This window comes from Oncorhynchus kisutch, linkage group LG7 (genome assembly GCF_002021735.2).
Source record: "Oncorhynchus kisutch isolate 150728-3 linkage group LG7, Okis_V2, whole genome shotgun sequence".
NCBI classification, from domain to species: Eukaryota; Metazoa; Chordata; class Actinopteri; order Salmoniformes; family Salmonidae; genus Oncorhynchus; species Oncorhynchus kisutch.
The window spans coordinates 45,957,470-46,020,378 of NC_034180.2; the positions used below are offsets into that span (position 1 = coordinate 45,957,470).

The following is a 62,909-nucleotide window of genomic DNA, read 5'->3' on the forward strand; positions in this document are numbered from 1 at the left end:
GTTCTCACTGTCTTACTCAGTGTGAAAAGCTGTGGTAGCAAGCATCTAACATTTATTGACTTTAAACTTATTGGTTTCCCTCCTTGTCTACAGGGCTGCCACATTTAAACACATCACCAACTATTTTCTTTGCAAAAGCTACATTCTATCCAGGGCCGGAGCCAGAACATTTCCATAGGCAGGCACGTTGATTTCCATAGGCAGGCACGTTGATTTCCATAGGCAGGCACGTTGATTTCCATAGGCAGGCACGTTGATTTCCATAGGCAGGCATGTTGATTTCCATAGGAAGGCACGTTGATTTCCATAGGCAGGCACGTTGATTTCCATAGGCTTGCACGTTGATTTCCATAGGCAGGCACGATGATTTCCATAGGCAGGCACGTTGATTTCCATAGGCAGGCACGTTGATTTCCATAGGCTTGCACGTTGATTTCCATAGGCAGGCACGTTGATTTCCATAGGCAGGCACGTTGATTTCCATAGGCTTGCACGTTGATTTCCATAGGCAGGCACGTTGATTTCCATAGGCTTGCACGTTGATTTCCATAGGCAGACACGTTGATTTCCATAGGCTTGCACGTTGATTTCCATAGGCAGGCACGTTGATTTCCATAGGCAGGCAAGTTGATTTCCATAGGCAGGCACGTTGATTTCCATAGGCAGGCACGTTGATTTCCATAGGCAGGCACGTTGATTTCCATAGGCAGGCACGTTGATTTCCATGGGCAGGCACGTTGATTTCCATAGGCAGGCACGTTGATTTCTATAGGCAGGCACGTTGATTTCCATAGGCAGGCACGTTGATTTCCATAGGCAGGCACGTTGATTTCCATAGGCAGGCACGTTGATTTCCATAGGCAGGCACGTTGGATTTCCATAGGCAGGCACGTTTGTCCCGGGACCTCCTATGTGTGCACGTGAACAAGCTTGTGGAGTTTCAAGTTTATCCTACCATTTCTACCCATCTGCATGCCAGTTATTATTTTTGTGGAACAGTTTAATTTCAATAAAAAGGTTTTTCGCTTCTCAAAATCATTGTCATGTGTCATGCTTGTATAAAGGATTTGGAGAAAGGTGCAGGAATACATAATAGGGGTTTTTAATATATCCATAACACTTATACAAAACACTGGGATGGTATCCAAACAAAAGAGCAAGGATAAACCTCATAGAACAACGCGGGACGAGACCCGTAATGCACAAAAACACGCAGCACTGAAGCTGAAAACCCTCATAGGTACTCACATGACCAACGGACATGGGAACAATAACCGACAAGGACAATGGGGAACAGAGGGCAAATATATAACATACTAGCAGGGAGGTAAGAGGTGCGACCACCGTGCTGAAACCCCGGACGAACCTCTGAAAATATTTGGCGAACCCCAGGAATCGCTGGACTGCTTAAACAGAATTGGTAATGGGCCATGACCTGACTGCGCTGACGCATTGCTCCTCCATCTCCACTCCCTCCGTGGAGATGAAATAGCCCAAGAAGGACACGGACCACTGGAAAAACAAACATTTCTCCTGTTTAACATATAGACCATGCTCCATCAGTCTTCTCAACACAGACCTGACTAATGAGACATGCTGGATGTGGTCAGCAGAATAGACCAAAATGTTGTCTATGTAGACCACTACGCCCCGTCCCAGCATGTCCCAAAACACTTCGCTGATGAAGGCCTGGAAGACTGAAGGAGCATTAGACAGGCCAAAGGGCATTACGAGATACTCGTAATGACCCGTGGTCGTGGAAAAAGCTGTCTTCCATTCAACGCCTGCACGAATGTACACCAGATTGTAGGCGCTCCTCAAGTCCCGCCTCGTGAAGTACTGCACCCCATGCATTTGTTCGATGATGGTTGGGTACAGGATAGCTGAACTTGTTCAGCCTTGTTCAGTGTTCAATAATCAATGCAGGGGTGCAGTCCCCCATCCTTCCTCTTAACAAATAAGAAGCTTGAGGAGGCTGGAGACTTCGAGGGGCGGATAAAACCCTGCTGGAGACTCTCCTGTACATAGGTCTCCATGGCCTCGGTCTCCGCATAGGAGAGGGGATAGATGTGTCCTCCCGGAGGAGGACACACCTATAGCTCCTCATGGGTGGCTTTGTTGACTTGTGTGAGGTGAAGAAAAAATTGACTGAGAAGCTCAGCTTATTAGTGGTGTTTGTGATGAGTGAAGACAATCAGAAATCAGACATTGCCAAATGGGCTCTTTCCTACATATGCATTCAGGAGAGAGACACACCATATCTTTGCCACATAAAAACTCCCGTTCTTCTTGATGCAACATGTTAAATTATACCCAAGAGACATTATCTTCACATACTTTTAGACACTTTCACTGATTGCCACAACTCAATCAGCTAGACCTATCTTCACTTGCACTTCCCAAATTGAAGGCTTCCCAAATAGGCATAGGCCTACACACAGCTATTTCTTCAAAAGAGCATAATGATCCTCTGTGGCTGAGTCATCCTCGCAGTTGAAGTATTTTGAATGATTTTATTTAGACAGGTGTAATTATATAATTTTGCCAAAACATTACTCTACTTCAGGGCAATCCAGCATCGTAACAGTGCACTGTGCACCTGCCAACATTCCTTTCCAATCCTGAAACCAGAGATTTGTATATAATAATGAAATGCTCATGTCTCCGTCCTAACAATGGAACTCTTTGTCCCAAGCGGGAAGGCAAGCGCATTGGGCTTACGCATTGGACTTATTCTAGACAGATTTTGGTGAGAGTGAGCCCTCTTGCTTCGGCCTCTTCCTCTCTGCTGAAACTATTTCACTGGAGAAAGCATCAGAGCGAGCTAAACAGCGCCCCTCGGTCTAACTATATGTAGCCCATGTATTTGAGGCTGTCTGGACAGAAATACTATGACATGCCATACTCTTTTGGTCCAGACAGCATCTGATACATGGTCAAAACATACAGAGACAGAGGACAGCTGTTTAGCTCGCTCAGCTGCTTTAACTGAGGTTGATGTGTCTTTCTCTCGGTCAAATAAGTGATCAATATTTCAATATTTTATTTTGACTGGCAAGGAGGTACGGTAGGGCGGCCCCATAACGGTTCTATCTCCTGCTGTCAGCCATAACTGACCGTGTGGGGAGTTAAGGAAGTGGTCATTACTCTACATTTGAAGTAGAGAAACTCCACAGAGAAATAAATAGATTGCTTCTGTCCCCTGATGTCGTGGGCACTCAGCACCTGTATGCCCTGCTGTAAGACTCCTGTCATTGGCACTCAGAACCTATATGCACTGCAGCAAGAGCATAGCCACCAGGAGATGTTTGGAGTTGGGGGTGCTGCGTCAATAATTGCATTTGCAAAGTGGCATACTGTTGAGCAGACAGGTTTTTAGGATTTCCACAGATGGGGATTTTATTGGTTACAGGATCTGGAAAACATTTGAGCTTTTTATAAATGGATTTCATGCAATTCTATGTAATTTACATGATAGAAGACGTTAGCAGAATATTTTTTCATACCACACAAATGGCCAAATGCAGCAGGCTACTGTGCAACTCACTATTCAGGTTGGATGCAATTGTGGAACTATATTTCGTTTTTCTTTGGCCAACTTAAGTTCCAACTGTAATGTTGTGTCTGCCTGTGATATAATGTCCTGCTCATATTTTCCCTTGATTGGGAACTTCATGAAATGGGTTTCCATGGCCAAGCAGCCGCACACAACCCTAAGATCACCATGTGCAATGCCAAGCGTCGATTGGAGTGGAGTAAAGCTCGGCGCCATTGGACTCTCGAGCAGTGGAAACGCATTCTCTGGAGTGATGAATCACGCTTCACCATCTGGCAGTCCTATGGACGAATCTGGGTTTGGCGGATGCCAGGAGAATGCTACTGAATGCATAGTGCCAACTTTAAAGTTTGGTGGAGGATGAATAATGGTCTGGGGCTGTTTTCATGGTTCTGGCTAGGCCCCTTAGTTCCAGTGAAGGGAAATCAATGCTACAGCATACAATGACATTCTACATGATTCTGTGCTTCCAACTTTGTGGCAACAGTTTGGGGGAGGCGCTTTCCTATTTCAGCATGACAATGCCCCCGTTCACAAAGTGAGTTCCATACAGAAATGGTTTATCGAGATCGGTGTGGAAGAACGTGACTGGCCTGCACAGAGCCTTGACCTCAACCCCATCGAACACCTTTGGGATGAATTGGAACACCGACTGCGAGTCAGGTCTAATTGCCCAGTATTAGTGCCCGACTTCACTAATGCTCTTGTGTCTGAATGGAAGTCCCACCAGCAAGGTTCTAACATCTAGTGGAAAGCCTTCCCAGAAGAGTGGAGGCTGTTATAACAGCAAATGGGGGACCAACTCCATATTAATGCCCATGATTTTGGAATAAGATGTTCGACGAGCAGGTGTCCATATACTTTTGGTAATGTAGTGTATGACCCTTCTGTTGTGCATTCGAGTGAAAGTCAACAAAATTGCAAGGTGAAATTGTCTACTTCGAGAGACGTCTGTGTAATCTTTTGACACTACATGACACAAACAGTGATTTATAGCTTATTAGGGTGGTGCCTTCTTTTTGCGATTTCTCAAACAATGATATTTAGGTCTGACAGAGTAGGGCCTTCCCTCCCCTTTCAAATATTATATCCATGTGTTTTAAAATGATAACCCTTAACAGCTGATTTTAGCTGGTGGAATCTCCACTTTTGTCGCCTGCCTAAAACCTTCATGTGATTTGAATGTCTCCAATTGTTGGCATGAACTACTTAAGGTACATACCTTGACTGTTGCGCTTCGAAATCACAGTGGATTCTGCAGGCTCAAAGAAAAGTTACTCAAATAAACTTTTAATGCTCAAAGAAAAGTTGTGCAGTGAAATACTTGGGTTCTGTCTACTAATACTACAACTCTACCTGAAAAGACTTACATTTGTACAGAAATAGAGAAGAAAAAACCCGTCAGGAAACCTTTAAAAAAAAGGTGTCCATACGAAACATCAACACTAAAAAAAGGTATCCATTCAATTGTCTCGTCTTTGTTTCTCAGCAGTACACAGCACGGGGGATGTCTGTACACAGGCATGCTGATAACTGCTTTATCATTGCTGTGCAGAACACCATTGACTTCACTGTTGGGCCGGAGGGAGGATGTGTAACTGTTTTTCATTTATGTATCTCTAATCCAAATTCTAGCCCAATTCTATTCAATGCCCGCCTACAGCTTGCAACTGTTCAGCGAGTGAGAACTGCAGGCAGCCCCAAGCTGCTGTGAGACTTCCTATCCAGCTGGTTCATCTGCTGCTGTCTCACTCCAAGTCCTCTTTCCATTGTGCACAGAACAATTAGTGCAGAGGAAAAAAATGCATGAGATTGCTTGACTCCACCTCCATTCTTCCTCCAGAAGGAACAAAACATTCATGCTCCAATAAAAATGGCCCATCGGAAGCCATTAAGTATTCACACATCACACACACACCGCACGGGCACACACACACACACACACACACACACACACACACACACACACACACACACACACACACAGTTTCTAGACTCCAGTCTAAAAGATGTGTCAGGCGTAATTAAGTATATAACTAGCACCTTAATTAAGATTTAGCAAATGTTGTGTTGAGGACGGAAACGTTCAGCGCACTGGTTCTAGGGAGAGAGAGACACCTAGTAAAGGTCATTAGGGGAGCACAGACCATTAACACAACACAATACACAGCATAGCCCATAAACACAAGACAATACACAGCATAGCCCATAAACACATCACAATACACAGCATGGCCCATAAACACAAGACAATACACAGCATAGCCCACAATACACAGCATAGCCCATAAACACAACACAATACACAGCATAGCCCATAAACACAACACAATACACAGCATAGCCCATAAACACAACACAATACACAGCATAGCCCATAAACACAACACAATACACAGCATAGCTCATAAACACAACACAATACACAGCATGGCCCATAAACACAAGACAATACACAGCATAGCCCACAATACACAGCATGGCCCATAAACACAACACAATACACAGCATAGCCCAAAAACACAACACAATACACAGCATAGCCCATAAACACAACACAATACACAGCATGGCCCATAAACACAAGACAATACACAGCACGGCCCATAAACACAAGACAATACACAGCACGCTCTGATTTCTCCTGCCTCCTTTCTAAAGACTGGATTGTTCCCTAAAGCCAGTCTGCTAAGTTCTGAGGTGTTAGTTCCCTCATGTTCCCTGTCTCCCTCTAGAGCGAAGGAAGTGGACTGACTGAAAGCGAGTATTGGTTCCATCACGTTCCCCGTCTCCCTCGAGAGCGAAGGAAGTGGACTGACTGAAAGCGAGTATTGGTTCCATCACATTCCCCGTCCTCCTCGAGAGCGAAGGAAGTGGACTGACTGAAAGCGAGTATTAGTTCCATCACGTTCCCCGTCTCCCTCGGGAGCGAAGGAAGTGGACTGACTGAAAGCGAGTATTAGTTCCATCACGTTCCCCGTCTCCCTCTGGAGCGAAGGAAGTGGACTGACTGAAAGCGAGTATTAGTTCCATCACGTTCCCCGTCTCCCTCGGGAGCGAAGGAAGTGGACTGACTGAAAGCGAGTATTAGTTCCATCACGTTCCCCGTCTCCCTCGGGAGCGAAGGAAGTGGACTGACTGAAAGCGAGTATTAGTTCCATCACGTTCCCCGTCTCCCTCGGGAGCGAAGAAAGTGGACTGACTGAAAGCGAGTATTAGTTCCATCACGTTCCCCGTCTCCATCGGGAGCGAAGGAAGTGGACTGACTGAAAGCGAAGACTCTTAATTTTTTATTTCCACTTTAAACAGAATCCCAGCTTGTGGATGAGGGGTGCAACATGATGCAATTGATCCCCTTATTAACATTTATATGACATTAAGAGGTGATTAATTAGCGTTTCATTCAGACCTCATACTGGTTCAATTAGAGATAAAGTAAAGTAAAGCCGGGTGGGAAAAACACAATTCTGTTTAATGAACTACCTAGAAGAAAAAGAAACGCACACCTATTTAGACGAGGTGCTGGCTAGCAGAGTAGAACACCTATTTAGACGAGGTGCTGGCTAGCAGAGTAGAAACTTGAAAATAAAAGAGAGCCGCTCACTCTAGGAGCTCAGATGCAAAAATGTAATACCAACGTTTCGACAGCCAAGCTGTCTTCATCAGGGTATAAATAACTAACTACCTCACCTCTCCTTTCTTAGAACAGATCATTTAGACAAGTTTGAAAAAGCTGTTTTACAACTCAACCACTTGGGACATAAAAAGCTGTTTTAAAACTCAACCACTTGGGACATAAAAAGCTGTTTTAAAACTCAACCACTTGGGACATAAAAAGCTGTTTTAAAACTCAACCACTTGGGACATAAAAAGCTGTTTTAAAACTCAACCACTTGGGACATAAAAAGCTGTTTTAAAACTCAACCACTTGGGACATAAAAAGCTGTTTTAAAACTCAACCACTTGGGACATAAAAAGCTGTTTTAAAACTCAACCACTTGGGACATAAAAAGCTGTTTTAAAACTCAACCACTTGGGACATAAAAAGCTGTTTTAAAACTCAACCACTTGGGACATAAAAAGCTGTTTTAAAACTCAACCACTTGGGACATAAAAAGCTGTTTTAAAACTCAACCACTTGGGACATAAAAAGCTGTTTTAAAACTCAACCACTTGGGACATAAAAAGCTGTTTTAAAACTCAACCACTTTGGGACATAAAAAGCTGTATTTATATTTGTTATGCTGAAGTCTGCATGGAAACTGTTCTATCACAGGACAACATCACTAACACTTGAACTGTTCTATCACAGGACAACATCACTAACACTTGAACTGTTCTATCACAGGACAACATCACTAACACTTGAACTGTTCTATCACAGGACAACATCACTAACACTTGAACTGTTCTATCACAGGACAACATCACTAACACTTGAACTGTTCTATCACAGGACAACATCACTAACACTTGAACTGTTCTATCACAGGACAACATCACTAACACTTGAACTGTTCTATCACAGGACAACATCACTAACACTTGAACTGTTCTATCACAGGACAACATCACTAACACTTGAACTGTTCTATCACAGGACAACATCACTAACACTTGAACTGTTCTATCACAGGACAACATCACTAACACTTGAACTGTGCACTGAGTTAGGGACCTACCCTAGCGAGAACATACGATGCTATGGAAGAAGCTTAGTGCAGCTCAACAAGGAATAAAACAAAAACATAATCTGAAGATGAAAGTCAACACCAACCAGAGGTGAAGTATGCCCTATTCGCTGTTTCAGGTCATCAATCATCCCTGTCAGGTTTGACACCCACATGGTTACTGTTTAGGCTGCAGTAGCCTACAATGTCAAATAGTACGTGATACAATTCAAATCAAATCAAATTTATTTATATAGCCCTTCGTACATCAGCTGATATCTCAAAGTGCTGTACAGAAACCCAGCCTAAAACCCCAAACAGCAAGCAATGCAGGTGTAGAAGCAATTGAGAGATTTAACATATTTATTGGTAACATAGGTTAATAATGTATTATAACCATGGTAATCCAGTTTGACAACCTTATCAGCATTCCCTCCCGTAATGGTATAGTACCGAAAGACCTACCGACATCAGCATCAATATACAACAAAATATAATCATCACCAGTGGCGCAAAAGACAGCGTCGCGAGTTTGTGTAGAGTTCGGCCACTCAAAAGTAGAAGTATGAACAAACCTGTGAGTGAACGCACACGCACAGATTATGCAGAGTATGTTATGGACGCATTTCATCTTTGATGCATCATTTTCTTCAAGGCTGCATGGATACGCTTTATCACTCGTTGAGGTTTTACTAATTTACGCGAGAGCAATGAATCAATCCCCAGCGCATCAGCACAGTGGTTGGTAATCCCTCTTCCGAATGGGAGCGTCGACAACTCATGCTGTAGACTCTGGCATGTACTGTAGCTCGTATTGGTAAATAAACAGTACGGGACGAAGAGACTGGTGCTATATTTCTCCATTTGGAAAGTGTAGCTTTAGTCGGTTTGTTTGGGGAGTTATTCAAGCCGAGAAGTGTTTTTATTGGAAAGTATTCGTATACTACTTTTTCTGAGGTTTGAAGGGGAAAGATATCGAAATATCTGTCAATGGGTTTCAGTTCGAAAAAGAGGATGCTTCGCTATACTAAAACTACAAACATTGGGACCACTCTAAAGTCTTGTAACTATACATGAACTGCAAAACATTGGGACCACTCTAAAGTCTTGTGAAACGCAGTATGGACACCTTTGGAAACACCACAACATTTAGATGCCTGCTGTTATCTTTCAGCACAACAAAATCTTTCAATTTTCGAATTGGACGTGCGTAAATGGACATTTCGCGTGTAACTTTGTAGGGATCTGGAGACTCATTTGTTAGATTACCATTCACTGCTCATATGAGGGCGAAAATAGGAAATTATCCTTGTGGCAAAATTGAAAACCATGGTAAGTAGACTATATACAGTTGTGAATGAATTTTCCCTTTTAGGCTATATTGTGCAGCCGTGCGGTCTCCGTTGCCATTGCGCGCTGGTCATTCAATATACACTGGTTCTGAGTACCTAAAATAAGATCTGATCAGCTACTTGAATTTACACGATAGAGCTTTTCAAGAAATGAAATACTAAGCATGAATTTGCATGAAGTTGTGACAGTTTTGTAAAACCACATCAGTTAGTAGTCAGGGCCATGCAGATGCAGTGTTCCAATTCTGTCTCAAAGAGCAAACAACGCAAAACACATGAAGTTAAATAGGTGCGTTCAATTCAGTCATGTGGAGGTGCAGTGAATTTACCATAGAAACATTTCTCAACAAAATGTGGGTCGTGTAGGTCCGGTGGGCATGGTGTAGCCGTTTGCGCGAGAGTATGTGGTCGGTTGCGCAGGTTGCGCGTGTGTGGGGGAACTTGGCCAAGGGCTGTCGTATTTACTCGGCTCACCCAAGGACGAAGTATTATCTAAACTGGACAGTTTCGTTAAATGTGTCTTGGGGATATACAATAGCAAATCCGACAAGATATAAGCAGAATTCGGTTTATAGGGTTAGGGGTTGGCAGTTCAACACCAATTACGGTTCACAACTTCAGATCTGATCTAATGTTGGTCTGGCTGGCGTCAAGAGGTCTTTGTACACAAACTGCTGCCATGGGCTGGGTCCATGAGCAATGTTGACTGTGACCTTCAGGGGCCAGGAAAAGGACAATGGCCACAGTCTGTAAGGAGGGGATTGCTTTAGTGCCTTCATGTCATAAGGGGATTGATGGTGAATGGTGATTTGTTCGGACTCCATTAGTCCATTTGTTTGGACTTCATTAGTGTTTCATACCAGGTCTTAGTGTGGTGGAGGAGCATTTTGTAACCGAGTTACATCACTGATGTAGAGAGCTAGTCAAGGGCAATTCCATGGCAACAGGTCAAATGTATGTCAAACAAAACCAATGATTGCAAAGTTAAACAAACCATACAACTTTATCTACAGCACAAGGACTACTTTTAACAAATTCCACAGAAAATTTTACAAAAACACATTTACTTGAAGAACAGTGCAAATGCAAAGTTTGGTAACAGAATGAAGTTATGTGCTGTTCTTATCATTCTTCTTTTACCAAACTTTGCATCTCCTTTGTTCTTCAAGTAAAAGCTTTTTCTTTTTATTTTCTTTGGAAATTACAAATAATATTCCTTGAGCATATAGTTGTATTGTTTGTTTAACTTTGCAATTATTGTTTTTTGTTTGACATACATTTTAAAGTAAAACATCTGAGTCTCAGCATCACTCTGTTAACATGGAATTGCCCCCTCAAATCATCGAGAGTGAAGAGCAGACATCCAATTACTCTCATTAAATATTTTCCAGGGAGCGTGGCATGTTCCCCCCCCCCCCCCCACCACCTCTCTTTCTTGTCTGGTCTTCTTCAATCTCATATATCTCTCTCTCCCACACCATCCTCCGTTCCATGTTCTTTGGTGACTGAAGTGTGTGAAAGCATTAATGGCATCTCAGTGCATTCATAACTATAATACAACTAATAATAGCAATGTGCCATTTTAGCAGATGCCTTTATCCAAAGCGATTTACCATCTTGAGTTCATACCATTGGACCATTGTGATAAAATAACCAATATAATTACCCCTTGATAGTATAGGGCAGCAGGTAGCCAAGCAGTAGGGGTGTTGGGCCAGTAACCAAAAGGTTGCTGGTTTGAATACCTGAGCCGACACGGTGAAACAATCTGTACTTGAGCAAGGCACTTAACCCTAATTTGCTCCAGGGGTGCCGTACGACTATGGCTGACCCTATAAAACAGCAGATTTCACTGCACCTATCTGGTGTATGTGACAATAAAACATCTTTTTTTATATAGTGGTGAAATTAGGAGACGTCTATATTGAAAGAGTTGGATAAATTCCTAATGCATGAGGGAACATCTTAGGATGAGCCCCATCATTGGGAAAAGTATCAAATCTTTCTTTGATAATTAGTGTGGGAACAGAGTGTTAATGATTTAGAGGGCACATATCGGGCCAAGACGCCTGCCTCTTCCTACTAACAGAACATGTGGAGAGAAATAGAGATAGTTTCCCAGACCCTCATTTGGAGACTTGAATGAATTTAATGACGAAACCTTTCTTCCATATTTCTCTGGAGCTATCATGGCATGTTAAGGTCTGCTGGAGAGCTGTTTTCAGTGTGACAGAAAGACACTGTCCAGCTGAGATGTGCTTCCTTCCTGTTTGTAGGACAGGACAGCTGCGCCACCAGGCAGTAGCAAAGTGACATAAATTGTATGATATTGTCAGATTAAAGAGATATTGTCAAGTGCATGAGATGAGGGGGATTGTGAATTTGAGGGGAGGAGAGGCAGATCATCCCCCCCCTGCTCTCTTCCACCCATACACACACGTGCCCACATGCACTTGCACACCATGGGTGTCTTCACATTGTCTCATGAGATGTGAAATGTTACTGCTCAGTAACAGCAGAAACCTTTTCACCGTGGTCTGTTACTCTGACCCAAGGCTCCTCTCTATACTGGCTGTAGAATAGATAACCTGTCTTATACAAGCACTCTGCTGTGGAGAACAAATTCACCAAATGTCATCTTCATTTCAATTCACAGTACAGGCATACATATGAATAATAGGCCTACACTTTGCATGCGAATGTATGTTGAATATAATTAATATTTACTTGAGTCTGTGATGCATGGAAGAATTTGGGTATGACTTGGTCAGATGCAAGACCTGGAAGTAATTGTATTGGAACTAGCTGAAAGTGATGAAATGAGAAACAGATATGGAGATAAATAAGCCACTCATCACCCCAGAAGTGGGCCTATGTAGAATCTTTGCTTAATATACCTGGCGTGAGGATAAATTAGCCAAGCCCTCTGTCTCAATACAGTGATGGTAAAAAAAAAAACATAACAATTATTATGACCATCGGGCTAAAATAATTGTAATCTTTAAACACGCCTGAATCAAACAGCCCCTGAAAATGGAGACAAAATCGCTAATCCCATTGGGTCTTAATCCAGGATTTCATTGCCATGACAAACACACAATTTCTCAGTCACAGATTTAACGCTTTCTCCCCTTCTCTCTGTTCATCTCCCTACATATCTTTTCTGGTTTTAGTCTCGCTTTCTCTGTTTCCATCTCTCCTTTTTCGAATCCCCTCATCCTTTTGAATCCCCTGCCATCCCTTCCAATTCTTCCTATCTCCGTATCCATATCTCTCAGTAATCTATGGATCAGGACAATTTATCAATCACAGGGGGGGGGGGGGGGACAAAAAAAACATAAGCAGCCATAGTTGCCATATGTTGCAGCAATTCTATAAAACCAATAGTGGTTAATGGTGACTCTAGAATGCCTGCTGTGCGTTGATAGATTCATCCATTTCTTAAAGTCACTTCCTGGGAGACATCCCATCACTTTTATGAAAACTCCTCCAACCCGTGATTCGACAATCACTGCGGAGGCATCAGGCATCTTGCAATATCGGATAGGTAGCTAAAGGCACTCAACGTGAGTTCCAATAGTTTCAAAGCCATATATCGAACAAACACAAACCTACTTCAAAAGACATTCTGTGGGGCTCCCTCTGCTGCTGTCTGAGCGTCTCGCAGTGACAGACAAGGGAAGACTGGGTCTCAGTCTGTCTGTCTCCTGCTCTCCCAGTGTTAATAAAATGTACAGTTATATCAGTGCGTGATAACCAGAGCTGGGGTGATAAACACAGGAGAAACATACTCTCAGTTATCCTGAGTGTTACTGTAGTCAGATATTATCCTTATCCTGAGTGTTACTGTAGTCAGATCTCATTGTGAGTGTTACTGTAGTCAGATCTAATCCTGAGTGTTACTGTAGTCAGACCTCATCCTGAGTGTTACTGTAGTCAGATCTAATCCTGAGTGTTACTGTAGTCAGATCTAATCCTGAGTGTCACTGTAGTCAAACCGTATCCTGAGTGTTACTGTAGTCAGATCTATTCCTGAGTGTTACTGTAGTCAGATCTAATCATGCGTGTTACTGTAGTCAGATCTAATCCTGAGTGTTACTGTAGTCAGATCTAATCCTGAGTGTTACTGTAGTCAGATATTATCCTGAGTGTTACTGTAGTCAGATCTAATCCTGAGTGTTACTGTCGTCAGATCTAATCCTGAGTGTTACTGTAGTCAGATCTAATCCTGAGTGTTACTGTAGTCAGATCTGATCCTGAGGTTACTGTATTCAGATCTATTCCTGAGTGTTACTGTATTCAGATCTATTCCTGAGTGTTACTGTAGTCAGATCTAATCCTGAGTGTTACTGTAGTCAGATCTAATCCTGAGTGTTACTGTAGACAGATTTTTAATTTTAGCCATTTAGCAGATGCTCTTAACCAGAGCAACTTACAGGAGTAATTAGGGTTAAGTGCCTTGCCCAAGGGCACGTCGGCAGATGTTACACCTAGTTGGTTCGAGGATTCTAAACCAGCAACCTTTTGGTTACTGTCCCAACGCTCTTAACCACTAAGCTATCTGCTGCCCTATTATCCTAATTGTTACTGTAGTCAGATGAATTATTGGAGCTTCCACTGTTAGTCTGAAGAGGATAAAATATCTAAACACACTGGCAATCGCAGCCCACTCCTACTCTCACATCCTCTAGTCTACACAATGGTAAAAATAGACCTACTTCAGAGTTATAACTGATTCAATTCCAACTTCCATGATACACTGAGACAGATTACTACGCTGAATAATTTCTTATATAAAAAGAACATAAATAATCACATATCGTGGTGGGCTGGAGAGCCTTTCTTTTGTAGGCCCAGATGGCATCAGATGGAACACCCCATGGCCCCCTCTTCCACCTGGGGCAGTTGTGACTGAGATACAGCCCACATCAGCATACAGATATCGTCTCCATTCTCTATGGAAGGAACTCAGGTGGCCTAGATTTCTCTGGACTCATCCCAATTTCCCCAGGTAGTGAGCAGCATATTGTACAATAGCAGGGAGAGAATGTGTTTGAATGGTCAGTGTCAGGTTCCAAACAATAGAGTGGACTGGTTTGATTAAGTCGACTGGTTCTACTGTATGTGAATGTTTGAGCCAAGTTCTGGATAAGGACAAGGTTCTGAAGGTGTAGCAGAGGAAAGTGGTCCGAGGGATGACGATAGCAATATAGTGGACATATACTAGGAAGAGACAGATAGATAGCTACAGACAGACTGACGAAGTGAAAAACTAGACACATAGTGTCCCAGACAGACAGACAAATTGTATTCTTGTCTCTTGTGTTCTGTCTCCCCATATCCGCTTACGGACACAGAAGCAGAGATTATTTTCCCCAAACTCTCCGATCTGTCTGGTGGTTTGTGCCCAGAGGTTGGGATTACAGCATTGTCACTGCACCATCTGCACCTCCCACTACTGCAGTCATAATCAACACATGAAGCTTTCTCAGTCCTCCAAGTCCTCCAGCAGCATTGATGGGACAAACTTTCTGTGGTGGCTCAATAGCTGCAGCCCGGCTGTTGAATAGGTAGCTCCCCCACGGAATGTCAAGATATTAGAATGCTATGTAGGGCCTATCCCACAGAGAATAACAACAGCCTATAATCTCCAAAATCCTATTCTCCACCCCCCCTAGCTCTCTCAACATTTCAAGACTCGGTCTATGGACCATTTTCAGGCTTAAACTCTCTACCTTCAAAGTCATGTAATAGAATTTTAATTGACTTAGGAAAGTTGATCTAATTCCCAAAATCTGTATTCCTGCATTTTTTTGCAGCCCTCCCAATTATAGACCATTGATCCACAACCCTAATCTCTGAATGTTCATGTAGTTGCATGAAACTGTTTAGATACAAGGTCAAACTTTGCTGTCTATATTCTTATCTAATATATTATTCACAGTTTTGTTAGCCTATACCGCACACACACAGCTACCGGATCAATAATTCATATCTACAGGCCTCAAGTGTATGAGATATTTATTGCCCACCAACGTGTGGTGAATCAGAATCAATATCTCTTCTGCGAAGTCAAACATAATGTACTGGTCTTTATTTAATAATGTTGGTGTGTAAGGGTTAAACATTCTTCTTTGTGCACAGAAGAATTCCCTGGAAACCAACACAAAAATACAGTAGCTATATTTTCAGAACACAATATGTCCAAAGTGAGTGAAGGGTCTATGATGTAGCAGCCTACGATAGTTCAGTGTGTTTGTAATTTTGCATATTTGTATTATATTGTATTTAGTAAATTGTGTGCATGCAGGGCTCCCTTGAGAAAGAGCCTCAATTGGCCTCAATGGGACTCCCTGTTAAAATAAAGGTAAAATAATCCTGCTGTTTCCATGGAGGAATGCATCAGTGTAACACACCTGAATTGTGCTATTCCAGACCTCCTTTCCCCCCATTTTCTGCACATGCACCTGACCTCTGACAGGGGGGAGGGGGGGGGGGGTCATTTCTTCCTGGTACCTCCTATTATGTGCATAGGCTTAAAAAAAAAATTACATATAGAATCCCTATGACTTTAATAGGATCACTATGGATCTAATAGTAAAGGTTTGTCATTTAACTTTTAAAAGGGGAAAGGGGGATACCTAGTCAGTTGCACAACTGAATGCATTGAACAGAAATGTGTCTTCTGCATAACCCAACCGCTCTGAATCAGAGAGCTGTGGGAGGCTGCCTTAATCGACATCCACGTCATCAGTGCCCGGGAAGCAGTTGTTGTTGGAGGTTAACTGATTTGCTTAATGTGGCATGAACACAACCAGTCATGTTTTCGTCTGATTGTCAAACAATTACTAGCTCTCAACTAGCTCTCACAGTCTCACGTCAGAATTAGATGTCCATGTTCCTCAAATGTCAAATTTCGAAACATCACATTTTGAAGTGCTTAATGGTTAAGTTTAGGCATTAACTCTTAATTTAAGGTTAGGGTTAAGATCTGGGATAGGCTTGAAACAAAAATCTCAAAAACAACTTTCTATTGCCGGATTCGATCTTAAAACCGAAACCTACTTGAAGGTAACAGTGCTCCCTGTTGCCCCTAGTGGACGATTTCAACGTCAGTTCCCGACTTCCTCAGACATGGATGGACATCAAATATTGACTTGTATAACGGATAACCTGGCTGCATATACAGTAGGCTACCTGAGCCTCGCTCTGTCATGCTGGTATAAAGGATTTTGGAGACAGGCGCAGGAATACACAGTAGGGTTTTATAATAGACCCAAAACAAACATGTTTACAAAAACACTGGGCTGTGCCCAAACAAAAGTTCCAGGGTAAACCTCGTTGACCGACACGGGACGATACCCGTAATACACAATATATATAGCATGCAGCATAACAGCTGCACCAACGCAAAGGTACTCACACCACCAACGGACATTGGAACAATCATCGACAGCACCATGGTGAACAAAAGACACATATATACAAATACAATCAGGGGGAATAGGGGCCAGGTGTGTGCAATGAAAGTTCAAGAGGGGTCCGTGACATGCTCACCAGAATGGGGTCATAAATCGATGAAATTATCAATGCATCCACAACAATTTAGTTGACTCCGGGTGAAGTTTTCACTTTCATTTCTACTTCTCTCACAGAGTGAGGAAGTTGAGGGACCAGAGAGATTTCCAAATTACATCAGTTTGATCCGTTTTAAGGAAACTTAAAAATAAAAAAAATAAAAAAAGTTTCTGATAGTATTTCATTTAGTCTTGAATGCATATTTTATTTGGTTGAAGATGAAATACTGTCAGCTTTAATGTCACTGAAAGAAATGGCACATGTAGGATACACAACAGGTCCTTAAGTGCACATTTGCATTCTCTCAAGATGCTCAAAGAAATAAATTATATTTCTCTACTCCTGTCCCAGAGCAAAAAAATTTACATTTGTGCTCTCATTTTAATGAGAGGAACACTTCATTCTGCAAGATTTAACCTTTTACTGCAGTGGGCTAAATCAGGGTCACACAGAGTGTTTCTTGGTAGTCTTAAACACATCTACTTTGAAACCAAAGTATACACTTCACGTACATGGTTATGAGCTTAAAAAAAGAAGATACCTGTACCAATGTCAGATAAAGAGTTGAAATGTATTACATTTTGAGTTTGCAACACATAATATACATCACAGAAGACTGAAAAATAACAAAACTGTTTGACATAAAAACAGTTTTTAAAAATGTGTTTATTAATTATTAAAAATGTTAAAAACATTCCACCCATGAGGCCACTAGTCATTTGACTGCAGGATAGGGCTAGCATTATAATAGGTTACATGTGAGGCCTACAGTCAGTGTCCAGACTTCAGTTACTATTCCAACCATTAGGCTACTCCACTCTAAAATAATTCCGACATCCTTATGGTACCATTTAATAAGTGCAAATAGACATCACATACAAAACACCAGAAAGGGTTATGAATTACATTCAGTGATGGTCATTTATTAGGCCTACACAAGTCATGTAACCTGAATTGATGTGTACACTGCTGTCCGTGCGCATCTCGTTTTCGGCCACTCATCTCTGCCTTGGCAACATTTCTGTAAAGTTATCATCGAACCACAATGGATTTTGGAGCATATTCCACAATTGTGATGATGATAAATAATGTAATAGCCTACAGTTTACTTGAAATCTACACTGAGTGTATAAAACATTAAGGAAACCTGCTCTTCCCATGACATAGGCTGCAGTCCAAACACGTTAATTTGACCCCTTCAGCACTCACGCTAGCCACTTTCCCTCTGGGGAATCCCCATCGAAATCGAAAGCAGTTTGATTGCCATCTTAAGGGGAGGTCCAATTCACAAAAGTTGCCCCCTCGGCCCTCGATTTAGCTCGAGGGAGCGAGTGAAGAACTTTGATCACCTGTGGGGTTGATATGACCAACAATTCAATGCAAAGTGTCGTCACGTGTCAAACTCCGGTAGCAGCGAAGTGTAAAATTTAATCAACGCGGCTGCATTTTTGACATGTCAGACAAAATTATGACACTAGCTTGCTGAAATAAGTATATACACTAACAGTCAAAAGTTTGGACATAACCTACTCACTCAAGGGTTTTTCTTTATTTTTGCTATTTTCTACATTGTAAGACATCAAAACTATGAAAAAACACATATGGAATTATGTAGTAAACAAAAAAGTGTTAAACAAATCAAAATAGATTTTAGATTTTAGATTCTTCAAAGTTGCCACCCTTTGTCTTGATGACAGCTTTGCGCCCACTCTTGGAATTCTCCAAACCAGCTTCACCTGGAATGCTTTTCTAACAGTCTTGAAGGAGTTCCCACACATGCTGAGCACTTGTTGGCTGCTTTTCCTTCACTCTGCGGTCCAACTCATCCCAAACCATCTCAATTGGGTTGAGGTTGGTTGATTGTGGAGGCCAGGTCATCTGATGCAGCACTCCATCACTCTCCTTCTTGTTTAAATAGCCCTTTAGTAGTGGTTTCTTTGCAGCAATTCGACCATGAAAGCCTAATTCACGTAGTCTCCTCTGAACAGTTGATGTTGAGATGTGTCTGTTACTTTAACTCTGAAGCATTTATTTGGGTTGCAATTTCTGAGGCTGGTAGCTCTAATGAACTTATGCTCTGCATCAAAGGTAACTCTAGGTCTTCCTTTCCTGTGGCGGTCCTCATGAGAGCCAGTTTCATCATAGCGCTTGATGGTTTTTGCAAGTGCACTTTAAGACATTTTCCGGTTTGACTGACCTTCATGTCTTAAAGTCATAATGAACTGTCATTTGTCTTTGATTATTTGATGTTGATGTCTTCACTATTGTTCTACAATGCATAAAATAGTCAAAATAAAGAAAAACCCTTGAGTGAGTAGGTGTGTCCAAACTTTTGACTGGTTTCTGTAGCTTTGGCAAATGGGAATGATGCTTAAAGTGGCTTAGTCTCGTAGTGAGGAGCCTATAAAACGTAGCTAGCTTCATAAACATACTTTTGGGGAATTCTGAAATGTATTGGAATAAATGACCAAACTATAAAACTAGCAAGCCAGTTATGGTTAACTGTACCCAGATACCTGACATGAGTGCTAGCATGCTACGTTAGCTTGCTAGCTACATTAATAGTTTTAGGTTGGTTGTTTTTAAGCTCAACTTCAAGATTTCCACCAAGTACGTTGTCTCTCAGGTCACCACTCTCCCTCACTTGGGCAAGGGACATTTAAGGTACACCCGGATGTGACAATGGAAAACGCAATTCAAGGGCTGAGGGCTGTCTACTTTGCATTTGGACTGCAGCCACAGACAAACCAGGTGAATCCAGGTGAAAGCTATCATCCCTTATTGATGTCACTTGTTAAATCCAAGAGACAGGTTAAAGAAGGATTTTTAAGCCTTGAGACAATTGAGACAATGGATTGAATCCAGAGTAAGAACCATGCCGTTTTTTCACCCCTCCATCCCCTAATTAGCATGGCACGCTGTGGAGTTGACTCAGCGTACACGCCTGGCTGTCAGAGTTCATCTCACGAATGCTGTGGAGTTGACTCAGCGTACACGCCTGGCTGTCAGAGTTCATCTCACGAATGCTGTGCAATCGAACAAACATCTGCAGAGCCCAGACATGTCAGGGGGGGCAGGCGACTCAAATGACATCAAAGAGACACGGCAGACCCCCTCAGCACAGTTAACAAGCAGCATACCTTAAGCTGTTTCTCCCCAGAATAGGCTACGTTACATATATCGGAAGTGACAGGTAGAGAAGCAAAATGGTGTTGGAACTTCCTAATTAAGCTCCAAGGGAGAACCCCCATCCCCCCAAAAAAGACAGGATAGAATGTTACTGCAGATAGTTAGCTGCCGTCAAGTTGAACGATGAAGACTGCATTGCTACTGTTTGAGTTATGCTGTTTTGGTGATAAGCTCTTATTTTAGTCTCAGTCATTTTAGACATTCATATGGTGTTGTTGAGTTAGATTTGTTAAGGGTTCCCTTCAGAGGATAAGTTACGCACAATTACTCCTTTTATCTCTCTCTCTCGCTCTCTCTCTCTCTCTCTCTGTCTTTCTCTCTCTCTCGGTCTCTCTCTCTCTCTCTCTCTCTCTCTCTCTCTCTCTCTCTCTCTCTCCCTGTCTCGGTCTCTGTCTCTGTCTCGGTCTCTCTCGGTCTCTCTCGGTCTCTCTCTCTCTCTCTCTCTCTCTCTCTCTCTCTCTCTCTCTCCCTGTCTCTGTCTCTGTCTCGGTCTCTCTCTCGGTCTCTCTCTCTCTCTCTCTCTCGGTCTCTCTCTCTCTCTCTCTGTCTCTCTCTCTCTCTCTCTCTGTCTCTCTCTCTCTCTCTCTAAATCTAATTTGGCCTGTACTACAGTAGACTATACTGTAGTAGACTATACTGTAGTAGGCAACACTGTAGTAGTGTTTACTGTAGTACACTATACTGTAGTAGATTATACTATACTACAGTATAATATATTGTAGTATATTTTTGTAGTATACAGGCTATACTGTGGTAAGTTATACTGTAGTAGGCTAAACTATACTGTAATAGATTATACTGTAGAAGACTATACTGTAGTAGACTATACTGTAATAGGCTTCACTATTGTATATTATACTAAAGTAGGCTATAATGTAGTAGACTGTACTGTAGTAGGCTATGCTGTGGTTAGCTAAACTGTAGTAGACTATACTGTAGTAGGCTATACAGTACTATACGTACCGTGGTAGATTATACTGAAGAAGGCTATTCTATAGTAGGCTATACTATAGTAGATTATACTATACTGTAGTATATTATACTTTATCGGGCTATTCTGTAGTAAGCTATACTGTAGGAGACTATACTGTCGTAGACTATACTGTAGTAGACTATACTGTAGTAAACCATACTGTAGTGGACTATACTGTAGTTGGCTAAACTATACTGTAGCAGATTATACCATAGTAAGTTATAGTGGAGTATACTATACTGTAATATAGTATTCTGTAGTATGCTATACTGTATAGACTATGCCATGCTGTAGTAGATTATGCTATAGTAGACTATACTGTAGTAGAATATAAGATACTCTGGTAGATTATACTGTAGTAGGCTAAACTATAATACAGTACATTATACTATACTGTAGTATGTTATTCTGTAGCAGGCGATACTATAGTAAGCTATAATGTAGTAGACTAAACTGTCATACACTATACTGTAGTAGACTATACTGTAGTAGACCATACTGTAGTAGACTATACTGTAGTTGTCTAAACTATACTGTAGTAGTTTTTTCTATAGTAGGCTATAGTAGACATTACTATACTGTAGTATGGTATTCTGTAGAAGGCTATACTGTAGTAGGCTATATTGCAATAGACTATACTACTGCAGACTGTACTGTAGTTAAATATATTATCTTATTCTATACTACAGTAGACTGTGCTGTAGTAGACTATACAGTGGTAGAAGATATCATACTGCAGTATATTAGTAGTTCCATAGTGTAGTATATTGTACTATAGCAGGCTATAATGTACTAGACAATGCAGTAGTAGGCTATTCTGTAGAAGGCTATATTGTAGTAGTCTATACTGTAGTGGACTATACTATACTTTGGTAGACTATACTGTAGTAAGCTAAAATGTAGTTGACGATACCATACTGTAGTAGATTAAACTATCGTAGACTATAGTGTATTAGACTGTAGTGTAGTAGATTTTATCGTACTATAGTATATTATACCGTACTATAGTATATTATACTGTTGTAGACTATACTGTTGTAGACGGTAGTATATTCAATTACAATGTAGTAGACTATACTGTTGGTGCCTATACTGTAGTTTAAAATACTATAGTATTCTATACTGCAGTAGACTTTTCTGTAGTAGACTATACAGTAGTAGACTATACTATAATTCAGTAGACTATACTGTAGTAGAATATACTGTGGTAGAAGACACCATACAGTAGTAAATTGTACAATAGTCGGCTATGCTGTGGTAAACTATACTGTAGCAGACTATACCATACAGTCGTGAATTATACTGTAGTAGGCTGCACTGTAGTAGACTATACTGTAGTAGTCTATAATATAGTATATTTTACTATAGTAGACACTACTGTAGTAGACTAGTAGACTAGTAGACTATACTAGTAGACTAGTAGACTATACTATACTGTATTAGGCTATCCTGCAGTAGACTATACTGTTGTACACTATGCTGCAGAATACTATACTATAGTAGACTATACTGTACTATAGTAGAATATACTACACTGTAGTATATTTTACTGTATTAGGCTGTACTGTAGCAGACTAAACTGTAGTAGGCTATATTGTAGTAGAATATACTTTTTAGACTATACTATGTTGTATTAGATAATACTGTAGTAGGCTATACTATAGTAGGCGATAGTCTTCTGTAGTATATTTTACTGTTGTAAACTATACTGTGGTAGGCTATAATGTAGAAGGCTAAACTGTTGTGGACTAAACTGTTGTAGGCTATACTGTAGTAGAATATACTGTCGTAGACTATACTGTGGTAGACTATAGTGTAGTAGGCCATTCTGTAGTAGGCTATACTATAGTAGACTTACTACACTTTAGCTGATTATACTGTAGTAGGCTATACTGTAGTATGCTGTACTATAGTAGACTATACTATACAGTGGTATATTATACCATAATAGACTATACTGTAGTATATTATACTGTAGTAGGTTATAATGTAGTAGTTCTTCAATGCAGTATACTTAAATGTAGTAGCCTATTCTGAAATGAATATACTGTCTTAGACTATACTGTAGTGGACTATACCATAGTATACTATACTAAAGTAGGCTATAATGTGGTAGACTGTACTGTAGTAGGCTATACTGTAGTATACTATACTGTAGTAGGTTATACTGTTTTAGACTATACTTCAGTAGACTATACTGTAGCAGTCTATATTGTAGTTGACTATACCATACTGTGGTTGATTATACTATAGTAGACTGTAGTGTAATAGACTATAATGTAGTAGATTGTTTGTAGATTTTACTGTACTTTTGTGTACTATACTATGTTGTAGTAGATCATGCTGTAGTAGACAATACTATAGTAGACAATACTATTCTGTAGTATAGTTAACTGTTGTAAACTATACTGTGGTAGGCTGTAATTTAGAAGACTAAACTGTCGTAGACTATACTGTAGTAGAATATACTGCCGTAGACTATACTGGTAGACTATACTGTAATAGGCTATACTGTAGCAGACTTTATTGTTGTAGATTATACTGTAGTAGACTATACTGTCGTAGACTATTTTGTAGTAGACTTTACTGCAGTAGACTATTCTGTAGTAGGCTATTCTGTAGTATGCTATACTATGTAGACTTACTACACTTTAGCTGATTATACTGTAGTAGAATATACTGTGGTAGACTATACTGTGGTAGAATATAGGGCCATTCTCCACACCACCTGTGTGTAGCTGGTGTGGAGGAGTCAGGCGCAGGACAGGAGATATGAGTAATGAACGTACTTTACTCAAGAATTCAAATATATACAACACAAAAACTAGCCCACAATAACGGACCGTATACATACAAACAATCACTCACAAAAACCCATGGGGGAACAGAGTGTTAAATAATGAACAAGTAATTGGGGGATTGAAACCAGGTGTCTAAAACAAAGACAAAACAAATGGAAAATGAATCGGCGATGGCTAGTGACGTCGACCGCCGAACGCCGCCCAAACAACGAGAGGGACCGACTTCGGTGGAAGTCGTGACAGGAACAGTGGGTTAACTGCCTTGTTCAGGTGCAGAACAACAGATTTTAACACTTGTCAGTTCGGGGATTCGATCTTGCGGCCTTTCAGTTACTAGTCCAACGCTATAACCACTAGCCTACCTGCCACCAACGCTATACTATACTGTACTATATTATACTGTGTTAGACTATACTGTAGTAGGCCATACAGTAGTAGACTATATTGTAGTAGGCCATACCATACAGTAGTAGATTATACTGTAGTACTGCAGTAGGCTATACTGCAGAAGACAATACTGTAGTAGACTATACTATACTGTGGTAGACTAAAATGTAGTAGACTATAGTGTATTCAATTATACCGTAGTATACTATACTGTAGTAGGATACACTATACTGTAGTAGGCTATACTGTTGTACACTATACTGTAGTAGACTATCCTGTAGTAGACTATACTGTAGTAGGCTATACGGCAGTAGACTATACTGGAGTAGACTATACTATACAGTAGTAGACTATAGTTTATTAGATTATACTGCTGTAGACTATACTGTAGTAGACTATAATATACTGTAGTAGAGTTTCTGTAGTAGGCTATATTGAAGTAGGCTATACTATACTGAGGTATATTATACTGTAATAGGGTATACTGTAGTATGCTATACTGTAGTAGACTAAGCTGTAGTAGGCTATATTGTTGTAGAATATTCTGTGCTGGGCCGTACGCACTACCCTCTGTAGTGCCTTGTGGTCAGAGGCCAAACAATTGCCGTACCATGCAGTGATGCAACCAGTCAGGATGCTCTCCATGTTGCAGCTGCAGAACCTTTTGAGGATCTCAGGACCCATGCCAAATCTTTTTAGTTTCCTGAGGGGGAATAGGCTTTGTCATGCCCTCTTCACTGTCTTGGTTTGTTTGGACAATTCTAGTTTGTTGTTGATGTGGACACCAAGGAACTTGAAGCTCTCAACCTGCTCCACTACAGCCCCTTCGATGAGAATGGCACCACCCGGCCAGGTCTCTGACCTCCTCCCTATAGGCTGTCTCGTTTTCGGTGATCAGGCCTACCACTGTTGTGTCGTCTGCAAACTTAATGATGGTGTTGGAGTCGCGCCTGGCCATGCAGTCGTGGATGAACAGGGAGTACAGGAGGGGACTGAGCATGCACCCCTGGGGGGCTCCAGTGTTGAGGATCAGCGAGGCAGATGTGTTGCTACCCTCACCATATTGTAGTAGAATATACTGTAGTAGACTAATCTGTCATCTACTATACTATGCTGTAATAGATTATACTGTAGTAGGCTATACTGTAGTAGAATATACTGTAGTAGACTATACTGTAGTAGACCATACTGTAGTAGAATATACTGTAGTAGGCTGTACTATACTGTTGTAGATTATACTGTAGTAGGCTATTGTAGTCTATACTATACTACAGTATATAATACTGTAGTAGACTATACTGTAGTATACTATAGTGTATTAGACTATAGTGTAGTGGACTATACCATACTATAGTTGATTATACTGTGGTAGACTATACTAAACTATATTGGACTATACTGTGGTAGACTATACTATACTTCAGTAGACTATACTGCAGTAGGCTATACTGTAGTAGAATATACTGTAGTAAACTATACTGTAGTAGGCTATTTTATGGTAGACTATTCTGTGGTAGGCTATACCGTAGTAGACTATACTGTAGTAGACTTTTCTGTAGTAGACTGTACTATCGTAGATTATACTGTAGAAGGATATACTGCAGTATACTATACTGTTGTAGATTATACTGCAGTAGACTATACTGTAGTAAATTATACTGTAGTAGGCCATACTGTAGTAGACTACACTGTAGTAGATTATACTGTAGTAGGCTATGCTGCTGTAGACTATACTGTAGTAGACTATACTGCAGTAGAATATACTGTAGTAGACTATACTGTAGCAAACTATTCTGCAGTAGGCTAGACTACAGTGGACTATACTGCTGTAGACGATACTGTACACCTGACAAGACTAAAGGACAGAGCTACCATCTTTAGTTGTAACCAATCACAGCTCAGAAGTCAGTGTTTTTATAGGTGGATTTAAGTCTTTTTCAACATCATGATGCTTAATAATATCATAATTGTTTTCTCTGCAAAGCTCCTGTGAATCATGCTAATAACTTTATTCCATGATTTAAACTCCTCACAATCAAGGCAAAATGTAGGTTACCTAACTCATTGCACATCATGGCAACAGTGGGATGATAGCTTTGTAAGTGCTAGGTTTAAGCCTCACCCATACAACTGAACCAAATTAAAACCTTGTACCTTTAGACCTGAGCCCTATTCTCCACATGGAAATTCTCTGCCCTCTAAATCCTTTAAATCCCTCTCAGTCACCGTTAATATTGGTTATTGCGGTCTGTCTGGCCCCTAAAGCTCTCCGCTAAATGAATTACAGTGGAATCTCATCTCTCCAGATAAACTGTGCCCTGCCTTTGCTTCTGTTAGACGGGGCTTTATTCAGTTTGCCGGAGTAATTGAAAAGAGCAGAAAGCAACGTCCCTCCTAGATGTATCATAAGGCACTACACCACGAAGACTGTCTCTATCTCACTCTGGCACAATGGGAATCTTTAGCAGCGCCAGAGTCTCCATTTTTCCTCTGCCTTGTCTCGTGGTGACTGAGAATTTATACGTCCAGCTCAATTGGTAGTAAATTGAGTTTAGACACCTTGAGAATTGATTGTATCTCTGATACAGGACATTTTCTTGTTGTTCTTTCACCCTCTGTACATAATCAAACAATATATATATATATATATATATATATATTTACAATATATCAATATTTACAATATATAAAAGTATAAAGCAAATACCCTCTAAAGCAAAAGATATTATATGCCTCGTTGTAATTACTTAAAACTCTTCCGTGTCTATTTTGTCTGTGAAATGTCACATCACTTTCCATATGGGGAAAGACACCCATAGTTCAAAGTGTAACATAGCGTTTTTTTGGAGCGTGCATTGATTTGAATCAGATCTCCATCTACACGTCCTCTCTGAAGTACGGCAGCTAACTTCCTCCTCAGACTCATTGGCATCTCCATCTACACGTCCTGTCACGCCCTGACCATAGAGAGCCTTTGTTTTTCTATGGTATAGTAGGTCAGGGCGTGACTGGGGGGTATTGTAGTTATTATTTTCTATTTGGGGTTCTAGACCCTTCCTTGGCGACAGACGGAAGGAGATAATGGAGGACAGCGATGACGACAGGGTTCGCCCAAGGACAACCCCAAGTTTTTTTTGTGGGGGGGGGGGGCACATGGAGCTAGCGGCTGAGCAGAGGGAAGAGCCAGAGACTGTCAGGGAGGCAATGCCGAAGTTGGGAGAGAGTGAGATGAGAGAGATGTTGTGCAAGTGTGTTCTGCTTAACATCCGACCAGAGGATCCGGTTTGCAGTCTGGTGCAACCTGTGCCGGTTCCACGCTTCTGGCCTCAAGTGCGCCTCTCCAGTCCGGTATGTCATGTGTCTCCTCCTCGCACTCTCCCTGAAGTACGTGTCCCCAGTCCGGTACGTCCTGTGCCTGCTCCTCGCACTCTCCCTGAAGTGCGTGTCCCCAGTCCGGTACGTCCAGTGCCTGCTCTTCGCACTCTCCCTCAAGTGCACCTTCCCAGTCAGGTATGTCCTGTGCCTGCGCCCCGCACTCGCCCTGAAGTGCGTGTCACCAGTCTGGCACCACCTGTGCCGGCTCCACGCACTAGGCCTCCAGTGCGCCTTCCCAGTCCGGTGCGTCCTGTGCCTGCTCCTCGCACTCACCCTGAGGTGCGTGTCACCAGTCCGGTGCCACCTGTGCCAGCCCCACGCATCAGCTGGAGCCTTCCCCTGCGCCGATGCCCAGTCTAAGCACGGCGTCCAGTACAGCTCCAAGGCCAGAGTCTTCTTCTGCGTTGGTGCCCAGTCCAGGTACAGCGTCCAGTCCCGCTTCATGGTGGGAGTCTTCCCATGTGCGGATGCCCAGTCCAGGCACGGCGTCCGGTCCAGCTCCATGGCCGGAGCCTTCTCCAGCGCCGGTGCTCAATCCAGATACAGCGTCCAGTCCTGCTCCATGGCAGGAGCCTTCCTCTGCACTGATGTCCAGTCCAGATCTGGTGTCCAGTCCCGCTCCATGGCAGGAGCCTTCCTTGACAACGAGGACCAGTCCAGTCCAGGCACTGTGTTCAGCCCGGGTCTATGGCTAGATCCACGAGCTGAGCGGGTTCTTCGGCCCGCACCAGAGCTGCCACCAAAGCTGGCGGATCCATGAGCTGAGCGGGTTCTTCGTCCAGCACCAGAGCCGCCCCCGGTGCTGGTGGATCCACGCAATGAGTGGTTTCTTTGTCCCGCACCAGAGCCGCCACCGATACTAATCACGCCCCCCTACCCTCCCCATTTGGTTTCAGGCTTTGCGCACCTTTGGGGGCAGGCGGGGTACTGTCACGCCCTGACCATAGAGAGCCTTTGTTTTTCAATTGTATAGTAGGTCAAGGCGTGACTGGGGGGTATTCTAGTTATTCTTTTCTATGTGGGGTTCTAGTTTAGTTTTTCTATGTTGGTGTTTGTTATGATTCTCAATTAGAGGCAGCTGGCTATTGTTGCCTCTAATTGGGGATCATATTTAAGTAGCATTTTTTCCACCTGTGTTTTATGGGATATTGTTTTGAGTTAGTGTATGTTACACCTCTTTGTTACCGTTCGTTGTTTGTTTCATTCTTTCTTTGTTGTTTTGCGTGTTTCGAATAAATAATATGTGGAAATCATATCGCGCTGCAGCTTGGTCCGATAATTATTACGACGAACGTGACACGTCCTCTCTGAAGTACGGCAGGCAACTTCCTCCTCAGACTCATTGTTATCTCCATCTACACGTCCTCTCTGAAGTACGGCAGCCAACTTCTCTGACTTGCTAGAAATGTATGCTAAGACTATTTATTCCCACACATCTACGCTTCTGGCAAACAGCAAGAGGCAAAGGATCTCTGCAAATGAATCCAAAATGCTTGTTATTTTGTCACACTATTATAAAACCGTAATCTCTTCTACTGGCTACTTGTCAATCACCACTATTCTGCAAATGGAGGTGATTTATTGTGTCATATCAGGATGAAACATGCACAGTTCAATCTCCCTGGGCTGTCATTTGGGACTGTGCAGGGAGGTGCAACTGTGAAACGACAGGAGTAGACATACCCTAGCACTCATTCAGCACTCTAATTAAACAATCTGTCAGTGCCAAATCTCAACCACCTCGTCAGTGAAGTTCCGTTCCTTATTTTCAGCCACGTTTCAAAGCTCGTGGGGTCACAGAAACATGAAATTCTTTCTGGTAATAAACAACATGAAAAACTATAAGCTTTGAGTTATCACACGTGACTTGTTAATCCTAGCCTGTTACATTAATTTGATATTTCAAATCCCTCTCGTTCTTGTGATGAATGACTTGTTTTGTAGCCATATTGTTTTCTTTCAAACCCCACCAAAGTAGAAATATCCATTTTGCAGCTGGGTTATTTCAGGCATATTTGTATTTGTATTTATTAAGGATCCCCATTGGCAGCAGCTACTCTTCCTGGGGTCCAGCAACATTAAGACAGTTATATACAGTTTAAAATATTACATGACATTAAATTTCACAACACTTCACAACACAATCTACCCAGTAGATTTAGTGTGTTCCTTCAGGCCACTACTCCACTATCACATATTTACAATACAACTTCCATGTCTACGTGTGTAGAGTGTGTGTCTTATCATGTGTGCCTCTTTACAGTCCCTGCTGTTCCATAAGGTGTTTTTTAATCTGTTTTTTAAAATACGATTCTACTGCTTGCGTCAGTTACCTGATGTGGAAAGAGTTTGATATAGACATGGCTCTATGTAGTATACTGTGTGCCTCCAATAGTCTTTTCTTGACTTGAGGATTGAGAGGAGACCTTTGGTGGCATGTCTTGTGGGGTACGTAGGGGTGTCTGAGCTTAGTGCTAGTAGTAAAACAGACACCTCGGTGCATTATGCATGTCAACACTTTTTACAAAAACAAGTAATGATGAAGTTTATCTCTCCTCAGCTTTGAGCCATGAAAGATGTACATGCATTTATTAATGTTAGCTCTCCATGTACATTTAAGGGCCAGCCATGCTGCCCTGTTCTGAGCCAATTGTAATTTTCCGAGGTTCCTCTTTGTGGCACTTGACCACAAGACTGAACAGTAGTCCAGGTGCGACAAAACAAGAGCCTGTACGACCTGCCTTGTTGATAGTGTTGTAAAAAGGCAGAGCAGCGCTTTACTATGAACAGACTTCTCCCCATCTTAGGTACTGCTGTATCAACATGTTTTGATCATGACAGTTTACAATGTTACTCCAAGCATTTTAGTCACCTCAACTTGCTCAATTTCCACATTATTAATGCCAGTGGCATGTCATTAGTAAAGATTGAAAAAAGTAAGGGGCCTAGACAGTTGCCCTGAGGAATTCCAGATTCTACCTGGATTATGTTGGAAAGGCTTCCATTAAAGAACACCCTCTGTGGTCTGTTAGACAGAACACAGAGGGTGTTCTTTAATGGAAGTCTTTCCAACATAATCCACAATATAGCAGTGGGTGTAAAGCCATAATACATATGTTTTTTTATCAGCAGAATATGATCGATAATGTCAAAAGTCGCATTGAAGTCTGTAAATCATACATTTCTCTCAGCCAATCATCAGTCATTTGTGTAAGTGCTGTGCTTGTTGAATGTCCTCCCCTATGCCGAAAGTCTGTTGTTAATTTGTTTACAGTAAAATAGCATTTTTTTCCAAAAGTTTACTTAAGGTTGGTAACAGGCTTATTGGTCGGCGATTTGGGCCAGTAAAGGGGGCTTACTATTCTTGGATTACTTTTGCTTCTCTCCAGGCCTGAGGGCACACGCTTTCTAGTGGGCTTTGATTTAAGATATGGCAAACAGGAGTGGCAATATCGTCTGCTATTATCCTTAGTAGTTTTCCATCCAAGTTGTCAAATCCCGGGGGCTAGTCATTGTTGATAGACAACAATAATTTTTCCACTTCTTCCACACTCACTTTACGGAATTAATTTGATCAGTTGTACTTGGATGTGTAGTGCCAGCGTTTGTTGCTGGCATGTCATGCCTAAGTTTGCTAATCTTTCCATTTAAAAAATCATGAAAGTAATTGGCAATATCAGTGGGTTTTGTGATGAATGAGCCATCTGATTCAATGAATGATGGAGCTGAGTTTGCCTTTTTGCACAAAATTGAATTTAAGGTGCTCCAAAGCTTTTTACTATCATTCTTTATCTAATTTATCTTTGTTTCATAGCGTAGTTTCTCATTATTTTTATTCAGTTTAGTCACATGATTTGTCAATATGCAGTACGTTTGCCAATCGTTTGTGCAGCCAGACTTATTTGACGTTCCTTTTGCCTCATCCCTCTAAACTAAAAAAAAATTCAATTCCTCATCAATCCACAGGGATTTAACAGTTTTTACAGTAATTTTCTTAATGGGTGCATGCTTATTAGTAACTGGAATAAGGAATTTCATAAATGTGCCAAGTACAGCGTCTGGTTGCTCCTCATTACCCATGTAGAGAAATGCTATTTCTTATGCAGGTGACCAAACTATTGTTGATAAAGGGCTACAACTCAAAGTAGAGCCTGTGGGGTCCCCTACAGGATAGCTCCCGCATTACACTAATGGCCAAAACCAGCGCACACACATAATCTCCGTTGTAGCTGAACATTGTGCCCGAAGAGGATTCTACGATGACGGACAGACAACTGAGCCAATGGCGGAAGACTACAGACTACACCCCAGCTGAACCAATCCAAAGATCCGATCTTCCAGAATCAACCTACTTTCTGTTCTATATATAAGTGGTGTACTGATTGTATCGGCCTCTTCTTCGTCTGCGTTTCCGTACGAACCAGCGGGAGAGCCGTAATTACGCTGTTCTAGATATCTTCACTCTGAATAAACTGTAGCTTGTCATACAATTTACCACCTTGTCTGAATCGATCCTTGACCGACTCGCCCGTCTACATATCCAATTTCTAACACCCACCACAGACCAACAAATATTATTTACATCAACAACATAGTAATCACTACCAAACTTATTGTATGACCTCACCATGTTTTCAATGATCAGCATGTATAGGGTCTGACGGGTTGTGTTCACCTGAGAGACCCGGATTAAATGGTGTCATGTCATCAACCTGTCAGTTCTAATCCCTCATGCTTCCTAGTGGTTCCCTCTATTGGAGCCTTTATGAGACAGGCACTTAGTGGCATGTTGCCCTGTGTCAGAGGCAGTGGCTATTTCATTTATATTACATTTTAAAATTTGAATCAAATAATCCATGAATTAAAATGCTCTTGGATATACAAAACAATCTAAGGACTTGGCATATCTGTTGTTAAATGTCAAAATTATATCCAGATGTAAACAAATTCTATATTTTTTCCCCCAGGTGGATTTTGTGTCCTGCGGAGTGACTTCTCCTTCTGGGGTTCCCTCATTCAAAGCAAAGATTGTTGAGGGAGTGAGGAGTCTTAATAGTTTTTTTCTGTCATTTGTGGTTCCCTCAGCCAATGTCTTGCCTCATTACAGAGAATAATGGATTAACCTTGTGACTTTATGTGTGCCAATAATTCTGTTTTGCAATGTAAGGTACTGCGGGCAGGTGTACTGAGAGTAGTATGATATTTACTGGTCCTCCCCCTCAATAACTCATTTTCTAATAACTGGTAGTTGTGGACTTGGCCGGCACATTACCATTACCTTAGGTACGATGCCTGTGATGCCCCAGTATTGAGCAGAGTGATCATAGTTGTGCCGCAGGCAGTATACTACTGTATAGGTGTAGTGCGTTCCACGTATCATATCATGTATACCATAACCTGTCCCCATCCTGTGCCTGTAAGAGCAATCAGTGGTTCTTTTGAAACGATAATCAGAAATGTGCTACAGGTCCATCAATTTGCATTTCATTATGATATAGGCATATACGAGATGCCCTTCACATTACAGCCCCGCTCCAAAGAAATGAGGGTATAGGGATGTAGGTGGTAGAAATATGTCTCATGGCATGAGATTGCAGAGATGTCGAGGTCACGTATTGTTAATTCATACGTGTATCACTGCATGTAGGATACTTTTCGTAGGTGGGATTGTTGGCGGTTTGAAAAGGTGACTCGTATGTATTTCTAATGCACACAATTTCTGTCTCTCTCTTTCCTCTTCTTAGGTTGTCATGCTGTTATAGAAGCCTGGAATAAGCTGTGCAGTACTATTCCCCTCTGGACCTCAAACCTGAATGCTTAACTGACCAACAAAGCTTTGACAGGAAAAAAGTTAACACACACTGGAAATCAATACAACACATGCTGTGCTTCGTCTCACTGGGAGTCTGCAAACGCCTTGGCCTTTATCTCATTGAGTTGCGAATTTCTAAGGCAGAGACAAAAACATATGGCATGAAGAAGGGATATTGACTTGTTGTCCATGACTGGACCGGTTGAAAAGGACTCCCCACCTGATGTGGATCATGTTAACATTCTAGCTCACTCTCAACATCAACATGGCTGGACCGCCCAGGCTTTGACTCTGAAGCCAAATTAAATAACCCCTGGTTCAGCTTTAAACTAGGACAGAGCGAGCCATCCCTGTGTATTACTATCATCTCTGAGTGCGGACTCACTGAGGGTTATTGAAGAGGATGAGACCATGAAAGCAGCAGTTGATAGGGAGCCGTGGTCTGGGGTGTTGTGCTCGGCCTGGCTGGAGTGGAGATAAGAGCTTGGGCGAGCGAGAAAGCAGAGGTTTGATGAGACCAGAGCAGAATACAAATCAGCGTCTGCCGTCCCTCCGCCAGACTTCAGCGTCAAACCAATATTAGTGTGTCTACTGAATTAATAATGCCAACAGTTGTGCATTGAAAGGTACGAGTATAACCAAAATCTATAATATGAAACTAAGTAGCGATCATCACTTTTGAGACGATCAAAACGGAGATAAGCAAATAACCCAGTGTGTCTTCAAGACTGAAATAAGGGATAAAGGATCCATCACATCCCATGGATACGTGTGACAACCAAAAGTGACATCCATCGAAGCAGGCCTCTTTACCATGCGGAGAAGACAACGTGAAGCGTAGGCTGTGATCGATTGAGGTGATGTGCCTCATCTAGACCTGGAACAAAGGGTTACAGGGGAACGGCGAGATGGATCAGGATAATAGCTCCGTTGATTCAATCTTCACCAATGCCACAGAGAGCCCCAAAACTTCAGAGGCACACTGGGACGAGGCCATTCTCCTCGGTCTGCAGATCTCCCTGTCGGCCATCCTGGCCATCATCACCCTGGCCACCGTACTGTCCAACGCCTTTGTTATTGCCACCATCTTCCTGACCCGGAAGCTGCACACGCCAGCCAATTTTCTGATCGGTTCGCTAGCCGTGACAGACCTGCTGGTGTCCATCCTGGTCATGCCTATCAGCATCGTGTACACGGTGAGTAAGACCTGGTCCCTGGGCCAGATCGTCTGCGACATCTGGCTGTCGTCAGATATCACCTTTTGCACCGCCTCCATCCTGCACCTGTGTGTCATCGCGCTGGACCGCTACTGGGCCATCACTGATGCCCTGGAGTACTCCAAGCGCCGGACGATGCGTCGAGCGGGCCTGATGATAGCGGTGGTGTGGGTGATCTCCATCTCTATCTCCATACCGCCGCTCTTCTGGAGGCAGGCCAAGGCCAACGAGGAAGTGATGGAGTGCCTGGTAAACACGGACCAGATCTCCTACACGCTCTACTCCACATTTGGGGCCTTCTACGTGCCCACCGTGCTGCTGATCATCCTCTATGGCCGGATCTACGTGGCCGCCCGCTCGCGCATCTTCAAGACTCCGGTGTCGTCCGGCAAGCGTTTCACCACGGCCCATCTCATCCAGACGTCAGCCGGCTCCTCCCTCTGCTCCATCAATTCTTCCGCCTCCAACCAGGAAAGCCACCTGCAACCTGGAGGGGGAACCAGCGGGGGTGGAGGAGGAGGCAGAGGTGGGTCGCCTCTCTTCAATAGTGTGAAGGTGAAGCTGGCAGACAGTGTGCTGGAGAGGAAGCGTCTGTGCGCCGCCCGGGAGAAGAAGGCCACCAAGACGCTGGGCATCATCCTGGGAGCCTTCATCGTGTGCTGGCTGCCTTTCTTTGTGGGTACCCTGGTACTGGCCATCTGCAAAGAATGCTGGTTCCACCCAGTGCTCTTCGACGTGTTCACCTGGCTTGGCTACCTGAACTCGCTCATCAATCCCGTCATCTACACCGCCTTCAATGACGAGTTCAAACTGGCCTTCCACAAACTCATCAAGTTCAAGAGATGCTACTGAGGGAATGCGAGGTTTGAACATTCAAAATTTAAATCCATAACCTATTCTCTTGCCTTACTTAGTAAATACCGGTATGATAATATAGGGCCTATTCATAGAAACACTGTACTGTTGCATTAGTTCATGTTGTAAACACACATGCTCATTGTGTTTGGTCTCTGTACATTTTTCTGTACATTGGAACTTCATTGACCGGCTTATGAGGTGCCACAGCTCTTTCAGATATTTCCTTAATACAGATGTATGCATGAATTTCTAAAAGAAGAGAGAGTAAAACATATTCAGACTACAAAACTAATTATAAATGAGGGTTTGGGTTTGTATATTACAGACCCCAAAAGAACAGACTTATCATACATTGAGACAAATGAATGAGACTACGCAGTATGAGACTGGGATCTCCTTTGGATGGAAGACATGAGGGGATTGATCCATGGATTATAACTGAGAAGCGGATTATAAACCCCCATCGTACTGGAAAAGCCATAGCATGTTGTCACAGAAATGTTACATTACAGAGGCTCATCGTCCATAACACGTCTGTGGTACAGTACAATAGAGACATATATAAAGATGAAGTCGTACTCTCTTTATGTGTATCCGTTTGTTTCTGTGTGGAGGAGTTGTCACTTTGCTTTAGGTGTGAGGGTGTGTGCGTGTGGGGGGGAGGGTTTGGGGTCCATATTGAGTGTGTCAAGAACTGTAATGCTGCTGGGTTTTCACGCTCAACAGTTTCCTGTGTGTAACAAGAATAGTCCACCAACCAAAGGATATCCAGCCAACTTGACACAAATGTGGGAAGCATTGGAGTCAACATGTGCCAGCATCCCTATGGAATGCCTTGCAGATTCCATGCCCCAATGAATTGAGGCTGTTTTGAAGGCAATAGGGGGTGCAACTCAATATTAGGAAGGTGTTCCTAATGTTTTGTACACATAGTGTACATTTTTTAAATAATACTATCTTTGAGAACTAACAATCTAACTAACAAAAGCGAGACAGTCACAGAGAATCAAAAATTCCCAAAACCAATCATTCAGTACACAGGCCCATTGATTTAGTTATAATGTTTGAGCATAGGAACACCGCATTAGCGATGACAAAATGCATAGAATTACAGGAAATTTGCTTTAAACTCCAAGATGGTCTCTCAGCTACATGCCAAACTGTGTAGAACTAGAAAATATATTCAAACTGCAATATTTTCTCTCAGCTCAATGGAAAAATAGCCCAAAACTGCTTTACAACTGCAAAATTGTCTCTCCAACTGTGGGAAGGTCAAAATTATGAAACGGTCTACAAAATGTATTAATTTTAAAATGTTGATTACTTCTACTTGCCATTATCAACTGACCTGATGATAAGACGTGACTATTTATTTTTTTGCTAAGATATGATGAGGGAGTCCCTGGGCAAGAAAAGTACAACAACAAAAAACTGCTCTAAGAGGCTGACTTCTCTGTGTAGAACACAGCATTTACCTTCGGATTGAACCTAATGGCCTCTTTCCAGTCAACATATTAACCTGCATGAGCTATTGTGAAGTTGTCATAAGGAATCATTGATTCAACATGCAGGCTGTCTTAGAACACATTTGTCAAATGGCTTACTGAAGAGGATTACAAATATGACATAGGATTGTTTTCATTGAGGCTTGGTCATGTGTACAGCTACTGTTTCTGTGGTGTTAAAAACATCAGTGAGGGAAAGAGTTTATCATCATTCCTCCAATTGGTCTCCTACAAGAAAATAGGCCTAAGCAATTCAAATATTGAACTGTCCTTCCCCATAAGAGAAAATTGTACTAGTAGTATAGTACATGGGGTAACTGGTGACAGCTTAGGTCAAGTGACCTTTGTCAGCCTTGCCGTATCTTTCACATCTTTTCCTGACACCCTGGTTTGTGTTTATTATGACTGAAACTTGCCAGTAAACAACACTGTCAGAGTCATGACATGCTCACGTGGGGTGGAAAAGGTCAGAAATGAGGTGATAAAGCGAACCTTGTCAGAAAGTTAGAATCATACTGAGAGGTGTCACATAGAGAGTGGAATTCAATCTTATTTGTCAGGTGGCAAAATGTTCATTTAGATTGTGAGCGAGAAAGAAAACCCTAGAAGCTCTGTTGCTAGAGATTGGCACTTGCAACACCAGGGTTGTGGGTTCAATTCCCATGGTGGACCGGTACAAAAATGTATGCACTCATTGCTCTGGATAAGAGCATCTGCTAAATGACAAACATGTAAGACTGTGCTGCAAATGGTATGGTTACACAATATTATGTGTTCCTAACTTTGCTGTGAGAATCTCTGTGTGCTCATTTCGGGAAAGTACATGGTGTGCAGATATGTTGTTTGGAAGTACCTTTAGATAAAGCACATTAGCTGCTACAGCCCTGCACACGCATCAGAGCAGAGCCTACTGTAGTCAGACCTAATGCACCTCCATCTGTGCCTGCCATCAATTCTTCATGCTTTCCCGACAAGTTTCTTTCCCAAAAGATGTACCTTGCTTCATGATACCTATGTGATTCTTACATGGTTTGACCACGAGTGTCACAAGTGTCAAAAGGGGATACTCAGACTGTCATGGATGACCAAGACCCAACCATGAGGAAGACTGGACCAGATGTGGGTAACCACTTACTGACAAATTATTTACGGTCAATTTATTTTTGTTAATGTTGACGAATGACACAACTGCTACATGTCTGGCTATTTATGTTGACCTGCTATAAAAAAAAAAGTCAATTGATGGAATTAAACCTGCCAACAGCAAAACTACAAAGCCAATAAACCAATTGTATATCGATTAGCATAAAATAATGAATTACCAAGGTAATTATCTGACCTTGAGAGGGTCACACTAATTGTGTTGTTCGAGTCCAGTTAGAACAGCTGCTTGATTACCTCCTTGCAGCCCAGAGCTAAATGAAGGTTGCTGCAGGATGTCAAGGTGGTTCACGTGTCTCAGAGTGAAGACAAATGAATGGAACTCAATCACAAAACCCACAGCATTAAACATGCCCTGATTAGCTGTCCAGCAATTGATTTCCCCCTCCGGCAATCACAAGGGGTTCCAAACCTGTCCCAGTTAATTAAAGGGGAAATGGAAAGATAACTAAGAAGGCCAAATAAGTTGCCACCTTCTATTCTGAGACGAGGGTGATGGCTTCGAATAGCATTGGTGCTTCTCTGACATAAAACCAAAAGGTCCCTGGGTGGAGGATGTTACTTCATGGCTCGTGTTAACAGACTGCGAGGTGGGAGAGGGAACAACCCTGACAGCCCCACAAACAAGCAAAATTAGCCTCAGGAGAAAGTTTGGCCTGGACTATATCAGCTCATATGAATAGCGTTGTCTTAAAGCAACTTAAATATCCCATCAAGAAGATATCTCAAACATGCAAGTCACAAATGCCATGAATGAGAGAGAAAATCTGTATCTTGTCTTTTTAACGTGAATTACTGGATATGCCATTCTTAATGTTATAGATTAATTTGAGTCTACAAATGTCAGAATAGTTTAAATGACATACATAATTCACTCTTCATGGGAAACATCATATCAACATCATAGTTCATATGATATCCATCTTTAAGGAAACTGCAGAGAGACTTATGCTAGGTGATACGTTACAGATGTCACATTCTCAATTCCTTTCCATGGGTTTATCACTAATGTGGATGATATGTCAAAGAAAATCAAAAACACACAAAAAGAGTGAAGAAAAGGTTAGGAGAGCTCACAGACACAGTGGAACTACTAGAACAGATCTGTAATACTTGTGCTACAATAACTGCCTGTGTGAACAATGTTTACGAAATGTTTCAGTGGCATTCATAGCCGCGGGAAGATGTTTGGGGGTAGAGGTGATTTTTTTTCTCTGACGGGTGGGTGGGGGGCTGAGAATGTTTTCCCGAAGCTACAGATGGCTATATTGGTCAGCTAATACAAGACTAATAAAGGCCACTATTTTTGTTAAGACAATATATTTTTTAAATTAATATTTCATTTTTTTATTATGATTTTTCGGGGGATTCTGCAGCACCCTCAGCACCCCAACTTCACGCAGCTAGGGTGGCATTGTACCAAATGTTTATCAATAGTTTCTCAAGAAGAAGAAGGCGCCAGAGAAGATGGCTGCCGTTTTATGGGCTCTTAACCAACTGTGCTATTTTTATTTAAAAAATGGCATTGTTTGTTGCTTATTTTGTACATAATGTTGCTGCTACCATTGCCTATGAACGAAAAGAGCTTATGGATATCAGAACAGGGATTACTCACCTTGAAGTTTTTCTCTTTGGACGTTAGGGATTTACTCTAGACACCCAAACAGGCCCTCATCCCAGTGATTTACAGGACAAAGAGATGGAAAAGATGTTGCAGAAGGAGATTGAGGTGCCTTGTGAGGATCGTAGCTGTCTACATACCACCATAGACAATGCTGGCACTAAGAACGCACTCAATGAGCTGTATACAGCCATAAGCAAACAGGAAAGTGCACATCCAGAGGCGGCGCTCCTATTGGCCGAGGATATTAATGCAGGGAAACTTAAATCCATTTTACCTCATTTCTACCAGCACGTTTAATGTACAACCAGAAGAAAAAAACTCTAGACCACCTTTACTCCACACACAAAGACACGTACAAAGCTCTCCCTCACACTCCATTCATGGGCACAGCAAAGCTGGCCATAATTCTATCCTCCTGATTCCTTCTTACAAGCAAAAACTAAAGCAGGAAGCACCAGTGACTCGGTCAATAGAAATGGTCAGATGGTCAGATGTAGCAGATGCTAAGCTACAGGACTGTTTTGCTAGAAGAGACTGGAATATGTTCTGAGATTCTTCCGATGGCATTGAGGAGTACACCACATCAGTCACTGGCTTCATCAATACGTGCATCGATGATGTCGTCTCCACAGTGACTGTACGTACAGACCCCAACCAGAAGCCATGGATTTCAGGCAACATCCACACTGAGCTAAAGGGTAGAGCTGCCGCTTTCAAGGAGTGGGACTCTAACCCGGAAGCTTATAAGAAATCCCGCTATGCCCTCCGATGAACCATCAAACAGACAAAGCGTCAATACAGGACTAAGATAGAATCGTACTACACCGGCTCCAATGCTCGTTGATGTGGCACGGCTGGCAAACTGTTACAGACTACAAAGGAAAGCACAGCCAAGAGTTGCCCAGTGACACGAGCCTACCAGACGAGCTAAATAACTTCTATGGTCTCTTCGAGATTTGTATAACACTGAAACATGCATGAGAGCATCAGCTGTTCCGGATGACTGTGTGATCACGCTATCCGCAGGACAACAACTTACTCCGTGAGTAAGACCTTTAAACAGGTCAACATTTATTTTTTTATTTTTTATTTCACCTTTATTTAACCGGGTAGGCTAGTTGAGAACAAGTGCTCAACATTCACAAGGCCGCAGGGCCAGACGGATTACCAGGACGTGTACTCCTAGCATGCACTGACAAACTGGCAAGTGTCTTCACTGACATTTTCGACCTCTCCCTGTCTGAGTCTGTAATACCAACATGTTTTAAGCAGACCACCATAGTCCCTGTGCCCAAGAACACTAAGATGACCTGCCTAAATGACTACCGACCCGTAGCACTCACATCTGTAGCCATGAAATTCTTTGAAAGGCTGGTCATGGCTCACATCAACACCATTATCCCAGAAACCCTAGACCCACTACAATTTGCATACCGCCCCAACAGATCCACAGATGATGCAATCTCTATTACACTCTACACTGCCCTTTCTCACCCGGACAAAAGAAACACCTACGTGAGAATGCTATTCATTGACTACAGATCAGTGTTCATTACCATAGTGCCCTCAAAGCTCATCACTAAGCTAAGGACCGTGGGACTAAACACCTCCCTCTGCAACTGGATCCTGGACTTCCTGACGGGCCGCCCCCAGGTGGTAAGGGTAGGTAACAACACATACGCCACGCTGATCCTCAACACGGGGGCCCCATAGTCCCCTCCTGTACTCCATGGTCACTCATGACTGCACGGCCAGGCATGACTCCAACACCATCATTAAGTTTACCAATGACACAACAGTGGTAGGACTGATCACCAACAATGACAAGACAGCATAAAGGGAGGAGGTCAGAGACCTGGCCGTGTAGTGCCAGGACAACAACCTCTCCCTCAACGTGATCAAGACAAAGGAGATGATTGTGGACTACAGGAAAAGGAGTCCCGAGCACACCCCCATTCTCATCAACAGGGCTGTAGTGGAGCAGGCTGAGAGCTTCAAGTTCCTTGGTGTCCACATCATCAACAAACTACGGCAAGCTGTACCAGAGCGCCAAGTCTAGGCTCAAGAGGCTTCTTAACAGCTTCTACCACCAAGCCATAAGACTATTGAACATCTAATCAAATGGCTACCCAGACTATTTGCATTGCCCCCCTTTTACGCTGCTGCTACTCTCTGTTATAATCTACGCATAAGTCACTTTAGTAACTATACCTACATGTATATATTACCTCAATTACCTCGACTAACCCGTGCCCCCGCACATTGACTCTGTACCGTTACCCCCTGTATATAGCCTCCACATTGACTCTGTACCGTTACCCCCTGTATATAGCCTCCACATTGACTCTGTACCGTTACCCCCTGTATATAGCCTCCACATTGACTCTGTACCGTTACCCCCTGTATATAGCCTCCACACTGACTCTGTACCGGTACCCCCTGTATATAGCCTCCACATTGACTCTGTACCGGTACCCCCTGTATATAGTCTCCACATTGACTCTGTACCGTTACCCCCTGTATATAGCCTCCACATTGACTCTGTACCGGTACCCCCTGTATATAGCCTCCACATTGACTCTGTACCGGTACCCCCTGTATATAGCCTCCACATTGACTCTGTACCGGTACCCCCTGTATATAGCCTCCACATTGACTCTGTACCGGTACCCCCTGTATATAGCCTCCACATTGACTCTGTACCGGTACCCCCTGTATATAGCCTCCACATTGACTCTGTACCGGTACCCCCTGTATATAGCCTCCACATTGACTCTGTACCGGTACCCCCTGTATATAGCCTCCACATTGACTCTGTACCGTTACCCCCTGTATATAGCCTCCACATTGACTCTGTACCGGTACCCCCTGTATATAGCCTCCACATTGACTCTGTACCGTTACCCCCTGTATATAGCCTCCACATTGACTCTGTACCGGTACCCCCTGTATATAGCCTCCACATTGACTCTGTACCGTTACCCCCTGTATATAGCCTCCACATTGACTCTGTACCGTTACCCCCTGTATATAGCCTCCACATTGACTCTGTACCGTTACCCCCTGTATATAGCCTCCACACTGACTCTGTACCGGTACCCCCTGTATATAGCCTCCACATTGACTCTGTACCGGTACCCCCTGTATATAGTCTCCACATTGACTCTGTACCGTTACCCCCTGTATATAGCCTCCACATTGACTCTGTACCGGTACCCCCTGTATATAGCCTCCACATTGACTCTGTACCGGTACCCCCTGTATATAGCCTCCACATTGACTCTGTACCGGTACCCCCTGTATATAGCCTCCACATTGACTCTGTACCGGTACCCCCTGTATATAGCCTCCACATTGACTCTGTACCGGTACCCCCTGTATATAGCCTCCACATTGACTCTGTACCGGTACCCCCTGTATATAGCCTCCACATTGACTCTGTACCGGTACCCCCTGTATATAGCCTCCACATTGACTCTGTACCGTTACCCCCTGTATATAGCCTCCACATTGACTCTGTACCGGTACCCCCTGTATATAGCCTCCACATTGACTCTGTACCGTTACCCCCTGTATATAGCCTCCACATTGACTCTGTACCGGTACCCCCTGTATATAGCCTCCACATTGACTCTGTACCGTTACCCCCTGTATATAGCCTCCACATTGACTCTGTACCGGTACCCCCTGTATATAGCCTCCACATTGACTCTGTACCGGTACCCCCTGTATATAGCCTCCACATTGACTCTGTACCGGTACCCCCTGTATATAGCCTCCACACTGACTCTGTACCGTTACCCCCTGTATATAGCCTCCACATTGACTCTGTACCGGTACCCCCTGTATATAGCCTCCACATTGACTCTGTACCGGTACCCCCTGTATATAGCCTCCACATTGACTCTGTACCGGTACCCCCTGTATATAGCCTCCACATTGACTCTGTACCGGTACCCCCTGTATATAGCCTCCACATTGACTCTGTACCGGTACCCCCTGTATATAGCCTCCACATTGACTCTGTACCGGTACCCCCTGTATATAGCCTCCACACTGACTCTGTACCGTTACCCCCTGTATATAGCCTCCACATTGACTCTGTACCGGTACCCCCTGTATATAGCCTCCACACTGACTCTGTACCGTTACCCCCTGTATATAGCCTCCACACTGACTCTGTACCGGTACCCCCTGTATATAGCCTCCACATTGACTCTGTACCGGTACCCCCTGTATATAGCCTCCACATTGACTCTGTACCGTAATACCCTGTATATAGTCTCCACATTGACTCTGTACCGTAATACCCTGTATATAGTCTCCACATTGACTCTGTACCGTAATACCCTGTATATAGCCTCCATACTGACTCAGTACTGGTACCCCCTGTATATAGCCTCCACATTGACTCTGTACCGTAATACCCTGTATATAGCCTCCATACTGACTCAGTACTGGTACCCCCTGTATATAGCCTCCACACTGACTCTGTACCGTAATACCCTGTATATAGCCTCCATACTGACTCAGTACTGGTACCCCCTGTATATAGCCTCCACACTGACTCTGTACCGTAATACCCTGTATATAGCCTCCATACTGACTCAGTACTGGTACCCCCTGTATATAGCCTCGCTATTGTTATTTTTAGTTATGTTTTAGGTATTTTTCTTAAATCTGCATTGTTGGTTAAGGGCTTGATAGTAAGCATTTCACTGTAAGGTCTACTACATCTGTTGTATTCAGAGCATGTGACAAATAAAATTGTCTTCTACGAATCAAAGTCTATTTCTGGGTGATCTTAAGTGTGTCCTTGCCATCTGCCTACACACATTTCCTGATGATGTTAGGATGAAATTCCTCACTGTAAACTTAACATGAACCCAGAGATCACATTAAAGCTAATCTACCTGGCGTCCATGCTGCCTACGAATGCAATGCCATTCTCGAACATGGTCTGCATCCCCTGTCATGGTTTGTCAGTGTTCACGGGAGTCAAGATGGCGGCTTTGCTTTTCAAGTCCATGTACTAGCCTATAACTGCCTTAGAGTGGGAGGGCAGAAAGCTCATTATCAAAACTGGCCCGGTTCTTGAGCTCAGAAATTAGTTTGGTATGAAGAGCTCATGGTTTATCACAATGGCTTTTAAACCTGTCTAAAATCCCAATTAGCAACAGTGCTTTAAGGGGGGCTCCGTTATCAAATTCCTCAGGCGAACACACACATGGAGATAAGACTGTCTAATGCTCCTTGGTGTCCAAAAGGAGGTTGCAAGTATAAGAGGAAATACGAATTATGCAATCACTCGAAACAGAGTGCATATTACTGTCACATACAAATACACAGTTTGTTCTTTCAGTCGGAGAGTAGCTTGGTCTTACCTGAGATTATTTTATTACCTTTATTTAACTAGGCAAGTGAGTTAAGAACAAATTCTTATTTACAATGACGGCCTAGGAACAATGGGTTAACTGCCTTGTTCAGGGGCAGAATGACAGATTTTTTACCTTGTTAGCTTGGGGATTCAATCTAGCAACCTTTCAATTATTGCCCCAGCGCTCTAACCACTAGGCTACCTGTCGCCCCTATTAGCAGTCAACAGTCAAATTAGATTGACATACCCAAAATCCAGGTGTATTGTGTAAGACCCAAATGTCAATGAATAAGTAACGTTCTGTTTTTTGTTTGTTCTTTAGATTACCTTGTTCCTTTTTCTACACACATCAGTGTGTATACAGTACATAACCAAAAGGTTTTCTCATCTTGGCCAAACCATCATATATTGTGTTTGGAGCCATGGGAAGAAGATTCCATAAAGACATTTGTTTAAAACATGTATGAGCCTAAGACACATGTACTTGTCACTGTTCGTTTGCATATTTTCTTTTAAAGTGTCAGTTTATATTTCAGTATCTATGATTTGAACGGACAAGTCGAAAGTCATAAAGTTGGTATTTTTAGCTCAGATTCACCACCTAGTCTAAGCAAAAGTACCCAAAAACATCATACGGAATTGGAACAACTTACTTCGGATAGGGTTTCTACGGCAACGGGAAGAGAACTGGCAGACAGACAGGCAGGCAGGCACAGGAAGGCAGACAGACATACAGACCTGTTCTCTGTTTATTTATAAATGATCTGACCTACTGTATAATCCACATCTATAATCCAGATCTGCCCATCTGTACACAATCCCTGAAATTAAAGCCACCGGTTGTGAACAGAAAGGTCCCATAACCTCAATGTTGAATATGTGACACCAATGGTCATGGGAGATGGCCACCAAGACACCGATGGCCATGGGAGAAGTTCAACAGAATAATTTAAAACACATCCAAAAGTGGTCAATGGTCCCTGCTCATATAAATTCTGGTAAAAAGTCACAAAACATGTGCTGAAAATGTCCTATCCTGCTCCCATTCAGTCAGTAGACAATCCCTATAATGATAGACTTACTGTATCTGCTGAGGGTCTCCCCACTCTGTAATTCATCACTCCAGAGAACACGTTTCCACTGCTCCAGAGTCCGATGGCGGCGAGCTTTACACCACTCCAGCCGACGCTTGGCATTGTGCATGGCGATCTTAGGCTTGTGTGCCGCTGCTCAGCCAAGGAAACCCATTTCATGAAGCTCCCAACAAACAGAGGCAGTTTGAAACTCGCCGGTGAGGGTTGCAACTGAGGACAGAGTGATCAATTTTACGTGCTTCAGCACTTGGCAGTCCAGTTCTGTGCGCTTGTGTGGCCTACCACTTCACAGCTGAGCCATTGTTGGTCCTAGACATTTACACTTCACAATAGTTGCACTTACAGTTGACCAGGGCAGCAATAGCAGGGCAGAAAGTGAAAGACACTGAGCTCTTCAGTAAAACCATTCTACTGCCAATGTTTGTCTATGGAGATTGCATGGCTGTGTGCTCGATTTTTATACACCTGTCAGCAACGGATGTGGCTGAAATAGCCGAATCCACTAATTTGAAGGGGTGTCCAAACACTTTTGAACTGGTTTCTCTTAACGATTTCGGAACAGAAAGCGCCATTCGATTCTGTCAAATGCATTTTGTGCATCCATGACAACAATTATTGGTGTGTTATGCGAGCAATTTGAACGAGATGAAACAAAGGGACACATTGATTTCTATGGTCCCATGTGAATTTATTAGAAAACGTTTCAAGCATTTCAAAATTCACACGGGAGCATAGAATGCAGTTTGAAGAGTCCCTTTTCCCTTGTTATTGACATGTTTTATATCCAGCACCTGTTCTTCTGTCACGTTCTGACCTTTATTTCCTTTGTTTTGTCATTATTTAGTATGGTCAGGGCGTGAGTTGGGGTGGGTAGTCTATGTTTGTTTTTCTATGATTTGGGGATTTCTTTGTTTCGGCCTAGTATGGTTCTCAATCAGAGGCAGGTGTCATTAGTTGTCTCTGATTGAGAATCATACTTAGGTAGCCTGGGTTGCACTGTTTGTTTGTGGGTGATTGTCTATGTTGATGGCTTGTTTCAGCGCAGCTCGCATTAGCTTCACGGTTGTTATTTCGTTTACTGTTTTTGTATAGTGTTTCAGTGTTCAGTGTTTTCTTTATAAAAATTTATGATGAACACGTATCACGCCGCATTTTGGTCCTCCGATCCTTCTCTCCTCTCCTCTTCAGATGAAGAGGAGGACGACTGTGACATCTTCTAAAGCAATAGATGTACGTATGCAATATATTTTCTATTTAGCATTTTGAAATTGACAGTGGGATCTGATAACCTCGTCACATTACGTCTACCATTAATTTCCCAAAGGGACATTGCCTGAAAGTCATATTTTCAGTGATGAGACATGCACTTTGAATCTAAATAAAAACACACAGTTGTGTTGTCTCTTGCTTGGAACGAGCACTAGCAATTTTTCTTAGAGAGAGCTTCTTCCCAGCAATAGCATTGTTTTGACATGGTAAGACTAAAGAACCAAGGTAGACTTCAACAATGGTTGCCCATTTGTTCAACTGTTTTGGTTGATTTGCACCCATTTTCCATGCTCACAGCCAAGCCATTATTCTTTCAAAATCATTCCCTAAAAGCACATCTTTATTCATCAGACGTTACGGAGAAAGTTTTCCATCTCTCTTTCTTTTACTTTGTCATTACTATGATTACAACTGACACTTACCACAGCCAAAGGGAAGGGCGTTATAATGAAGGAGATATGAATTATGTATAATTTAATGAAAAGCGAAAGAAAGAAAGAGGGTGAGAGAGAGAGAGAGAGAGAGAGAGAGAGAGAGAGAGAGAGAGAGAGAGAGAGAGAGAGAGAGAGAGAGAGAGAGAGAGAGAGAGAGAGAGAGCGAGAGCACAGGAGAAAGAAAGAGGGGGATGTGGAGGTGGAGAGATAAAGATATAAAAAATAAAATCCCCAAATCCCAAAGTCTCAACGGTCTGTGTGAGCTTTGGAAGAGTTGTCAGCATAGCAGGGTCTTCTGCCCTCATTCAGGTGAAGACCAGAACCATTAAATCTTCCGAGACACAGCCTCACAATGGTAACGTTTTAGGTGGATGTAGCATTTTGGCCTTTACAGTTAAATTAAAAAAGCAGCTGGTTTATTCCTTTGCAGCCACACAACTGCTGTCCCCATAGCAGAGACTCTTAGCCGCTAACCTTCATAACTATCTAGCTGCTTACACAAAGACCAGAGCCAACGGCAAGGGAGTAGAGGGAAGGGATTAATGCTAAGCAACGATGAACGCTAAGCAACGATGAATGTGGAAAATCATTTAAGACTCCAGCCACCTAAGCATAGACTGTTCTCTCTGCTTCCGCATGACAAGCGGTCCCGGTGCATCAAGTCTGACACCAACAGGCTCCTGAACAACTTCTATCCCCAAGCAATAAGACTACTAAATAGCTTAGAAATGGCTACACTCACAATACACACCCTACCCTATGCACACCCTACACACTCACGCACACTGACACTGACACTTCAACACACACAAACACTCACTCCATTATTTGCTCACACACACATAATATGCACATACATTTATACTGACTCTACACACACTTACACCCACTCACATACAATCATCATATATGCTGCTGCTACTCTGTTTATTATATAACTTGATGCCTAGTCACCTTACCCCAATACATATCTATCTCTGTCACTCCAGTATCCCTGCACATTATAATTATGGTACTAGAACTGACTCTGTATATAGTATCCTTACTCACTTTATCGTGTTCTTCTTATTTCAGATTTGTTTATGCTTTTGTTCTAACTTGTTATTTTTTAGTATTACATTGTTATTGATTACTGTGTTGTTGGGTTTAGAGCTTGCAAGAAAGACATTTCACTGTACTTGTGTACGTAACATTAAAACTTAATCTATCACTCAACGTACACTTCTGACTAAATTAAGTCTAACCCACATGAAAAAAATACTATAGTTTAAATAAGTGAATAAAGCATGAGGCATTAATGACCAAATTACAGTCTAAATCATGAAGAATAAATGAGAATATGATTCCCAATTCAGACAGGCTGTCAAAATGATGGTCAATGGCTAAATTCCATTTCATGGATGAGGGAACATGTAATTAAAGGCAATGATGTGGCAAATAATGGATTTATATGAAAAAGCATAGGCTGATCATAGGCTGATCATAGACTGATCGTAGGCTTTATCATAGGCTGATCATAGGCTGGTCATAGACTGATCATAGGCTTTATCATAGGCTGATCATAGGCTGGTCATAGGCTTTATCATAGGCTGGTCATAGACTGATCATAGGCTTTATCATAGGCTGATCATAGGCTGGTCATAGGCTTTATCATAGGCTGATCATAGGCTGGTGATAGACTGATCATAGGCTTTATCATAGGCTGATCATAGGCTGGTCATAGACTGATCATAGGCTTTATCATAGGCTGATCATAGGCTTTATCATAGGCTGATCATAGGCTTTATCATAGGCTGGTCATAGACTGATCATAGGCTTTATCATAGGCTGATCATAGGCTTTATCATAGGCTGATCATAGGCTGATCACAGGCTTTATCATAGGCTGATCATAGGCTGATCATAGGCTTTATCATAGGCTGATCATAGGCTGATCATAGGCTTTATCATAGGCTAATCATAGGCTTTATCATTTGCTGATCATAGGCTTTATCATAGGCTGATCACAGGCTTTATCATAGGCTAATCATAGGCAGATCATAGGCTTTATCAAAGCTGCAATCCCTCCCTTTTGCTGAACTTTTCCCCAAACATTTGTATTTTTCCTCTTGCCAGGCACTTTCATATCCATTCACATTTTGTTCTTCACATGCCTTGTAAAAAACAGGTGTGGAATTAGCAGCAGGAAGTAGAGGTGCTGCAGGAAGCAGCAGGAAGTAGAGGTGCTGCAGGAAGCAGCAGGAAGTAGAGGTGCTGCAAGAAGCAGCAGGAAGTAGAGGTGCTGCAGGAAGCAGCAGGAAGTAGAGGTACTGCAGGAAGCAGCAGGAAGTAGAGGTGCTGCAGGAAGCAGCAGGAAGTAGAGGTGCTGAGGGTGCTGTCACAAACCCTAAAAACATTGACATTTTAAACACAGTACCAGTCCACACATTTGGACACATTCCAGGGTTATCAGTGCGCTAATGCAGGACTAGTGTAATGCGAGGCTACTGGCGGCAGAGAAGTCAGGCGCAGGAGAGCGGAAACTGATTTACAACGGTTTAGTTTAATAACGATAAACCACCTTAAACCGAGTCAATACAAAAAACGGGTCAAACAAACCCAGTACACACCAGCAATAACGTGCCCAAGCATTACAACAAACAACTACGGACAAGGACATGGGGGGTGGGGGGGGGAACAGAGGGTTAAATACACAACATGTAATTGATGGAATTGGAACCAGGTGTGATGGAAGACAAGACAAAACCAATGGAAAATGAAAAGTGGATTGGCAATGGCTAGAAGGTCGGTGACGTCGACCGCCGTCCAAACAAGGACAGAGACCGACTTCGGCGGAAGTCGTGACAACTAGTAAAGGCCCAGTGCACTACTTCAGTGAACAATTTCTTTTTCATTTTAAAAATTTTTGTATTACTATAAACAGTATATATTAATTAAAAATAAAAATAAATAATTGCCAACATTTTTTTGTTAACTGAAGTAGTGCACTGGGCCTTGACTATTCCTGTATTAGCGGACTGATATAGCTGTCTGTAGCGCAGGCCCATAACAAAATTCCCCGGCCAAACAGTTTGGGAACCACTGAGATACACAATGAGTAATGATCTATGTACCAGGGACACCAGTAGAGAGTCAATGTGCAGTGAAACAAGGTAATTGAGGTAGATATGTACATAGAACTAGAAATAAAGTGACAGATAGTAAACAGTAACAGTTCGCAGCCTTCCCATCGTATTCCTGGGGTATGTGAGTCAAAAAAGTTAGTAGAAAAGGATCCAATAGTTAACCAAATAGCTACCTGGAATAACTATTTAATAGTCTTGTGGCTTGAGGGTAGAAGCTGTTCAGGGTCCTGTTGATTCCATACTTCCTCTGACACTGCCTGGTATAGAGGTCCTGGGTGGCAGGGAGGTCGGCCCCAGTGTTGTACTGGGCCGTCAGCACTACCCTCTGTAGCGGTTGGATACCAAGCAGTTGCCATACCAGAGGTCAGTCAAGATGCTCTCAATGGTGCAGCTGTAGAACTTTCTGCAAAATCTTTTCAGTTCTCTGAGGGGGAAGATGCATTGTTGTGCCCCTTTCACGAATGTGTTGGTGTGTTATGAAAACGATAGATCCTTAGTGATGTGGACACCAAGGAACTGGATGCTCCCGACCCGCTCCACTATAGCCCCATCGATGGGGGTGTGCTCGGCCCTCCGTTTCCTGTAGTCCACAATCAGCTCCTTTGTTTTGCTGATGTAGAGGGAAAGGTTGTTGTTCTGGCCAGGCACTATGGTGTTGAACGCTGAGCTGTAGTCAATGAACAGCATTCTTATGTAGGTGTTCCATTTGTCCAAGTGGAAAAAGGCAGTGTGTGGTGCAATAGAGATTGCGTCATCTGTGGATCTGTTGGGGCGGTATGTGAATTGGTGTGGCACCAGGGTGTCTGGGATGATGGTGTTGATGTGAGCCATGACCAGCCTTTCAAAACATTTCATGGTTATAGCTTACCCGACGCTGCCGTTCTGTCCTGCCGATGCATAAAAAAAAATGTAAAGTTTCCAAGAAATATAGGTTATTACAGTTCTTCAGGTCCCATTGGTGGGATAGTCTCGAACAGAGCTAATCCAGTTTGTTCTCCAGTGATTGTACATTAGCCAATAGAACAGAGGGTAGAGGCAAAGGATTTACTCGCTGCCGTAGTTTCATCAGGGTACCCGCACGTCGGCCTCTATATCGGTGTTGTCTTTCTCTTCCGAGTGTCGGGGATTAGGGCCTGGTCTGGGGTGAGCAGCATGTCCTGTGCCACTGACTCATTGAAGTATAAATCCTAATCCAAATGTAGGTTAGTAGTCGCGGTTCTGATGTCCAGAAGCTTTTATTGCTCATAGGAAACGATGATGGAAACATTATGTCCAAAAAAGATCCGCGCAAAAAAACACACACAATAGCAGAATTGTTCAGGAGCCTGTAAAACGTCCGCAGTACATTCCAGCACCATTCTTCAAAGACATATGCACTCTTATCCTGTAATAAAAGCTGATTTAAATTAAATTAGAAAATCTGATAATAACTCTAAGCCATATCCAACTTTCTACTGAAAATGAGTCATTCTCTTGGAAAAGATTCTACCTCGATCTGAGTAATACAGCATGCTCATTACACAGGTGCACCTTGTGCTGGGGACAATAAGGGCCACTCTAAAATGTGCAGTTTTGTCACACAAGACAATGCCACAGATGTCTCAAGTTTTGAGGGAGTGTGCATTTGGCATGCTGACTGTAGGATTGTCCACCAGAGCTGTTGCCAGAGAATTGAATGTTCATTTCTCTATATAAGCTAAGCTCTACAATGTAATTTTAAAGAATTTGGCAGTACGTCCAAACGGCCTTAAAACCTCTCAAGGATCTGACCCTTTTAAAAAAGAAATTCGCTTCAAATGGCATACCCAAATCTAACTGCCTGTAGCTCAGGACCTGAAGCAAGGATATGTATATTCGTGATAGCATTTGACAGGAAACCCTATGAAGTTTGTGGAAATGTAGGAGAATATAACACATTACATCTGGTAAAACATAATACAAAGAAAATAACATTTTTTTGTTTGTACCATCATCTTTGAAATCCAAGAGAAAGGCCATAATGTATTATTCCAGCACAGACGTAATTTAGCCACTTGATGGCAGCAGTGTATGTGCAACGTTTTAGACTGATCCAATGAACCATTGCATATCTGTTCAAAATGTTGTATCAAGACTGCCCAAATGTGCCTAATTGGTTTATTAATACATTTTCAAGATCATAATTGTGCACTCTCCTCAAACAATAGCATGGTATTCTTTCACTGTACTAGCTACTGTAAATTGGGCGGCAGGTAGCCTAGTGGTTAGAGTGTTGGACTAGTAACTGTAAGGTTGCAAGATCAAATCCCCGTGCTGACAAGGTAAAAATCTGTCATTATGCCCCTGAGCAAGGCAGTTAACCCACTGTCCCAAAGCCATCATTGAAAATAAGAATTTGTTCTTAACTGACTTGCCTAGTTAAATAAAGGTAAAACATAATAATAACAATTGGACAGTGCAGTTAGATGAACTAGAATTTAAGGAAATGCTTTTGTTACTTACAACCTCACCTCATGCTAATCATATTAGCCTACTTTAGCTCAAGCGTCCCGTGGGGGGGGGGGACACACGCACGCACACACACACACACACACACACACACACACACACACACACACACACACACACACACACACACACACACACACACACACACACACACACACACACACACACACACACGACATACGACATACACTGGTCCAGTAGAGGTTGTGTGTAACCATGTGTAACCATACTATCCCAGGGGTCTCCATATCCAGCTTCTTCACCTGCGGGATCTTCTGAGACCAGCCACCCAGACAGCTGATGAAACTGAGGAGTATTTTATGTCTGTAATAAAGCCCTTTTGCAGGGAAAAAATTATTCTGATTGGCTGGGCCTGGCTCACCACTGGGTGCCCTCCCAGGCCTAAACATGTGTGCGCCCTTGCCCAGTCATGTGAAATCCATAGATTAGGGCCTAATGAATTTATTTCAATTGACTAATTTCCATCTATGAACTGTGACTCAGTAAAATCATTAAAATTGTTTCATTTTGCGTTGATATTCTTGTGCAGTATTTAAACAGGACCAGTTAAAAGTTTGGACACATCTACTCATTCAACGATTTTTCTTTATTTTTACTATTTTCTACATTGTAGAATAATAGTGATGACATCAAAACTATGAAATAACACATATGGAATCATGTAGTAATCAACAACAAAAAATGTTAAAAATAAAGAAAAACTCTTGAATGAGTAGGTGTGTCCAAACGTTTGACTGGTACTGTATATATTCACAGTGTCTGCAAAGCCTAATCTGACTTTGCACAGTTGATCTTATGTTGAATACGGTGCCCTTCTCTTTGGACTCCTTAGAAGTTATCTGCATTTGTTATGGGGCCAATGTTGTACATCTCTGCGTCAGCACTGCTGGAGCTATTGAGTCATACTTTGTGACTCTCTCATAATTCCATGAATTAAAGCATGGAATGTTAAATCCGGAACAGGAAGAAAATGGATAGAATCCAAACTCACTTCCAGTTCCAGCTCACGTAGTGAAGGGATTATGCAATGTCTGTGGAGAAGGGAGTTGGGTTGGGGCTACACCATGACAGAGGAGGAAGATGATGAATAGTAGAAGTAGGTTGGGGAGCAGGGACTAGATGGCCAGTGACTCTAAGCCTGCTGGGTAGATAGATTCCCACCTGCCTGAACCCATGACCCCTGACCAGTGCCAACAGAGCTACTGAATGCTTTATAACTCCAGGTGCCCTCTCTTCTCCATTGGTTAGGACGTCTCTATGGATCTTTTTTCACAGATGGCTTTAAGGTTTAAACCATGTGCATGGCTTTTGCTGAGATGCAGATTTTTTAATGAAAATATCAAAGCGATCACTGGGATATTGGAACTCTTTCTCAACAAAACTAAACCTAAGAGAACCTAAAATGATCCATATCCCTGGGTCTAAACATCCCCCATGTTTAACCACAATTCTATAATTCCCAGCTGTTGATGCTGAAATCAGATCTATTTCTAATCGTGGTTATAAAGCCATGGGCAGGCATTAAGTGCTTAGTGGTCATTTCCATAATTGCTGTGATGCTTTAAACTAACCGTGGGACTAATTAACATAGAAAATGCAATAAAGGGTTTGGTTTACAGCACGCCTGAAAATCCCCATTAACTGGGTGTTTTTAACTATATGAGTCAATATAATAAGGACAAATTACGGGTGTATGGCGAGTCTAACAAATCTGTAAAAATCAACCTCTTAAAAACAACACACAAAGAAAGTAATGGCGCAGTACTATAACATGCTGACCAGACCGGACACGTCGTGTGCACCGCAAAATAAATGTAGAAATCCATGTTATTCAATTATTGCACCCACACTGTCGCGCGCCAAGGAGCGTCTGCGATGCCAAGGGCTAAAATAGAAGTCATTCCTATTTCTGATGCAGATTGCGCTGCAAGTCCTGCCTCTCCCATCTCCTCATTGGTTTAGAGAAGCAGGTACCCACGTGCCATCTCCTCATTGGTTATACCCATGTGGGTGATAGAAAGATGAAATGTTTTGCCTGTTGTCGTGGTAAAAGTGTAGATGCCAATCACCATATAAGTTAAAAGATGAAAACGCCTGGAAGGAGGAGAGATGACTAGAAACGATTCAGTTGGCCGTTTTATGTGTGGATTAATTATCGGAGTAGAAGACCTTGTGTATTTCAAGTAAAATAACAACACAATGTTTATATCCCAGGACAAATTAGCTAGCAACAGCAAGCTAGCTAAATAGGACAAATTAGCTAGCAAGTGCAAGCTAACTAGCTAAATTGCCATACATGTTTAATGCTTTTCGACCTGTCCCCAAATTAATGTAATTGGTTCAGATTGTTTTGATATTTTAACCTGCGTGTCGTGATTGCGTTTGGTGTAGGGGGAAAAAATGTATTTATGCATGATAGCGCACGATGGCACATGCATGCAGCCGGTTTGGGTTCCGTGTAACATGGAGGATAATGGCAGATCGCTCCAATATTTTTTTGCATATTTATTACGATTTTGTTGTTTATAAGTGTTTTTGTTTTTGATTGCTCTTTTGAATTTGTTGTAATGGGTCATCTCGACAGTGATTCAAGACTGATGTTGTCTTGCTTGGCTCAGCTAGCTAGCAGCTATGGACTGTTTGGACTGTTTGTGTCACGCCCTGATCTTAGAGATCCTTATTATTCTCTATGTTTGGTTAGGTCAGGGTGTGACTCGTGTGGGAAAATCTATGTTTTCTATTTCTTTGTGTTTTTGGCTGAGTATGGTCCCAATCAGAGACAGCTGTCTATCGTTGTCTCTGATTGGGGGATCATATATAAGTTGTCATTTTCATTTTGGGTTTTGTAGGATCTTGTTTTCTGTATAGTTTATTTTGCCTTACAGAACTGTGCGCTTTCGTTTTTGTCATTGTTATTTTGCTTTTGGTGTCATCAATAAAAATAACGATGTACGCCTACCACGCTGCACCTCGGTCCGGTCATTTCACCAACGAGAGCCGTAACAGTTTGAACTGTTTGGATTTGAACGCCACAACACTGGGGACAGTGACTCTATTTGACATTGGTTTTGACTGAATTTAATTGAAATGATGTGGAAACAACATTGATTCAACCAGTGTGTGCCCAGTGGGCGGCTTCATGAGAAGCCTGAAGTATAGGACTGCATACAGAGTTGGCTTGTTCTAGTGAAGATAATCGTGACTGTTAATTATCTGTGGGGAGCTTACTGCGTCTGTGACAGCAGTAGCATCCCCACAGACTTAGTGGTGAGGAGTAACTTGACAGCTAGTTAGCTAGCCATCAGGCTAAAATGACCGGAGCACTGACGTTGGGGTCAGCAGAGTGCGCTGCAGAGCCTCTGCTGACCCCAACGTCCGTGTTCCGGTCATTTTACTGCTCACTGACTGCTCACTGACTCTGACCAGTTCCATTCTGCATGACCATCCATGCCTGAAGTTCCTCCTCTATCTATGCCATCGACGTAAGTCCTTGATCCATCCTTCCACCTTCCCTGACTTCAAAACCATGCAACCAGTTGTGTAAAGTAACTAAGTAAAAGTACTTTGATGTACTACTTAATTAAGTCATTTTTTTGGAGTAGCTGTATTTTACTATTTATATACAGTATATTTTTATGACAACTTTAACTTTTGCTCCACGACATTCCTAAATAATACAAATAAATGAATAATAATAATCTTTACTCCCATACATTCAGTGACTTCCCCAAATATTTGACCAATAAAAAAATTGTTTCATCCGTCTCTGTGCTTTCATAATTTCCCAACAATTCACATGTGGCTGAATCTCACCATAGATACCATTCCCTCAGTCTCTATATGTGTAGCCCATGTATCTGATGCTGTCTGGACCAAAAGAGTAGGACATGCATGTTGCCGCCGTAGCATTTGATTGATAGATGCCAGCAAGCATTTGGCCTCATTGATTTAAAAAAAACTATATAATTAGCCAATCAGCATTGAGCTGATCTCAGCTATGGGTTGACCCCCCCCGCCTAAGCAAAATTTAATTGTCAGAAAAACATGTCTGTTTCTGCTCTGCTTGTGTTGATGTCGTGCAGTAGCTAGCTTGGATGGAGATGGGTATTTGGAATTGTGGTTTTGACTTAATTCTCTGTACAGGCCAATGATTATGACAGTGATTCTGATCTAACCAGAAATGCATATGTTGTGCCACTGGCCTGAGATGATTGAAGTTCAACATGTAGGCTAGTAGGCTCATGTTAACTAGCTAGCTAACTTACCTGATTCATTGTTGCCCATGAGAGGAACTTAGGCTAGCAGACATTTTAGCTAGGTAGCCTATGACAACAAAAACTAAAGGTATGACAGAGCCAAAGACCATTTAGCCAACATGAAGAGAGGAGGATGGCATTGGCATTCAATTGGCATTCAACTAGATGTTCTGAAAGAGCTGCAAAACCTGGACCCATACAAATCACCTGGGCTAGACAATCTGGACCCTCTCTTTGTTGTAACCCCTATTACCAGTCTGTTCAACCTCTCTTTCGTATCGTCTGAGATCCCTAAAGATTGGAAAGCTGCCGCGGTCATCCCCCTCTTCAAAGGGGGTGACACTCTAGACCCAAACTGTTACAGACCTATATCTATCCTGCCCTGCCTTTCTAAAGTCTTTGAATGCCAAATTAACAAACAGATCACCGACCATTTCGAATCCCACCGTATCTTCTCCGCTGTGCAACCTGGATTCTGAGCTGATCACGGGTGCATCTCAGCCACGCTCAAGGTTGAGCGTTATCATAACCACCATCGATAAAAGACAGTACTGTGTAGCTGTCTTCATCGACCTGGCCAAGGCTTTCGACTCTGTCAATCACTGTATTCTTATTGGCAGACTAAACAGCCTTGGTTTCTCAAATGACTGCCTCGCCTGGTTCACCAACTACTTCTCAGTTCAATGTGTCAAATCGGAGGGCCTGTTGTCCGGACCTCTGGCAGTCTTTATGGGCCGACTCTTTTCTCTGTATATATCAATGATATCTCTCTTGCTGCTGGTGATTCCCTGATCCAACTCTACACAGACAACACCATTCTGTATAGATCTGGCCTTTCTTTGGACACTGTGTTAACTAACCTCCAAATGAGCTTCAATGCCATACAACACTCATTCCGTGGCCTCCAACTGCTCTTAAACGCTAGTAAAACCAAATGCATGCTTTTCAACTGCTCTTAAACGCTAGTAAAACCAAATGCATGCTCTTCAACCGTTCACTGCTCGCACCCGCCAGACTAGCATCACTACTCTGGACAGTTCTGACTTAGAATATGTGGACAACTACAAATACCTAGGTGTCTGGCTAGACTGTAAACTCTCCTTCCAGACTCATATTAAACATCTCCAATCAAAAATGTAATATAGAATCGGCTCCTATTTCGCAACAAAGCCTCCTTCACTCACGCCGCCAAACATACCCTCTTAAAACAGACTATCCTAGCGATCCTCGACTTCGGTTCTGTCATTTACAAAATAGCTTCCAATACTCTACTCAGCAAACTGGATGCAGTCTATCACAGTGCCATCCGTTTTGTTACCAAAACCCCTTATACCACCCACCACTGCGACCTGTATGCTCTAGTCGGCTGGCCCTCACTACATATTCGTCGCCAGACCCACTGGCTCGATGTTAGGTAAAGCTCCGCCTTCAGCTCACTGGTCACGATAACAACACCCACCCGTAGCACAAGCTCCAGCAGGTATATCTCACTGGTTATCCCCAAAGCCAACACCTACTTTGGCTGCCTTCCAGTTCTCTGCTGCCAATGACTGGAATGAATTGCAAAAATTTCTGAAGCTGGAGACTTATATTTCCCTTACTAACTTTAAACATCAGCTATCTGAGCAGCTAACCGATCGCTGCAGCTGTACATAACCCATCTGTAAATATCCCACCCAATCTACCTACCTCATTCCCATATTTACTTTCTGCTCTTTTGCACACCAGTATTTCTACTTGCACATCATCATCTGCTCATCTATCACTCCAGTGTTAATTTTCTAAATTGTAATTACTTTGCTACTATGGCCTATCTATTGCCCTACCTCCTCACGCCATTTGCACACACTGTATATAGACTTTCTTTTTTTCTATGGTGTTATTGACTGTATGCTTGTTTATTCCATGTGTAACTCTGTGTTGTTGTTTGTGTCACACTGCTTTGCTTTATCTTGGCCAGGTCGCAGTTGTAAATGAGAGCTTGTTCTCAACTAGCTTACCTGGTTAAATAAAGGTTAAATAAAAAATTGAATTGTTTTAGAAAAGGGTGAGTCAACATTTTTTGTTTTACATTCACACTCACACAACACACACACACACACACACACACCCACACACACACTCACACACACACACACACACACACACACACACACACACACACACACACACACACACACACACACACACACACACACACACACACACACACACACACACACACACACGCACACACACACGCACACTCACACACAAAAACACACGCAGAAATCAGTACCATGGACATCCACATGATATTTAGCAACATTGATTGGACTAAATAGTGTTTGGCATCTTAAGTTTGTTTTCAGTGTATTAAACTAAGCATATATAGTCTTGTTGAAATGATGATGTTTAAATGTTTAAGTGGAAATGGTGCTGGGCAGGGCTCCTGTTGTTTTTGTGCTGACTTGAGGTAACTCTGTGGTTCTAAATCAGTAGTTGATTCGTAAACCGTAGAAAACATGAACTTGCTTAACCATGCTGCAGGTCATATAACTGTTTGTTACATGCAATATTTACTTTGTGGACTTCACAGGATAGATTGACCGGAGCACTGACGTTGCTGTCTGGTTTTGTGATGAAACAAATGTATGTGTAGTTTAATTTATTCTGCCACTGTGTGATAGTTGTATTTTTGTTGTCACGGCCTTATTGTATGTCATGGTGGTGTATGAATGAATGGGTTATAGAGCAAACAACACAATTATCACAACAGAGGTTAGAATATGGATGTTTTACTCACTCCCCAGTGATTTTACCCACGCAACACTACTGCATACATTTTCACTGACACCCAAAAGTACTTTAAATGCTCAGACAGAACAGCAATAATAGACCTTGGGACCACATCACCCCCACCCTCATCAAACTTCATTGGCTCTCAGTTCAATACAGGAGCATCTTTAAATCAAATGTTATTGGTCACATACATGTGTTTAGCATATGTTATTGTGGGTGTAGTGAAATGCTTGTAAATTGTTCATGCTTAACTACAAAGCACTCAATGGGCTGGCGCCCACATACCTTACTAACCTCCTGCACCCCTACACTCCCACCTGTTCACTGCGCTCCTCTGACACTGGCCTCCTCACCCTCCCTCTCACCAGCCTCCACTCCATGGGAGACGGGGCTTTTAGCAGTGCAGCTCCCCAACTCTGGAACTCCCTCCCTCTCCATGTCAGAACCTCACAATCCATACAGATATTCTAGTCCACACTAAAGACACACCTCTTCACACAGGCTTACACAGATTCTCTGTTGTCTTAGCTTTAACCTCTGTCTAGTTCACTTCCCTGGTTAGTCTGTCATCATGTTTAGTGTTCTCTATGGTCAGTCTGTCATCATGTTTAGTGTTCTCCATGGTCAGTCTGTCATCATGTTTACTGTTCTCCATGGTCAGTCTGGCATCATGTTTAGTGTTCTCTATGGTCAGTCTGTCATCATATTTAGTGTTCTCTATGGTCAGTCTGGCATCATGTTTAGTGTTCTCCATGGTCAGTCTGTCATCATGTTTAGTGTTCTCTATGGTTAGTCTGTCATCATGTTTAGTGTTCTCCATGGTCACTCTGTCATCATGTTTAGTGTTCTCCTTGGTTAGTCTGTCATCATGTTTAGTGTTCTCCATGGTCAGTCTGTCATCATGTTTAGTGTTCTCCATGGTCAGTCTGGCATCATGTTTAGTGTTCTCCATGGTCAGTCTGTCATCATGTTTAGTGTTCTCCTTGGTTAGTCTGTCATCATGTTTAGTGTTCTCCTTGGTCACTCTGTCATCATGTTTAGTGTTCTTTTATATACTTATTTAAAATGAGATTGTATTACTTTGTATCCTGCTGATTTTATTGTGTATGTAATGTGACTTTGGGTGTTGTGAAAAGCACTTCAAATAAAATGTATTATTATTATTAAATAAACACAAATAAAATGTTTGTAAATTATGTTTGGTTTGATTAATATGTTTAATTTGATTTACAATTTAGTACTTTTTCCACCACTGTACTTAAGTACATTTAATACTAAATACTTTAAGACTTTTACTGAAGTATTATTTTAATGGGAGACTTTCACTTTTCCATAAGTCCTTTTCCATTAAGGTATCTTTACTTTTACTCAAGTAGGACAATCTTAGGTGGCATGCCAGCTGGTAAGGTTGGTAGACTACAAAAAACAAGCAATTACTAAATGTACTGAATATTTCAATCTTTAACCCAGATTTTTGCTGAGATGCAGAGAAGGATACTTTGTGTCTTTAAAAAAATAACCACTAGTCAGGATGATACAGACAGCTCAAGAGGTATGCTTAGATAAAAAAATAAAAATAAACATGGAATTAAGCATAATGATTATGGCTCTGGATTGCAGAAAAAAAGCTGTTTCAGGTGTTTGAAAAACTCTAAATTCTCCAATTGACAGACAGGGGAACACACCCCCAGCCATCCTAATGTACTTTGTGCCTCCTCAAAATTCTGGGGTGCATGATGCCCCTGCAGCAGCATGTGGTTATATGATAGTGAAATGATGATATTCCATTAACAAATTGTAGCATGTTATTTCCTGACACTTCCTATTCAGCCCGGTGCCACATGTACCACATGTACCGGTCCCACGCATCAGTCCTCCAGTGAGCTTCCACAGTCCAGAGCTTCCGGCTACAGTTCCCAGTCCATGGCTTCCGGTGACAGTTCCCAGTCCAGAGCTTCCGGCGACAGTTCCCACTCCAGAGCTTCCGGAGACAGTTCCCACTCCAGAG

General features: G+C 42.3%; 1 protein-coding gene across 1 annotated transcript; it reads left to right on the forward strand.

The window, feature by feature from the left end:
• The first annotated feature begins 8,815 nt into the window (after window positions 1–8,815).
• On the forward strand, window positions 8,816–36,344 carry htr1d (5-hydroxytryptamine (serotonin) receptor 1D, G protein-coupled). The gene is made up of 2 exons (XM_031828220.1): window positions 8,816–9,558; window positions 33,626–36,344. The coding sequence occupies exon 2, from the start codon at window positions 34,602–34,604 to the stop codon at window positions 35,760–35,762; it is 1,161 nt and encodes a 386-aa protein (XP_031684080.1). The 5' UTR covers window positions 8,816–9,558; window positions 33,626–34,601; the 3' UTR covers window positions 35,763–36,344.
• Window positions 36,345–62,909: the final 26,565 nt, after the last annotated feature.

What these genes read in the sequence shown, in the direction of transcription:
- htr1d (XM_031828220.1), top strand. Translation starts at nt 34,602, where the DNA reads ATGGATCAGGATAATAGCTCCGTTGATTCAATCTTCACCAATGCCACA.